The following is a 72,089-nucleotide window of genomic DNA, read 5'->3' on the forward strand; positions in this document are numbered from 1 at the left end:
ATTCATTCACTCACTTACCCAGTATCTATACATTAGGAAGTAATTGCTTTGTTTTAAACCTTGGTTTTGAATGAGAATGCAAAATTAAATGAAGAACAATCTCTGTTTAAAAGAGGGGGTTGTTTGACAGACATATGTTTAAACACTGGAAATTATTAAAGAGGGTTTCCAATTTCCCACATCCAAAAGGAGTACCAAAAATGGTGGTGTGTTCAGAGTCATGGCAAACTTAATTTCATGGCTTCAAGCAATATTATTTTATTTATTGAGAATTTTAGTGCAAATCAATCATTTGTATGTCACTGATGCCCAGAAAGAATAAATATTGTGGTTTGAATTCCTACACTTTGACTTCTTAGTCCTTAGATTTGAATGTCATGCCACAGACTTTAGCTAATAAAAGCATGAACATTTGTCTTTGAGCAAGTTTGATCTGAGGTGAATAACACTAAACAATAGCCTATTGACAAGCAATTAAACACCACTTCTTTTCTTTGTAGTGTTTTGAATTATGGTTGTTCTAACTAGTGGCAGCATCCTTTGTGTTTTAGAATTCCAATATAACCTAAGATGAGAAGAATCTTTTAATTAGATTTTCAGTTGAATCAGCCAAGACCCACTGCTCACCATTTTGACTCTGTCTTCATTGACTTGGACCAAAACAAAACATAGATAAGTAGCAAAATTCATTATCAGCATTTATTTCAACTGCCTATTGTCATTTCCTCAGGGTATACAACACAGTTTTCTCCAGACAGAGTGCTGTGTTTCTTACTTTTAGCTTTAGAACAATTTATTCAACAATTCTGTGTCATAGAAGAACCTAGCTGAGGTAAAAATAATAATAATTTTCTTCTTCCATTTACATGTAAATTGTTTATTTGAAGTATAAGAAATAAGCAAAGAGACAGCAGGAGGAAATTGTGAGTTTCTTTCAGCAACTAAAAAGAAAGCCAAAACCCAAAATAAATAATATGTAATTACTTTTTTCTGATTATTTCGCCTTTTGTCTCTGCATTTCTAAATAGTGAAACTATAATACATTTTTACCATTGGTCAGTTTTAGGTAATATTTACTTACTTCCTATAATAAAAGTTAAAAATTTAGCTATGAAGGGATCCTTTTATGTTAAAAATATCACAGGAAATATTTGCATTACCTAAGTCACTATGTAAGTCAGCCAGGAAAAACATTTACAAAACAAAGTTGATCATGATACTGTCTTGTAAGTGAAGATTCTATTATTTTATAACCTAGTTGTGAGGACCTAAAAGTTGTAAAATAAAGCCTGCATATGAACTTTTGTACTCTGTACAATATCCTCTAAGGTAGCTTTAGCTAAATTAGCATACTGCCAAGGAACAATGTTAATGTGTTTAATTACCAAACTCTTTCCAAGAAAGCCTTGTCACTTGTTCACAGGTCTTATTGCCTCTTTCCGATTTACTTCTACCTTTCCATAAACACGTCAGTACAGGTATTCACACGTTTTGCATTTATCCACAGTTTGTGCTAGTTTATACAAGAAGTTTTTTACTGTCAATTAAGTCAATGCTTTATTCACATGTGGCTGCCACTAGAGAAATGCCCTAAATTAACAAAGAAATATATCCGTTAAAAAAATGTTTCTTTGTTGCCTGTGCCTTTCATGAAATTCCTATTGACATGCTCACTAACTTTCAAAATCATATAACATTTTATGAGCAAAAGAATTTTATTATAATATGATACAGGGTTAACAATTTTGAAATGATACTTATACTGCCTAAATCATACCTGGTCATTCAAGTAGAAACTAATAATGCTTGGATAATAAACAGATGGAAACCAGGTTCTACGCAAAGGAAACAGGAAATTGACTCCCTAATTAGTTAACAAAAGTTTTGCCTACATAATGCCAAAATAACTAATTTAATATTTTAAATCAGCTAGACCGGGTTTTCTCATGTAAGCTAAACAAAGAACCAATTCCCTGATATGTTCGTTCTGCCTTTAGTTGTTTGTGGCATTATAGAGACAACACTTAACATATGTTTTGAGCTACCGTGCCTTTGTATCTCAGCCCACATTTCCTAGGAAGACTGTCTAAGGAAAAAATAATTTTCTCTTTAGTTATGAGGCAAAGTCTATATCCACAAATTGGTTTGATCACTTTGGTTGAGATTACTAGTAAAGACCCCCTAAATAGTTTACATGATATGTGTCTACATGTGTGTATTTGATTTCCTCAAATTGAAATATTTTGTACATAGAAAATAAATCCTTTAAATGCATAAGCAAGTAGGTTTATATATTTTAGTTAACAATTGATGATAGGATAGAAAAATAACCAGAATTATGGATCCAGTTCTTCCTGGTTTATCGTTGACCTTTCTTTTGGAATTTCTAAGGCTAAGCATTGAAGTCTTCCATTAGCTCTTGAAAACTCAATCATTATTGCTTTAAGTATTGCCTCCCCCTTATTGTCTCCCTCTCCTTCTGGACTCCAATTAGTTACCCGCTAGGCCTCCCGACATGCTCTCCTTCTCTTTGCCTACTTCTCATATTTTCTATCTCCTATGCCTCTTTGCTACATTCTAATTAATTTCCTCTGAAGTGTCTTTTAGGTAATTAGGTATTTTTTCATCCACATCAGTTGAATTTACCATTAAATCTATCCAGGATTATGTATAACTTTAGTTTTTATTTTTATGTAATTAATAAATGTGCATAAAGAATCAAATGATTCTACAAACTATGAAAAACAGCAGTTCTTAGAACCGCTCTCCTTTGATTTCTTCCTGAGGAATAATTTTTTTATTCTTTTGTCCGATTATTTTGGCATTTATCTCTGTATTTCTAAATAATAGGTCTATAATACATTTTTATTATTGGTCAGTTTTAGGTATCATTTACTGACTTCCTATAATAACAGTTAAAAATTTAGTTATTAAAGTATCTTTGTAATGTGGAAACTCATAACCTTCAGTTGTGGGTACTATTCTGAAATTATTTCAATGATTACCTTCTTTCAATTTTCTCTGTTCTCTCCTTTTAGAACCTCTATCTGGAAGTTACATCTCTAGCATTCATTTTCTAATACTTTTTACAGTTACAATGTTTTGCTTTACTGTTTGGAACATTTTCTTTACTCTATCTTTTAGGACTTCTCCAAAGTTTTTTATTACTGCTTTTGCATTTTTAATTACTGAGATCCTTTAAGTCCCTTAAGAATTCCTTTTTATAGCACTATATTCTTACTTTATGGTTTGCCATCTTTCCTTTTTTCTTTAAAGATACTAATTATTGTATTAAAGAGTTTTCTTTCCATGTATCCTTTCTGTAGCCTGCAAAGTGCTTGTTCTTATACATTTTCTTTTATCTCTATATCTCTTGCTAGACATTTTCCCTAGATGTATGCTCATTTTTGGTTGTGTGCACATGATTAAGAGTAATGGAGTCCCATGAGGCCTGTTGACTATAAGCTTCATTGTAGGATGAAGTGGCTGGAGCTTTCATTTGGCAAATTTCTGATATCAGAATCTTAGATCTTTCATTTGAGGCGGTCATATTTCTGGATTTCTCTGGAGGGTAAAGACCTAATTGACAGCATTCTTAGAGCCATTTAGGTTAAGAGAGGTGGAATTTTTGGTGGGAGAGTAGGAAGGGGGGCTTCTTCACTTTGTTGCTTTTTTCCTTTGCTGTGCAGAAGCTTTATTAACTCAATTTGATCCCATTTATCTATTTTTTTCTTTGGCTGCCTATGCTTATAAGTTATTGCTCAAGAAATTTTTGCTCAGACAATGTCCTGAAGATTTCCCCCAATGTTTTCTTGTAATGATTTCATAGTTTGAGATCTTAGATTTAAATTTTTAATATATTTTTATTTGACTTTTGTATATGGTAAGAAATAGGAGTCTAGCTTCATTCTTTTGCATGTGGATATCCAGTTTTTCCAACACCATTTATTGAAGAGACTGTTCTTTCTCCAATATATGTTCCTGGCAACTTTGTCAAAAATGAGTTCACTGTAGATGTATGAATTTGTTTCTGGGATCTCTATCCTATTTCATTGGTCTGTGTGTATTTTTATGCCAGTAACAAGCTGTTTTAATTATAATAGATAGCTCTGTAGTATAATTTGAAGTCAGGTAATATGATTCTTCCAGTTTTGTTCTTTTTCTAGCTTTGGTTATTCTGGGTCTTTTGTGGTTCCATATAAAATGTAAGATTGTTTATTATATGTCTGTGAAGAATGCCATGGTATTCTAATAGGGATTATATTGAATCTATGGATTGTCTTTAGTAGTATGGACATTTTAACAATATTGATCTTCCAATTCATGAACGTGAATATCTTTCCAATTATTGTGTGTCCTCTTCAGTTTCCTGAATTAATGTTTTATAGTTCTTATTGTACATATATTTCACTTCTTTGGTTAGGTTTATTCCTAGGTATTTTATTTCATCTGTAGCTATTTCAAATGGGATTCAATGGCACATATACAAATGAAATACTATGCAGCCATAGAAAAGAATGAGTTCATATCCTTTGCAGGGACATGGATGAGGCTGGAAACCATTACTCTCAGAAAACTAACACAGGAACAGAAAACGAAACATTGCATGTTCTCACTCATAATTAGGAGTTGAACAATGAGAACACATGGACACAGGGAGGGGAACATCACACACCAGGGCCTGTCAGAGGTAGGGAGCAAGGGGAGGGAGAGCATTAAGACAAATACCTAATGCATGCAGTGCTTAAAACCTAGGTGACGGGTTGATAGGTTCAGCAAATCACCATGGCACATGTATACCTATATAACAAATCTACACATTCTGCACATGTATCCCAGAACTTAAAGTAAAAAAAAAAAAAAAAAAATGCTTTAAAAAATTTCTCTAGCGTTTTAGGTTGCTTTCAAGTCAGATGATCAAGCATGATATCTAACCAGTTAGTTGTTGTCTTACCTTTGCTGCTTTCTCTTAAAGATATGACGTGTAAATATGTCAGTTTTCCATTCTCTTGTTTTTCTCTCCTTTCCAGCAATATTATCCATATCCATAAGTATTTCAAATATCTATGTTCATAAAGACTTCTAGTTATGTGTCTCTAGCTCAGATCTTGTAATTCAGCTACAGATCATCTCTTCCAGGGTGTCCAGGACATCTTTATTTAGTCCTGTTAATAACATCAACAGGAGAATATTTTGTGTTGATGCTATTGTTTACTGTTTTGTATTTATTTATTATCTTTCCCAGAAAGAGTTCCTCTTTCTGCATTCCTTGTCTCAAATAATCTACCTAGTTTCAAAATGTAGACTCACTGTAGGCCTAGTGAATTTTACTACTTTCTTTAATATCCACATTCAATTAATCACTAAATCCTGATGATTCTGCCTTCTTACTGGCCCTCCTTTCTTTTGCTTATCTCTCCATTTCCTTGGCGACAGTTTGAAAAGCCAATTAAATTTTATTAACTGGCTTTCCTTTTCTTATCTAAATTTTCACTATCTCTTCCTTCATGTAGCTGACAGGTGCAAACTTTATAAAGTGCATACTTGGTCTTCTTTTTAAGTAAATTATTAAAGTCTTTCCTGTGGCTTCCAGTTACCTTCAAAGAAAAACCTGCATTTCTTAGAATGGTACTCAAAATACTCTTTAACTTGGCTTTGCCTCCTTAGTCTCATACTCTTCAAATACAGAGGTTCTAAGCTCTAGTAATAGTAAAACATCTACGCTTCTCAGATCTGCATCCTTTTCCACACGTTTGCATGCTTCTGCATGTCCCTACCCATATATCTCTTGGCTCTCCTTGACGAGGTTCTTCCTCTTCTTTCTGTTGCTGCTGAACAGTGTATGTTCCTCTATTGATTCAACTGTTGCATGGTAATAGTTTGCTTAAGATTTTTCCTCATCTATTTAAGTACAAACCACTTGGACTATGCCTGTTTTTTCCTTTATTTTCTTCTTGTTAAGTTCCTGACACATAGCAGGCACTCAATAAATTTTGAATTTATGAATGAATGAATTTATTAGAAAGTTTGGAACAGAACTATGTCTCCAGACTTCTTTTCATTTAGCTTTTAACTGTGTAATGTGAACCAAATTTAATAAAAAGAATCACTTTTTTATAGAAATGCTTTCCACGTCCTAAAAATTATAAAGCTCTTTCGGAAACTTCTGATCTCACAATATCATAACCTCATGCTGGAAGGGAGCCTAGATAGGGCATTTAACCCTCCCTTCTAACCAGACAGGGAGTTACTGCTCAATTTTTCTGACATGTGTTTTTCCAGATTGCATTTGGATAACTTCAGGCATTGTGAAAATGAGGAAGTCATGGAGCCTGTTCTTTCTATCTTTGTAGAATGATGACCATGCAAAAGGTCTCTTTTTACACTAAATCTAAAACTCTCTGTACAAGTTTCACATACTGATCTTAGGAAAACCCCAAGGGCAAAATAGAACATATTTAAGACCTCTTTCATGAAATAGTCTTCAAGAATTTGAAGACAGCTTATGATCCTGATTAAGTCTTCTGTCTCAGTTTAAAATATGCAAAATTCTTTCGATTTCCTTCATAGCATCTCATTATGCTTTTCTCTACCACCTCTGTTTATTAACCTACAAGGATACTATATTAAACGGAACTCTAACTTCTAGAACTGGCTAATTTAAAAGGAATTAATTGGATTCTCCCATTACTGTTTCTAAATTAGGTTTTATTATAATAAAATCTAATTTTCTATTTAATAATCATTATTGTTATTTTTATCCTACAAAACTACCTTATTATTATATAAATTAAAACAACATAGAGTTTCAAACATAACGTACATGCTTCATAATTCCAGCTTCCAGGCATTACCATTGTTAATAGTTTTGTATATGATCATATACTGTGTACCACATGACAACAATTTTATCAAAAAAGGACTGCATATACTATGGTGATCCCATAAGATTATAATGGAGCTGAAAAATTTCTATCACCTAGTGAGGTTGTGGTCATCATAATATTGTAGTGCAATGCATTATTTACATATTTGTGGTGATGCTAGTGTAAACAAACCTACTGTACAACCAGTTATAAAAGCCTGGCACATTCAATTATTTACATTATATTATAATAAATCACTATGATACTGGTTTATGTACTTACTATACTATACTTTCTGTTATTATTTTAGAGTGTATGCCTACTTATCAAAATGTTAACCATAAAATATCCTCAGGTAGGCCCTTTTAGGAGGTCTTGTTATCATAGGAGATGAGAGTTTCATTTGTGTTACTGCCCCTGAAGACCTTCAAGACAAGATGTGGAGGTGGAAGACAGTGATGTTAATGCTCCTAACAAATTGTAGGCTTAGTATAACTTGTGAGTTTATGTCTTAGTATGTAACAAAATAGTTTATAAAGCAAAGTTAAAGTTAAAAAATTTAAAAATAGAAAAAGACATGTAGAATAAGAATATAAAGAAAAAATATTCTTATATACCTAGCTGTACAATATATTTGTGTTTTAAGCCAAGTGTTATTACAGAAAAGTCAAAAACTTTGAAAACTTAAAAACTTTGTAAGCAAAAAGTTACAATAAGCTCATATTAATTTATTATTGAAGAAAAATCTTTTATATAAACAGTGTATCCTAAGTGTAGAGTGCTGATGAAGTAAGTCTACAGTAGTGTAATATCTTAGGCTTTCACATTCTGTAACCACCCAATCATTGGCTCACCCAGGGCAATGTCCAGTCCTGTAAGCTCCATTCATGGTAAGCATGCTATACAGGTGTATCATTTTTAATATTTTATATGGCATTTTTACTGTATCTTTTCTATGATTAGATATGTGTCAATACACAGATACTTACCATTGTGTTATAATTGCCTACAGTATTTGGTACGGCAGTGTTCTGTACAGGTTTACACCATTGGAGCAGTGGGCTATACCATTTATAGCCTAGCTATGTAGTAGGCTACATCATCTAGGTTACTGTAAATACACTGGCTGATATTTGCATAAAGAAAAAAATATCCTAATGACACATTTCTCAGAATGTATCCCCATCATCAAGTGATGCATGACTATATGATTTTTCCAGACTCTTCACAGAATATATGTATTAAGTTATGAATACAATATATATGCTTGTATTTTACCAAAATATTAAAAAAATTGGATTACACTATACATAGCATTCTGTAACTTGCTATTTTTACTTAACATTATATTTAAACTTTTCTTATATGTTTTCATTATCTTTGCATATCAGTATGTGTACCACTAGTTAATTCTTTTTAAAAGCTGCATAACATACTATCTTTAAGTGCATTTTCACTTATTTAGCTAATTTATTGATTCTATTTTCAATTATTGAAATTATAAACAATCCAATAAATATTACTGGGCATTTTCAATCTGTACAACATTTTGCCAACCACTGGAGCTAAGAAGATGAATATAATAATCTCTGCCACTAGGAAGTTTCTGATCTAGTAGAAGAGAGCAATGAATTAATCAATATAATGCAATATAAATTGCTGTCTATGAAATATGCACAGAGACACAGAGGAGACAGGCATTTGGTGTATTCAGGTAAAAGTTGGTATATTTATGTTGCATATTGAAACATAAGTAAACAGTCGCCACAGAGGAAAGATATTTCTGGTTGCTGGGAGCTGCATGTTTAAAGTCATACTGTTATGCAAAACTATGGTTTATTTGCAAAACTTCATGTAGTTCAATGTGTTATCTCTGGCAGGATCATGTAGGAGATGACACTGGTGAAGTAGGTGAAGGTTAGCTAATGAGGTGCCTGTTGTGCCACAGGACGTACTTTGTTTGTTATCGGCAACACGGGGCCAGGTTAGATAAGGGAAGAAAACAAGGGAAGGTATAAAATGCAGTATTGCCAGCTGGAAATAACTATTCTTAAATAAAATTCTGTAAGCAGTGATGTTTTGCCTGGTTTCCCTTACTTGGGAATAGCAGATGACGCCTGTGCCCTGAGTATATCACCTTTGTTATTATTGGTGTAGACTTTCTGTGTATTAGTATAAAGTGTAGGATCACCTTCCAAATAAGTTATTTTTACTTGAATTCTTGCTTCAGGGTCTCTTTCTAAAGGGACCTTAAACTAAGGTATGAGTCAATAAAATCTTGGTCAAAATAGCCTAGGTTATTTGCCAATTTAGTTACCTACTTATTAATTCATAGAAACACCACCAAACTTTTTGTTTGGTTGGTTGTTTTATTTTGCTCCAGGCTTGAAAGGAAAGGTCAAGTGTGGTGCCTCACACCTGTAATCCCAACACTTTGAGAGGCAGAGGATCAAGTGAGACCAGGAGTTTGTGCACAGCCTGGGCAACATAGCAAAGACCTGTGCCTATAAACAAACAAATAAATACATGAATAAAAGTACTGCTCAAATGTTGGATAGTTTGGTTTTAGAAGATGAAAAGAACCCATAGAAACTCCAGTGAAAAAAAGAGAGTCTCAGGAAACAAAGTTTAGCTTGGCAACAATTGAACCAAAATAACTAGGGATCCATTCTTTCTCTTTTATTTTGTAGATGAGTTATCGTGCATATATTTCTGCATATTGCTTTACTTTTCTTTGCTGCAGCCTCACTTCCAAAACGAAAATCTTAGAACTGGCACCCTTCATGCCTTTTTAACTACACACCATGTGTAAACAATATTATTTGTTTACACATGGTGTGTAGTTAAAATGGTATGAACACGGACCCTAATTATATACTATATCTCCTTAGACTAAATCAGTTTATTTGATTCAGTTTTAAAAATTAATTTATTTGTACAGTGTTTGGAGATATAATTGACATACTATAAATGGCTATCTAATAGTACAATTTGGTAAAACATAATCTATTTGTACACTAGTAAAACCACAACCATAATGAAGATAACGAATATGTACATTACCCTTAAAACTTCCCTCATGCCCTTTTCCATCCTCTTGCTTCCAGCCCTCACCTCTCTGGATTCCTCTCTGGCAATCCTTTATCTGCTCTCACCATCGATGACTGAATTTCATATAATTTTATATAAGTGAAATCATATGTTTGCCTCATTTCTTCCATTCATACAACTATTTTAACATTTCACCCATGTTAATGTGTGGATCGTTATTTCATGCCTTTTTAACTGCTGGAAGTATTGTATTTTTATAGATATACCACAAACTGTTTTTCCATTCACAATTAGGCAGTTGTACATTTGGGACATTTGGGTTGTTTCTAGTTTTGAGTCATTACAGTTAATGTTAATGATGTTACTATGAGCATTTATGTACAAGTCTATATATAAACATACATGTTTTAATTTGATGAACACCTAAAAATGCAAGACAGAGTCAAATGGGAGGTATATGTTTAACTTCTTAAGAAACTATTACCACACTTTTGTTCAAAAGCAACTGTCAGATTTTACATTCCTACCTGCAATACATGAGAGTTCCAGTTGTTTTACATTTACAATACTTGGTAAGGCCAGTATTTTTATATTTTAGCCACTCTTATTTGGTGTCTGTACCAGCATTTTCTGTTTTTTAACTTGTACTTCCCTAATTACTTATGATGTTCAGGAACTGTTTCTATGCTAATTTACTATGTGTAAATGTGTATTAAAAAGGATTATTAATGAGTTTTCTTTCATTATATAATGTTTAATATTTAAATATAAGTCACATGATAAAATTCATGTTGAAGTGTATATGTCAGTAGTTTTTAATATATCTATACAATGTTGTACAACAATTGTGACTATTTATTCCAGAAGAATTCCACTAATCCATAAAGACATCCCATACCTATTAGCAACCATTCCTAATCTTTTCCTCCACTCATCTCTGGCAACCCACAAATCTACTCTGTGTTTCCCTAGATTTGCATACTCTGAAAATTTCATATAAATGAATTCATGCAATAGTGGTAATTTCTGGTATGGCTTCTTTCCATTTGGCATCTTTTCAAGGTTCATCCAAATTGTAGCATGTGACAGTTTTTTATTACTTTTTATGGCTGATAAAATTTTACTATAGATTTTTGAGAATTTTTATATAGTCTGGATACACATTCTTTATCAGAATAATTATGTGTAAATATGTTTGTAATTATTCTTGTCTGTTGCTTGTTTTTTAATGTTCCTTACAGTGTCTTTAATTGTTAATATTTATTTATTTTTTATTTTTGAGACAGAGTCTTGCTTTGTCTCCCAGGCTGGAGTGCAATGGCACGATCTTGGCTCACTGCAATCTTTGCCTCCTAGGTTCAAGTGATTCTCCTGCCTCTGCCTCCTCTGGAGGAGCTGAGACTACAGGCATGTGCCACCATGCTTGGCAAATTTTTGTATTTTTAGTAGAGGTGGGGTTTTAGCATGTTGGCTATACTGGTCTTGAATTCCTGACGTCAAATGATCTGCCTGACTCTGCCTCCCAAAGGGCTGGGATTACAGGCATGAGCCACCATGCCCATCCTAATTGTTAATTTTGATGAAGTTAAATTTATTTTTTCTTTTGTGGATCAAACTTTTGGTGGGGTATCTACTAACTCTTTGCCCCTAACACAGAGTTACAATCATTTCATCCTATGCTCTCTTCTAAAATTGTTAAATTTTCAAGGTTTACATTTAGATCTGTAAATCATTTTACATTAATATTTTTATATGTGTGAGGATGGATTAAGGGTTTTTTTTTCTTATTTGGATATAAGTATTCAATTGTCCTACCCCTGTTGTTTGAAAAGTCTGCTACTGCCCAACGGATATAGTTTGACTGTATATACATGAATCTACTTTTGTACTTCCTAATATCTTTTTTTGATCCACTTGTCTACCTTACCGCTAATACTATAGAATCTTGATTATTTACTGTAGTTTTAAAATAAGTCTACAAATCAGGCAGAGTAAATTTTGCCTCTCCCCAGTTTTTAAAAAAATGCTTTGGGTGTACTATGATTTTTACATTTCCATGTAAATTTTGGAATTTGCTTATTATTTTCTAGAGAAAAGCCCAATAATTTTAGTTGAGATTGAATTAAATCTATATATTAATTTGGGAAGGACAGATTAAACCACACTAACAACATATTAATCTAGGAACGTTACATAGTTCTTCATTTATTTAAGTCTTCTTTCAATTTATTAATAGATTTTATGTAAAATTATTACTCATTTTAGTTAGATATATCCATAAATAATTTTTTCCTTGATGTTATTGTAAACACTATTTAAAATTTTAACTTCTGATTGCCATTACTATTAACAGTATATAGGAACACAATTTTTGCATACTGATTTTTTTTTATTTCAAAACATTGCTTAATTCATTCATCTAGTTACTTTTTTGAAGATAGCATTAGATTTTCTACGTATACAATCATGCCGTTTGTGAACAGAATTTACTTTTGGTAGGATTTTAAACTACAAATTCAGTCCAAATTATTTAATATTGATAGGCTATTCCACCATTTCTTCATCAGTAAGCTTTGTTATTTTGTCTTTCAGGCCATCTGTTTATTTCATATGTTGTCAACTTATTGGCCTAGCATAGTACATCCTCTTCCCTTATCTTTTTGTATGTGTAGCATCTTTGAGGATATAACCTCTCGTATTCCTGATATTGAAAATTTGTGTCTTTTTGTCCTCTCTTTTTAAATTTTCAGTTTGGCTAGAGTTTATCAATTTTATATTTTCAAAGAACCATATTTGGTTTTATTATTTTCTCCATTTTTTTTTCTGTTTTCTGTTTTATTTATTTTCACTCAAACTTATTGTTTGCTCTTCTCTGCTAATCTTGGGTTTCATTTTCTCTTATTACTTTTTATTTTAAGATACAAGATGAAGTAATCGATTTGAATTATTTCTTCTCTTTTAATCTATATTTACATAAATATTACTCTAAGAATGGTTTAAGATTCATCCCATAATTTAGATGTGTTTTCTTTTCATTTTTGTTCCATTTCAAAATACTTTCTTATTTGCCTTCTGATTTCCTCTTTGACCCATGGGTTATCTTGAAGTGTGTCATTCAGATTCTAAATATTTAGGAAGTTCCAGATAAAGTTTTGTTATTGATTTCTAATTTCTCATTTGAGTCAGAAAACAGAGTCTTTAAAGATTTATTGAAGCTCATTTGATGGCCCACCACATGATTTATCTCGGTATATGTTCTGTTTTTTCCTTAAAAAAAAGTATTTCTCTATTCTTAGAGTATTCTACAAATGTTAATTAGGATATGTTAGTTGATAGTTAATTTCAAGTCTTCTAAGTTACCGACTGCCTCTTTTCTTATTCTATCAATGATTGATACAGTGATGTTGAAAGCCTAGATTTTATATGTGGAATTATTTTTTGTACTTCTCTCAGTTTTTTTCTTGATATACTTTGAAGCTTGATATCAAGAGCATAAAAATTTAGAGTTATTATGGCTCCTAACAAATTGGCCAGTTTATTATTATTATCCTGCCCACAGAATAAATAACCCGTTTTATCCCTAGTAATATTTTATGCTTTAAAATTTACTTTGTTGGCTGGGAACATGGGCACGTGTTGGGAGGCCAAAGTGAGAGCATTGCTTGAGACTAGGAGTTTGAGACCAACATGAGCAACATAGTTTGAGACCAACCTGGAACATAGGTTCAAGTCTAGGCTTGTCTGGCTATGTGGGCTCTTTCTTGGTCCCATATGAAATTTAACGTGTTTTTTCTCATAGTGAGACCAAATTTATACCAAAAAAATATTAAAATATTAGCCAGGCATGGTGGGAGCGCCTATAATGCTACCTACTTGGTAGGCAGAAGTAGAAGAATTGCTTGAGCCCAGTTGTTTGAGGGTCCAGTGAGCTAAGCTTATCACACCATGGCACTCCAACCTGAGCAAGAACGACATCCCTTCTCTGAAAGAAATAATCTTAAATAGTTAAACCCACACTGTGGTTAATGTACCAAATCTCCTTTATTTTGAATAGCATTAACATGGTATGCCTTTTCCTATCCTTTTACTTATTATTATTTTTTCTTTAAGTTCTGGAATATATGTGCAGAATGTGCAGGTTTGTTACATACGTATACATACGCCACAGTGGTATACTGCACCCATCAACCTGTCATCTACATTGGATATTTCTCCTAATGCTATCCCTCCACTAGGCCCCCTTCCCCCAAAAGGCCCTGTGTGTGATTCTCCCCTCCCTGTGTCCATGTGTTCTCATTGTTCAACTCTCACCTATCAGAGAACACATGGTGTTTGGTTTTCTGTTCTTGTGTTAGTTTGCTGAAAATAATGGTTTCCAGCTTTATCCACGTACCTGCAAAGGACATGAACTCTTCCTTTTTATGGCTGCGTAGTATTCCATGGTGTATATATGCCATATTTTCTTTACCCCAGTCTATCCTTGATGGGCATTTGGGATGATTCCAAGTCTTTGCTATTGCAAATACCATGGGAAAAGCATAGCATCTGGGCCAGAATGCACTGTGCCTTATAGCATGGTCCCTGACAGCTTCCCTTGGCTAGGGAAGTTAGTTCTCTGACCACTTGTGCTTCCCTGGTGATGTGAAACATCACCCTGCTTCAGCTTGCCCTCTGTGGGCTGCACCCACTGTCTAACCAGTCCCAGTGAGATGAGCTGAGTACATCAGTTGGAAATGCAGAAATCCTCCACCTTCTGCATTGAACTCACTGGGAGCTGCTAACTGGAGCTGTTCTTATTCCACCATCTTGCCAGCCACCCGCCTCCTTTTACTTTTAATTTATTTTTTATCATATTAATATTGTGTTTCTGATAGGCAGCATATATTTAGGTCTTGTATTTTAATCCAATCTGTCAATCTTCCTGTGGAATCAGGTGACTAGGCCATTTTACATTTAATGTGCTTGTTAACATGTTTTGATTTAGATTTATACTTTTGATATTTATGTTTATTTGTACATTTGTTAAAATTGATGAACCTACACTGACAAATTATCACCAAAGTCATACTTTACATTAGGGTTCACTTTTAGTGTTATACATCCTATGGGTTTTGATAAATATAGTGATATGTATTCATCAGTGTAGCGTCATAACAAGCTTCACTCCCCTAAAACTCCTCAGTGCTCTACCTATTCATTTCTCTCTTCCTCCTAACCTCTGGTCACCACTGATTCTTTTACTATCTCTGTAGTTTTGCTTTTTCCAGAATGTTGTATAATTAGAATAATACAGTATGCTGCCTTTCAGATTGGTTTATTTTACTTGGTAACAAGCATTTAAGTTTCCCCTATGTCTTCTTGTGTTTTGATGGCAAATTTCTCTTTAGTGCTGAATAATATCCTATTTTCTAGATTACCTCAGTTTATTTATCCTTTCCTAAAGAAGATCATCTTGGTTACTTCCCAGTTTGGGCAGTTACAAATAAAGCTGTTAAAACATCCTCCTGATGGTTTTTGTGAGTTAATTAGTTTTTAATTCCTTTAGGTAAATACCAAGGAGCATGACTTCTGGATAATATGATTAAGAGTGTGTTTAGTTTTGGAAACTGCCCACTGTCTTTCAAAGTGACTACATCATTTTGGATTTCCAAATGCAATGAATCAGAATTCCTGTTGTTTCATATCCTCACTAGAATTTGATGTTGTCAGTGTTCTAGATTTTAGCCTTGCTAAAGGGTATGGAGTGGTATCTCATTGTCTCAATTTGTAATACCCTAATAACATGTGATGTTGAACATTTTATTCATATGCAAAGCATATGAAAGCTCTTCTTTGGTGAGTTTTAAGAATTTTTTGTATATTTTGGATGATAGTCCTTTATTAGATGTGTCTTTTAAATATTTTATTCTAATTGGTGGCTTATCTTCTCGTTCTGTTGACATTGTCTTTCACAGCAAATGTTTTTAATTTCAATAAATTCCAGCTTATCAATTTTTTTCATGGATTGCTCCTTTGGTGTTTTATGTAAAAGGTCAATAGCATACACAAATTTGATTAGTTGTTCTTTTGTTATCTTCTAGGAATTTTGTAGATGTGATGTGTACTTTACATTTAAGTCTATCTTTCATTTTGAATTAATTTTTGTAAAGGGTATAAAAGTCCGTACTTAGATTCTTCTTCTATTTTGAAATTTGGTATCTGGCTATCCATTTGTTCCAGAAGAACATGTTGAAGCAACTCTCTTTGTTTAATGTATTGGCTTTGGTTCTCTGTCAAAGATTGGTTGATTATATTTATGTGTACCTATTTCTGTTCTATTGATCCATTTGTCTATTCTTTTGGCAATATCACACCTTCTTGCTTACTGTGACTTCACTGTGAGGCTTGAAATTGTATAGTGTAAGTACTCTGATTTGCTCTTTTTTAGTATTGTGTTAGCTATTTTGAATCTTTTGCCTCACCATATAAACTTTGGAATCAGTTTGTTGCTGTATACAAAATAACTTGCTGAGATTTTGATTGAGATTATGTTGAGTCTGTAGATCAAGTTGGGAGGAACTGACAACTTGACAATATTTAGTCTTTCTATCCATGAACATGGACTCTCTCCATTTATTTAGTTCTTCTTAGATATATTTTATCAGATTTTTATAGTTTTTCATTTTCAGGTGCTAATATGAGTGATATTGTGTTTTACAATTCAAATCTTATTTTTAATTGATGGTGCATGAAAAAGTAATTGTCTTTTGTACATTAATCATGTATTCTGAAACATTGCTATAATTACTTATTATTTTCAGCTTTCTTTCTTTTTTTTTTTGTGTCAGTTTCATTGGATATTCTCCATAGGTAAATATATTACCTGAAAACAAAGACAGTTCATTTTCTTGTTTTGCTGTTTATCTATCTTTTCTTTTCCTTTTTAAAAATCGTATTAGTTTGAATTTCCTATATAATGTTGAAAAGCTGTTGGGACAGAGAACAGCCTTGCTTTTTCCCTGATTTTAGTGTAAGAGATTTGAGTTTCTCACTGTTAAGCATGATGTTAGCTGTAGGTTTTTTTGTAGATGTTCCTTAAGAAGTTGAAGAAGTCTTCTCCTGATTTGTTGTTTTTAAAATCTTGAATGTTGAATTTTTTCAACTACTTTTTCTTTATTTATTAATATGAATATATGACTTTTCCTCTTTATCCTGTTGATGTGATGGATAACATTAATTCATTTTCAAATGTTGAACCAGCCTTGCATACTTGAAATAAAACCCACTTTGTTCATGGCATATTATTATTTCTATAAGAATATTCTTAATAAAATGTTAAATACATCTGTTATATTCAATTTGCTAATATTTTGCTTAGAATATTTAAAATATACTTGAAGCAAAAAATAGCTAACTAGCTATCTAGATATAAACAGATGTAGATATCAACAAAGCCAGAGCTCTAAAAATATTTCCATTACCACCTCTCAGAAACTGTAAACATCCTTAGCTCGTAGAGTTTGAGAATTTTATCTGTTCTTATCTAGGGAAATATTTGCTTATTGAATAATTCAGTTTTACTCATCTTTTCTGCATGAGTATGACTCAGGATTCTCATCCTAAATTGAGATCCACTAGAATTGTCAACTCTTTGCATCAGAATACTTATTAATAATTTATAGAAGTTTCCATGATTTACCTACATATGCTCTCAAAGTGTAGTTTAAAATTCTGTCCTTAAGTGTTTATTTTTTCTGCAATGTTCCAAAAGTCTTTCGGCATCTACCTGAAATCTTGCAAGTGACGTCCTTTTCTATTTTTGCAGTCACATTGTACCGTATTATATTTTCTTTGGTAGTCCTTCTTTTCTGCTGGTGTTGTATGTGAAGTACCTCTAAGTTTACTTAGCAACCTATATGTCCTCATTATCAGGACTGAACTCATTAATGCTATCTTTTTGTCCTGATGCTAATCAATTTTATGATGTAATTCTTTCAAGATAATCTGTTTTCCTATTCATTTAATAGTGTCTATCCAAAATATCAAATGTCTGAATGAATTACTGAACATCATAAATGTAAGCTTTTACAAGGTTTCAAATATTAAAAGTTTAGAAAACTTTTACTCAAACATTTCCATGCGCTTGTGACAAATACAAAAAAAATGTTGTTTTCATGTGGCCCAGTTTGGAAACCTTCAAAGTTTGTTCTTTTTCTTGCATATATGCATGCTATGTTTATGTTTTTATCATGAGAGTTGTATAAGAAAAATATTTGAAAAGACAGGCATGAACTGATTCAAAATTAATTTCTAAAGAATATATTTATCTTTAAAGATATTTTATATTAATATAATAATAAAAGGCAAATAAATATAATCTGGCTGATTGAATAAATGTGAGTATAGTGGTCTATTTTTAACAGTAGATCATTGAATATAGTGAGAAAATGCTAAAAGTACTATGTAATGATTCAGGTTACATTCACTGTTTAACTGCTCTCAATGTGTACCGTACGTGGGAGTTTTAAATACATAGATGAATTGTAGAGTAAGAGCCATTATGTTCATGTCATGTATAAAATGGTATATGTGATTGCAAGATACTAAACCATGAGATGAGTTAACTATTGTTTCCTTGGAAACAATGATGAATAAAATAACTCATTACACTGAATTAACTTGAGGTAATAGAGCTTATGAATTACATCCCACCTACATGTCTCTCTTTTCTCCTAGGTCTTTTCAGTATATTAGCTCTGAAGTTGTCTACCTTCCCCACAGATTATTATAACTCAGGGTTAATGACATGCTTTCAAATTGTAGAGTACCCATCTCTTAATTCTATATTAACTACTTTGTTAGTTTTATCATTGATTACTCCTCCCAATGTTTTTGTTTTCTTGATATTGTAAATATGTGATGATTTTTTTAAATTTTAAATATTAAATGTAATAAAACCACCTATGGTATTGTTTTTAATCATGGGCTCTCAACTATTTTTACTCTTTACAGATTATTTTGGACAGATGAAGTTAAGAGAATATGTTAAAAATAAGCATGGTAGAATTCCCAAAATAACTGACAAATGATGTCACAGAAAAGTTCTGAACTAGGAATTAACAGATTTGTTTTAATCTTGCTTGTGTGTCTCTTGCTGGTGATCTCCTCCAGATTAAGTTTTATCATCTGTATTGGGATAATAAAACCTATTTTATCTAAACTAAATAGTTGAGTGGAATGAAGTCATGTATCTAAAAGTACTTTAAAAGCTGTGATCTGAAATAAAAATAATTATATGGAAAAGGTAGCTTTAACAATATTAGCTTGTTTATAAGTTTACTATGTAAAATAAAATAAGTAAACACATGCATTAAATAACATTTACTGAATGCTTCCTTTTTACATAGCTTAATTCCATATGACATAGGTACTATTACTACCCTCATTTTGCAGATGAGGAAACGAAGGCATTGAACAGATTAAATAATTTACCTAGGGTTACAAGGCTAAAACTGGGATTAAACCTAGATTGTACAACTTCAGAAATTACCTTTTTAACCATTATGCTATATTGCTGTTGTGATAGGATGATTGATGAGATGTGGCAACAAAACCAAGTTCAAAAGTTAAAAATAGTAGGTTAAAGTCTCTTTATTAGAGAATAACATATTGGTTAATATTCTATCAGAATATTTGCCATTGTCTCTTTATTTTCTATGTCTTCATACCTGACTGTTCTGAAATTCATTTCCCAGTCACATCAAGAATCAGGAAAAAATAATTCTGCATATTTGAAGCATGAGGAATTTATGAAGGGATTATTTAAACAGGAAATAGAAAAGATGAGATGCCAGCAGCAGATGGAGAGGAAGCCCTGAAATTGGCAGCCGTAAGAGGCAGCAGAAGCCCCTAAACTCAAGGGAATAAAGTAAGTTGTTACCGGAGCCCACCTATGCTCACACAGTAGAAGCTGGAATTATGTAAGGCCTATCTGGGGGAAGCTGGAGTGAGAAACTCTGATGCTGTGGAAGAAGTCATTCAGCCAGAGGAGGGAGATAAATACCCTGGCCTCTCTCTGCATCCCTTCTACCCTTCACTTCCTTTTTAGTCTTCCTTTGGTGAAGAACAGCTGCAAGCCAGTTGTCATTGGAACCTGACAAAAGATGAGCCTAGGCAACAGAGGATTGAAAGGCAGCCTGCAGACATCAGTCTTCCTCCCAACCCCACAAATACTCCCACCTCTGAGTTACAGTGCAGAGAAGGGTAAGAGTAAAAAGATAGTGCTCCATCATTGGAAGATTTCCCTTCGATTTTCTTTGTTTCTATTCTCCTTGACAATTCATTTCCATCATATTGCCTTCATCAGCGAATGAGTTCTAAGGGAAGTTTTAAACTGTTTAATGACACTGAATTGTTTTTTCCTCTACTAACAAGAAAAGTTAGACTTGGCTGCTGTGAAGGTTTCAGGGATGAATATACTATAGGAAATATCAGTAAAAAATTTAAAAGCAGCCCCTTTATGGGAGGGTGGTCCCTGTATCATAAATACGGTGAACAGCCCACTCTTTGGGGGCACAAACATGAATTGGTTTAATTGGTTTTTAATAACTGCTGCAAACCATTTCCATTAGAAACTATTTTTTCCTCTAAATACCTGGCTTTATTTTTTATCTCTATCTGATTCCAAAATGATTCAGTAACATTCTGTTATTAAACAGTCACATACCAAGTTATAAAAATTAGCTGATTCGTTTTTCTCCAGCTATCTTGAAAATATTCAAGCCTATAGAAAGCATAAAGAAGAATACAATCATTGTCATACACCTAGTATTATTTATATATAAATGTGCACAGTGTCCTCTATTTCTGTGTGTTTAACTCCATATAAGCTAGGTACTGTTGTTACCATCATTTTGCAGATGAGGAAGCTGAGCACAGAGAAGTTAAATAACTTACCTGAGATTATAAAGCTAAAGCTGGGATTAAACCTGGATTTTCTAGCACCAGAAATTATGTTATGTTATTTATTTATTTCCCATACTTTAAGTTCTGGTATACATGTGCACAATGTGCAGGTTTTTTACATAGGTATACACGTGCCATGGTGGTTTGCTGCACTCCTCAACACATTGTCTACATAAGGTATTTCGCCTAATGCTGTCCCTCCCACCCCTCGAAAGGACACACATTTTTTGTTGTTGTTGTACTTTAGGTTCTGGGGTACATGTGCAGATCATGCAGGATTATTGCATAGGTACACACATGGCAACGTGGTTTGCTGTGTCCATACCCCGTCACCTACATCTGGCATTTCTCCCCATGCTATCCCTCCCCAACCTCCCCACCACCCTGCTGCCTCCTCCCTTGGCCCCCCTCAACAGACCCCAGTGTGTGATGCTCCCCTCCCTCATGTGTTCTCATTGTTCAACAGCCACCTATGAGTGAGAACACGTGGTGTTTGATTTTCTGTTCTTGTGTCAGTTTGCTGAGAATGATGGTTTCCAGATTCATCCATGTCCCTACAAAGGAAAGGAACTCATTGTTTTTTTATGGCTGCATAGTATTCCATGGTGTATATGTGCCACATTTTCCTTGTCCAGTCTATCGTCGATGGGCATTTGGGCTGGTTCCAGGTCTTTGCTATTGTAAACAGTGCCACTATGAACATACATGTGCTTATATGAACACATGTCTTTATAATAGAAATTATGTTGTTAATCATTATATTATAGTGGTATTTTCTTAGGATGACTGATGAGATTTGGCAACAAAGCCAAGCCCAAAAGTTAAAAATTATATATATTTATATGTTTCCTCTATATTGCATATTTTCTGACTTTATTGAGGTATGATTGACAAATAAGGATTTTATGTATTTAAAATATACAATGTGATAATGATATGACATACCTGTATACTTTGAAATGATTACCACAATCAAATTCATTAATATAGAAATCACTCCATATAGTTACCTTTTTGCATGTGGCAAGAACACTTAAGATCTAATATCATGGCAAATTTCAAGTATACAATTATGGATACCAGTATACATTATTGTTAACTATGTGTATAAGCTATTTAAAAGTAAGTTGTAGGCATTATTGCAATGTTTTTCTAAAAAATATAAAATGCATTAAGAATAACAATACTGAGAGAGAGATCCAAGATAGCTGATCACTAGCAGCTCGGGATTGTAGCTCCCAGTGAAAGTGCAGAGAACGAGAGGACACTACACTTTCAGACGAATTTTTGTTGCTCAGGCACCAGGAGATTCCCAGTGGAGGAGCCCCGCGGATCGCCAGCGCAACTCTTGTGACTGCTGAGGCGGTTTTGCTGCTGCCTTGGTGTGGTGGTTCTTGGTGCAGAGTCAGAAAAGCACCATCAATCATAACGCCACTGTTTTGGCCGGTGCAATGGTTGCTCAGATTTTAGCACTGGGCATCAACAAGTTGGACGTCCACTCAGAAACCCAATTATAAAGATGGTAATTATAAAGACCACAGATGGATAAATCTATAAAGAAGGGAAGAAAACAGCCTAAAAAGGTTGAGAATATCCAAAATCAGAATGCCTCTCCCTCTACAGGGGATCACAGTTCCTCATCAGCAACAGAACAAGGCCTGATGGAGAAAGACTGTGTTCCATTAACAGAAGCAGGCTTCAAAAGGTGGATGATAAGAAATTTCTGTGAATTAAAAGAACTTGTTCTAACCCAATGCAAATAAACTAAGAAGTTTGAAAAAGGTTTGACAAAATGTTAACAAGAATACACAATTTAGAGAGGAATATAAGTGAATTAATGGAGCTGAAAAACACAACATGAGAACTTTGCGAACTATGCACAAGTTTTAACAGCCGAATTGATCAAGCAGAAGAAAAGATATCAGAGGTCGAAGACCAACTTAATGAAATAAAACGGAAGACAAGATTAGAGAAAAAAGGATAAAAAGGAACGAGCAAAGCCTCCAAGAAATATAGGACTATGTGAAAAGACCTAATCTACATTTGATAGGTGTACCTGAATGTGATAAAGAGAATCAATCCAAGCTGGAAAATACGCTTCAGGATATTATACAGGAAAACTTTCCCAACCTAGCAAGGCAGGACAATATTCAACTCCAGGTAATACAGATAACACCACAAAGATATTCCTCAAGAAGACCAACCTCAAGGCACATAATCGCCAGATTCACCAGGGTTGAAATGAAGGAGAAAATACTGAGGGCAGCCAGAAAGAAAAGTTAGGTTACCCATAAAGGGAAGCCCATCAGACTCACAGCAGATCTCTCAGCAGAAACCCTACAAGACAGAAGAGAGTGGGCAACATCCTTAAAGAAAAGAACTTTCAACCCAGAATTTTACATCCAGCCAAACTAAGTTTCATAAGTGAAGGAAAAATAAAATCTTTTGTGAACAAGCAAGCACTCAGAGATTTCATCACCACCAGGCCTGCTTAACAAGAGCTTCTGGAAGAACCACTACACATAGAAAGGAACAACCAGTATCAGCCTTTCTAAAAAATACCAAAAAGTAACGAGCATCAACATAATCAAGAATTTACATGAACTAATAGGCAAAACAGCCAGCTAACATTAAATGGCAGTATTAAACTCACATCTATTATTATTAATTCTAAATTTAAATCGACTAAATCCCCCAATCCAAAGACACAGACAGGCAAAAAAAGCCAAAACCCATYRGTATGCTGCATCCAGACCCATCTCACATGCAAGGATACACAAAGACTCAAAACAAAGGGATGGAGAAAGATTTACCAACCAAATGGAGAGCAAAAATAAATAAATAAATAAAAAGCAGGAGTTGCTTTAAAACAACAAAGATCAAAAGAAGCAAAGAAGGATATTACATAATGATAAAAGGATCGATGCAACAAGAAGAGCTAAAGATCCTAAATATATACGCACCCAATACGGGAATACCCAGATATATAAGACTTATAAAGAGATTAGACTCCCACACAATAATAGTGGGAGACTTCAACATCAATATTAGACAGATCAATGAGACAGAAAATTAACAATGATATCCAGGATTTGAACTCAGATCTGGAACAAGTAAACTTAATTAACATTCATAGAACTCTCCACTTTAAATACACAAAATATACACTCATATCAGTACCATATCACATCTATTTACAGGTTTCAATGAAATATTGGTGGCTGCTTGTTTGTTATTTTCTTCCCTCATTTTTTTTCATGTCTCTATTATTAAGCACAATTATAGGCATACCCATTTTTAGACTACATTCTAGCCTGGGCAATAAAGCAACACCCCCATTCTCTCTCCCTCTTCCTCTTTTCTTTCTTCCTCTCCTTCATTCTTTTTTCTTTCTTTCTTTCTTTCTTTTTTTTTAGGAAAAAGAAAAAAAAGAATAACAATACCAGCCAGGCATAATGCCTCACACCTGTAGTCCCAGCACTTTGGAAGGCCAAGTTGGAAGGATCCCTTGAGGCTAGGAGTTCAAGACGAGCCTAGGCAACACAGTGAAACTCCATCCCTATCAAGAAAAACAAAAATTAAAATTAGCTAGGCGTGCTGCTATGTATCTGTAGTCCCAGCTACTTGGAAGGCAGAAGCAGGAAGACCAGTTCAACCTGGATAACAGAGCAAGATCCTGCCTCTAAAAAACGAAAAAAGGAATACCACATACCATTACCACTCTCAAACAAATAAACAATATTTTTTTGGAAATGTTTATAGAAAAAATTTAGGAAATTTTTGGAAATGTGGAAAATTAAAAATCATTCCACAGTGCAATCTAATATACAAGTCATATTTAAATTCTCTCAACTGGCTATGCAATTTATTTTGAATATATAGTCAGACATTATGTCCAAAATTGTATGAAATTTTTTTCTGCCTAGTTTATCAGTCATTTCAATATATAATTGGATTTACTATTTCTATTTATATTGTATTTCAGAATTTTATTTTTCATTCTTTAGATTTAATTATTTTTAAATTTTTAATATAGAGTTTAAATATCCAAATACTCATAAAAACATCACTCCCATTCCTATTCTTCTAGCTCACTTTTATGAACTCTCTAAATGTCATCTCTTCTTTAGTTTATGGTTTCCTTTTCTAGTGTTTATGTATGTATAGCTATAAATGCACAATTATATATATATATATATATATATATATATGTGTGTGTGTGTGTGTGTGTGTGTGTGTATCCATTTTTGTCCCAAAGTAGAACTACTTTTATATCTTTTCGTAGAGATTTTTCTTATTCCTTTTTTTTTGCTTCTTGAACCAACGGTCCCCAGTCTTTTTGGTATCAGGGGCTGGTTGCTTGAAAGACAATTTTTCCACAGAGTGGGATGGGGCCTGCACAACGTGGATCCCTCACATGCACAGTTCACAATAGGGTTCACGCTCCTGTGAGAATACTATGAGGTCCGTGGCCTGGGGGTTGGGGACCTCTGCTTTAAACAACAGAAAGGTATTTTGTCATAGTTTGGGGGCTAGAAGCTGGAAATCAAGGTGTCAGTAGGACCCTCCTTCCTCTGAAGGCTCTAGAGAGGAATTCTACCTTACCTTTTTTTAGCTTTTGTTGCCAGCAGTCCTTGGCATTTCTTGCTTTGTAGCTGCATCACTCCAGTTCCTTCCTGTGTCTTCACATAGTCTTCTTCCTAGTGTTCCTCTGCATCTCTGTCTTCTTACAAGAAAACCATTCATACTGAATTTAGGGCTCAGTCTAATCCATTATGACTCCTCTTAACTAAATATATCTGCAGAGACCTGATTCCCAGATAAGGCCACATTCTGAGGATCCAGCTGAACAAGAACTTTTGGGTGACACTATTCAATCCACACCCTTTACTCTCTGGTCCAATGAAATGATATTCTTGCAATGTACAAAATGCATTCACCACCATCCCACATCCCCAAAGTCTTAACCCATTCTGGCCTCAGCTTCTAATCCAAAATCTTATCCATGCGTAACTAACTGAAGAAAGTCCGAAATCTCACCTTCTCTATCATGTAAGTCAGGTATGAGTGAGACTGGTAGAAAAAAAGGTATCTGACTCTAAAATACAAAGATGAAACAGGTATAAGGTATTCCTTTCACTTTTCTCAGCAGTAGACTTTAACAGTCAACTCTAGAAAATAAAGAAAAACCTACATGATCTCTCACATGAATCTGTTAGATAGGCATTTATAAACCCGAAAAGAGTGTCTCTAAAATAACAATATAAAAGCTTACCACTGTTTCAAAATTAAGGGACTTGGAGGACTCCATCAACAGTCTGTTTTCATGCAGTAATCTACTACCTTTGCTGGAAATGAATACTTAAATCAATTACCTAGTCAGCTGTTGTGTTGTTTAGGTTCTTTATTCGAAATTTACAAATTACAATAAAATGAAAGTTAACAGGCAATTCATTATATATCTTCTTTTTATTTTTCTTCACTGGTGTCTTACTGTTTAAACAACCATTATCAGGACCTGTTTCTAATTAATTTTCTTGATACACCCATGATTTGTTGTTACTTACACTGGTGTTACTTCACCAGTGTCTTACTGTTTAAACAACCACTATCAGCACGTTTCTAATTATGTTTCTTAATAAACTCATTATTTGTTGTTTTATATATATATGTGTGTGTGTGTGTGTGTGTGTGTGTATGTGTGTGTGTGTGTGTGTGTGTGTGTGTATTTGTCTAGTTAACTTTATGTATATAGACATCACTTCCAAACTATGTTTGAGAATTCTCCTGCCAGAAAGTAACCAGAGTAGGACTGTATTCAAATCTATATTTAATTTGTTTAAAGCATTGTTATTGCAGAAAAATAAAGAGAAGAAAATAGCTGCTACACAATCATGTCAAAAATTGCTTCATATTGATCAAGAATTTAGAATCCAATAAGGTTTTACTTATAATTCTGTTTCCATAAATGAAACACTGACTCTAAAACAGCCAGGAAAGCGAAGAGGCCACACATGTCTTAAAATGTTTTTTTTTCTAACTCACACTTAATACCTCATTCATATTTGGGCTGTGAGCAAGCCAGTTCCTCCTCTGCCAATTCAATGTAGCTTGTGTGCCAGCTGCCAGAGAGCTGAGTCCGACTCCCTGTGCCACTGTAGCTAAGGCTTATTGTACTAAAGTTGTGGCTGTATTTAAATGGATCACCAGGAAATACTGGTTGCTTGGCTCTTGCTGTAGTCCATCTCTGTCTTCAATGCTAGGCTGCCCAAGCACTTCTTTGGAGAGTTTTGCCTTTTCCCCCTTGCAATTCCACACAGAACACTTTAAAAGACCACCCAGTACTGACTACAGTATTGTGGCATGGCAAAAAAAGAAGTTGTGTCTGGTTCACACGTAGGTAGAGGCTAATGCCACTCTGAAGAAACAGGTCTGAAATTTGAAGAGCATAGGCAAAAACCTGCAGACCTAAACCCAACAAGGAGGCTGAACAATAGCTGGCAACAAGTTCAAAGGAATCAAAGTATGCTTCCATTAAACACTTATTTCCTATTGGAGCCTTTAGGTTTATCTTGGGAAACCTATTTAAATGTTAAGAATTTAGATAATTTGGAATGTTAAGGATTTGGTATTATTTTTTGTTTTTTAAAGTGTTTATAACAGTTTTGTTGGTTCATTTCTTTAAGCCATTTTAGCCAGCTCAAACAAGAGTAGTAATTATTTTTTTAAAAATATTAAATTTGGGTATTCTTCAACTTAATTATGGAGCTTTGATTTTTTCTCCTACAGTTTTGAGCCAATTTGCTATCTATCTATCTATCTATCTATCTATCTATCTATTTATCTATCTATCATCTATCTATCTCTATCTATCATCTTTTTAGTTAGCTAGCTAGCTATCTGGCTATCTAGCTAACCTGTCTATCTATATCTCTCTATATAATAGAAACTTAGAAAAATATCAGACGTGAGCCAGATGTGTTGGCTCTTGCCTGTAATCCCAAAGCAGGCAAATTACTTAAGCTCAGGTATTCCAGACCAGCCTAGGCAATTTAGTAAAAACCCATCTGTTAAAAAAAAAAAAAAAAAAAAAGGAATGGGCATGGTGGTGTGTTTCTGTAGTCCCAACTACTCAGAAGGCTGAAGTGGCAGGATTGCTTGAGCCCGGGTGTTAGAGGTTGCAGTGAACCGAGATTGTATCACTGCACTCCAGCCTGGGCGACAAAGTAAAACTTGTATCAAATAAATAAATAAATAAATAAAAAGAAAAAAGAACTCAGATGTATTGTTGGTAAGGCTAGATGATACAATGAACTTGAATTTGAGGCCAACATGGGCTTTTTATTCCACTTTCCCTGAGAGTTGAACTTACTTTCTCAGTCTCCAATTAGGAAACTGACAACTGCAAGCCTCCTCTGCAGGTTCTCCTAGTCTGCCCTGGAGGGCTAACCACAAAACAGAGAGGATAACTCCAGGTGGGCCATTTCAAGAACAAAGCACCAAAGAGGAAGAGACATAAGACATCTGCAAACAGACTTATCCAACCCAACTATCTAACTTCCCCAGTGGAGGGCAGGATTCCACAGTCTCACTTTGGAAGGGGGCATGCGAACCACCAAATATTTTATAAAAGAATTGTGTACCCTTTCCTTATTTTGGAGTTTTCCCTGGAAGGCAGGTTTCCAGTCAAAGGCTATGTGTTCCAGTCCACTCCTTCCCTCCAGGTGTGGGCATATGACTATTTTTTCACTAATGGAAAGTTAATGGAAAGTATGTATGTCAGTTCGAACTGTGATGCACCTTATTCTCCATCTCTTTCCTTTTGTCTTTGGCTACTTCGACCTAGACATTTCCAAGACCCTAACAAATGGTGAAGCAATTCATGGGAGGAGTCTACATTCTTAAACCACTTTATGAAAGACAGCTAGATCTAAGGTGAGTGAAAAAGAAATCTCTATTGTGCTAAGCTAAGCCATTGAAAGCTGAAGATTTCTTACGGCAGCTAGCATTACCTTAATTTATACGGTTCTTCTCTAGGGTAGACGGGAAAGAGAAGGGGGTCCAAAAAACGGCTGAGGTTTTCTTTCTAATATTTCTAGTGGGATAGAAGTTCTTATCAAATAGGCTGAAGTAGACATTAGACAAGAAAAAATATATAGCTCCCCTTATAGTAAGTCCCCAAATGCCGAAGAGACTAAGTTAATTTAGCAGTTAAAGTTCAGCCCTTTGGAAGACAGGCAGACAAGTAAGTAGGTTGCCACATAAATCCTCCTTAGAGTTGCTTTAAGAGCTTAGTTTAAGGGAATTCCAGCAGCTCTAAGACCATTTTTAAGGCTCCTCAGGATAAAGCAACAGGATGAGTTGAAACAAAAAAATCATTCCAGGGATTGATTAAGTTATTTGGGTGCTGAGCTTTTGCCACTTGTTTTTGAAAGAAGGTAGAGCATATTTTATATCCAAACCTACAAAGAGTAGGCTTTGAAATGGGATAACACTGGAATTGGAGAAGTTTTCTTCTTGACTTAGTCTAGATGTTAATAATCCTTTTAGACATCCAGCCCATCTGATTTTATAAGGAAAAAAATACTTTGAACAGTTTTCTATTTGTCCTGGGTATTATGAAAATGTAACTTCTCAGATACACAAATGACAGGTTCAGAGGAACTTGTCTCCTGAGTTGTGTGACAATTTCAAGACACACAAAAAAATTTGATAGTATTTTTCTTCAATATATTTTCTATCATATTAATTGATTTATGAAGTTATTAACTAACAAATATATAGTGAATACCTACTATTTCAGACCCTCTTATAGGTGCTGAGGATACTGAATAAAAAAGAAAAATCGCCATACCAATACAGATAAACTCTGCTGGGAAAATAAATGAAAAGAAATGGATACATTCCAGAATATGCCAGAAGGTTGTTAACAATATGAACACAAAGAAGGCCTCCAGTTTCATAAATGTATGGAATATCTTCATTTATGTCACAGAGGCAACTGTTTCATTTACAATGCAAACTCTTAGAGATTGCAGTCATTCTGGGCAGTCTGCTTTTAATGACAGAACTTCAAGTGTCTTTTGTGGTTGTCCAATGTAGAGAGGAAATTAAAGCTGGTATTTTTTTTCTTTTTTTCTTTTTTGCCTATTTTTTAAAAATGGGTTTTAAATTTCTTGCTTGAAGGAGCACTTATCTAGGAATAGCAAATGATTTCTTTATCATATAGTCTTTTGAAATGCAAATGCAGAAAATGAAGGTCTCTTTGCTAAGAAGTCCAGGAATGACTCATTTATATTCTCTTGAATTGCTTTTATACCTAAAGAGTTTCTAGCATAGTCATCTGGCACCTGTCATTAACAAAGAGGAGTGACAATTTTCAGGCTTCTGCTGCTGCTTGCTAGCTGTGTGACCTTGAAAAAGTTCCTGAAACTCTCTGAGTCATTTCCTTACCCAAAATATAGAAATAATAATACGCGGCTCCTTGGGTTACTGTAAGAATTAAATGAAATAATGTATCTCCTGGCTTAGCATTCCCTTATAATATAGTAGACTCTATATTATTACTACTACTTTTATTATCACACTTATTTCACATTTTTAAAGCAAGTCAAGTCATTCATGAAGTCCTCTTTATTCTTTATTTTTCAGAATCATAAATTAATGGTTGCGTCATTGATTCAAGGTCCAGTGCTCACTGAATAACAACAAATTTTTGTCAGGTGACAAATCAATTAACTGGTTGGCTTGATTTAAGTGTTTCACTAAATCTCTACTTGCAGAACAAAATAACATTCTTTACTAAGTATAGTTGTGCTTGGAACGTCACAGAAAGACAGTCTTTATATGAGATCATCAAAATGTCTATATTATAGCTCAGTACCATCAGCCATATTTGTAAATTGATTGGATGTGAATTGGCTTCTATTTTCTAGTGTTCACCATTAGACCAACTGTCTCACAGTCTGGTTATCTCTGTCATACAGATGCCTCCAAGAAATTATTCTATGTTCACTCAAATTTTAAAACAAAAATATAAGTAATAATAGTAATAAACCCTACAAATGTGATTGTATTGTCTGCACTATATGTCACTCTCAATATTTGTAGACACTGAATTCTGATTTAATAGGAATGCTTCTTTAGCCGATATAAAAAGTAATAGGTATGGAAAACTGTAACAGTAGCTTTTTCTACCTTTCTGTTTCTGTGAATCAATGGAATTGTTTCCTTTTTCTATTTTCTTTTCTGGTGTCTCCCTCAAAATTTGAAAAAGCTTGTTAGTCATAAAATTGTAGCATGTAGAAGATGGAAAGGGTTTTAGGATCCCTACGTATTTATTTTCTTATTTTAAAAATAAGAAACCTGAGACTCAGAGCAGTAAAGGGACTTGCTCAAAGTCATAAAGTGTGTGGTAAGGTGTTAATAATAGTTATAATAGTTAACAATTATTGATCATTCATTATTCACTAGGTATATTGCCAAATGCATTATTGATATTGTCTTATTTAAACTTTCCAAACATGTTTGTTGCTTGTCTGTCTTGTTCACTACTGTATCACCAGCATCTGGAAGAGTTCCTTGGAAACAGTAGGTGCTCTATAAATAATTGTTGAAAAGGTAAATTAATAACAATGCTAACAATGAGAGAACATCATATCCCCATTTTGCAGATGATGACACTGAGGCTTAAAAAGGCTAAGTAATTTGCATGAGATTATATACCTAATGATTGGCAGCATAGAGTCACATCAAGTGTGAGTGACTCTGGGATCCTAGTTCTTAACCTCTTTGAAGGGCTGCCTCTGGGTTTGTGGACTAGCTAGGGCTACAATTTGTAAAAACACGCATTATGAACATTTATTTGTACATAATTGGATTTAATTTCTTAGGGCACCGAAGTTGTAATGAGTTTTCCTCACTTGTTTGAATGAGCTAGAAAGTGAAGAATGAAATGACCTTATCTCACTATTAAAATACACAAACAGGTGATAAAAACAATTCAATTGAAATATTCTGTTTTTCATGAAAATAGTTAAAAGATAAATTTGACCATTGAGGCACTTATATTTGAATAAAATGATAAAAGCCAGAATGTGTTCTATACTGAGGGACTATGTTAAGGAACAAAAAACTTCTCTTCAGGAGTCCACAAGAGGCGTGGTTTCAAAGGCAGGAATTTCCCAGCACCATGCCTCCATCCACACCTTCAATCCAGGAAGTAAAGTTCTTTGACTTTCCTGTGATGAGGGCTAGGTATAAATTCCAGGTGAGCCTCCTTGTTCAATAAAGCCCACTGAAAGCTGGGGGAGGAGGGAGCTCTGTAGCCAATCCAGTAACCAAGTCAAAGATCAATCACTCCAACAGAAGCTTAAAAGAACGCCCCTCATTGGATGAAAACATGAATGGGGCGGGAATAACTTCCGGGTTAAAACCCGGATGCTCCTTACCTAAAGAGATTCCTCCCTCGGATCCTCTCCCAGGACGATGTAAGAGCTCTCCCGCTTTCTTTTTTTCTCTCTCTCTGCCTAATCGCATCTTTGCTAAACTCTTTGGGTCCACGATATTTATTCAAATGGCCCCTTCCCCCATTCTTGGGGTAAGAGAGGTCAAGGACCTAAGCACTTCCTATCCAGGGAACTGAAAGCGTCTTCGGGAGGCCTCTGCTCCTTCCGCCCGGCTACAATACCACTGGGAATTTGGCAATTGGAAAAATATATTTTATAATATACAACTCAAGTTTCTGACATTGTAGGCTTCTAATAATTAGATTCCAAACTGCTCAGCCAAATTTACAGACTTTCCATACTGGTCTGCCTGTTTCTCATGAAGAGTCATTATTCCTTTCTACCTTCCCCAAGGGTTCACTCCTTCTCTGGAATGTTCTCGTCACTCTTTATCTTTTTGTCTTTTCTCATGTTCTAGCAGGCTTGTTCAATTATTCCTTTCTTCAAAAAGCCTTCCTGAAATGCCTTCAGCCACAGGCAGCTGTCCCTCTTTTGAACAATCATGACACTAATCATTTCACATTTAATCACAGTCTGATATGGAGTTGTCTTTTACTTTCCAGGTTTGAGTGCTGTTCTATACAAATGGATGGCAAAGTCTGCAAGAGAATGTGTTGTGTTTTATACTCTCCATCATCACAGAACAGTGCCTTATGTATGGTGATGGCTCAATTGATATCTGCTGAAAAGGTAAGATAATTGGATAAAAAACATTATTTTACTGTTACAAGAAATATTTTTCTGCTTGCTTTTGTTTTATAAATTGTAAATCTTCAGCATGACAAGCTTTGAAATGTAGGCTTGCACCTTATAAAGAAAAGAAAAATAAATGTAATATCTTTTTCCTTTTCATCTTTACTGGTGGATAAGAATTTACATGGTTTAGTGCTTAGAACTTGAAACTCAGTTCTTTTATGTATTCTGTCGGCCTGACTAATTTGTGGCTCACTCCCGATTTATGTCTCAATTTCCCACTCTGTTTTCATAAACAACGATAAATGTGTCCTTAGAGGAGATCTGTGAAATTTAATTTGAGTTTTGGGAGGCCTTTGGGACATTTGTGTGAAAGTGTGTAAAATGCAAATTATCATTGTGGATTCTTATACCTTCATTTGCATGTGTTGTTTCTAGTACAGTTTTGAAGGCTGGGAATATTTTCATCGCTTCACCTGAAAAGAGTCAACCAAATTGTTTCCTCATAAGCAGGTTGATCTACTTGCGTCATGCTAATCAGTTTTTCATTTTCTCGTTGATTCTTAAAATTGACAGTAGCTGAAATATTAATTATCAGCATAGTAAACCGTGGGCAACCCACAACACTGTCACTCGCCCGGGCAACAAAGTGGAAAATTCCCAGTGCCCTGAACCTTTTTACAGCCCCTGTGAATGACAATCGCTAGCATTTTGGTTAAATCTCAGGCTTTCTGTAAGAAATCACAGCATGAGATTGCTTTTAAGAAAGAAGTCCTGAGGCTCTCAGCTCAACTAGTCAGGTAAAATCTTTTCCCTCCCAGCCTCAGGCCTGCCAATTAGTATCTGACATGGCTGCCAAGGAAAAGCCAATGCTCAGTCCTGATTATTGCCCTCCTCTGAGCAAGAGCCCAGTGAGAAAATATTTGGTAATTAGCTCAAGACGAAGAGTATCAAGACTGGTCTTCCTTTTTCACTAAAGACCAGGGTGATAATGAAGGAAGCTCCAGTAATTAGCGCACAAACAGGCAAGATATTTCTCTTCACTTTAAGTCCTTGTGTATATCAGAGTAAGGTCAAATGAAAACTTATCATGGAAAAGACAATAGTATGGAAAGTTGAGGAACTTGCACTTTAATAGGCCTGGGGGAACATGTTCAGAACAGTGATACTGGGAACTGTCTTTTTATGAATTTCTGTGAATTTAGTGACATGGTACTAATCCCATATTTCAGAACTGGCTTCCTGTCTGTTTCAAGAATGGCTAAAACCAATGTCTATTGAGTGTTATTCGCTGTGCTATGCTCTTTTCATGCATAGGCACTTAATCTTTAACAATTACCCAATGAAATAGGTACTATCCAGTATTATTTTACTGACTGGAAAATGGGCAAGGAATTCCTGATAATTATACTTAATGGTTTTTCTTTTCGCCTTAAAAATAACCTTAAGTACACATTTAAAGAACTGCAAAAATGGTGCAGGTGTTTTCTTGACTCATGTCATTTGTGATGGGGGGCCCTGTTTACTGGGCCCACTGTGCTTAACCTCTTGCAACCTCTTGCCCCAGAGAACAAGTTACAGTGTTCTCTTATGTCTGCTGTCCATGGAGAGCAGTGTGTTATCAGCTCAGTGGGCCCCTTGTCTTGTGGTGTGGGGCAGCTGCTCTCCACCAGCAAGCACAAAGGGTCAGTGTGACAGTCTTTTTTGAGTACCTGCACTCAGTGAGTCCTGAGCTCTTGTCTGATGTTCAACAAAAATTAGGTCACTGGACCACTTGATGGATGGTAGAGATGGAGAATTTTATTAGTGTTGGAAATGGCTCTCAGCTGGAGAGGGGACAGAATGGGCAAATTCTGCTAAGTCAGTTGCCAAATATTTTTGCAGAAATACAACAATGTTTGATTTTTTAGATTGATAATGTACCATGTAGTCAATTTTTTGAGTGAATGAAATCTGTTGTGTGTCTCCTCTGTTCTGGGCATGTGCTGTGCACTCTAAGAGGCAGGGGCAGGGAATGAGGAGGAAGATAAGTAGTGCAAAGTATCTGTTTTTAGGGGAAGATTTTGAGGAAATCACTCAAAAATTTCGAATGCATCTCTCATGCATTTAAAAACTGTTGGAACAGGAGAGGCTGTATCCTATAGAATATTTGTTTGAAAAATGAAAAAAGAAGGAAAAGAATGAGGTTTTCTTGAGTTCTGTCCAATAAAGTTTCCAGGTGAAGTGAATATAACTCAGCAGAAAAACATCAGGAGAAGTGTTGCAAGACACCAAAGGGCAAGAGACCACCAGTAATAGACATACATTAAGCCAGAGCAATAGAGTAGCAGGAGAGAGGAATTCAGCAGGAATCTCTTGGAAGTTTTCAGAAGTGGCTTAAAGAGAAAAAAAAAAATCAGTTTTATCTTCTTCTGGTGCAGAGAAAAAGCTAGCTACTATCAGTACAATATTATTCATAACTTCTATATTCCCTTATCTCTCCTCTCTCCTGCTTAGACTCTGCTAGTGTCAATACAGCAACTAGCAAAGAAGGTCGAGAAAGAAGTCACAAGTTCCCTTCCTTCTCATGGGCTACCATCTTGTATTAGAACCTAGTTAGCTGAGGTGAAATTACTTACTGCAAAGAAGAATTCAGATAATTATTACAATTAGACTGTAATTAATACATCACAACTATACAGCTTTACATGCAGCAAGAATAGCTTACCTAGGGAAGCAAAGATATTATGGGCCTTCCAGAGTTTTACCTACAGAAAAATGGTTAAAAAGATGGTGGAAATAAAATACATTTGCTTGTTGTCGCAAACCATGCCATGCTCGTTCAACATAATCATTACATATGCTATCTTAATTTTACACATACAACTTTTAAGTTTTAAATTAAATTTCTTGTTGAGTGGACTTGACTTTCTTTATAAAGATTTCCTTCAGGAAACCCTCTGATTTCTGTACTGATATGAATCGATAGCTTTCTGCTTAGATAATTTTTTGAGCTCTCTTTGAAATGAACCACTGGGTTAGGTCCACCATTTCTTTCTTATCTCTGTATTTCTCTTCTGCTTTGTCAAGAAGGCATGTAAGGGCACAAAATTTTCCAAGACCTTACCAATTTTTTAATGATTGTTTACCTGTTCACAAAAGTGACTGTCCAGCTGAGTATAGAGTTTAAACTTAAAATAACCTTCTTTCAGGATTTTAAATTATTCTATCTGCTGATGCTGTAGAAGGGTGTGTGTGTGTGTGTGTGTGTGTGTGTGTGTATAGGTGTATTCATATCTATACATGTAGATGTATACACCCACATATAAATACATGTATGTGTATATACTATAGACATGTTTACATATATGTGTGTGCACATATATACATATATATGTGTACATATATACACACATACACCCATACATACATACATATATATGTACAGTTATGTACCACATAATGACTTTTTTCAACAGTGGACTGCATAAATGATGGTAGTCCTATAGATTATATTTTTACTGTATCATTTTTTTGTTTCTATATGTATACATAGATAAATACTTACCATTTGTGTTATAGTTGCCTACATTATTTGGTACAAAGCAAGTCTATGCCATATAACTCTTTGGTGTGTAATAGGATATATCATGTAGGTTTGTGTGAGTACACTCTAAGTGATGTTCACACAACGACGAAATTGCCAATGAAATTTCTCAGACTGTATCCCCATCATAAGACAAGGCATAAATACATGTATCTAGTTCCCTTTGAAAGTGAGCTTTGAGAGCTCTTTGAACGTTTTTCCATGTGAAATTTCAGAAGGATGTTTTCAATGTGGGTATTCATTCATCATACATGATATACTATTTCACACATTGGCCTTGTTTTTATATCTAACCATATCAAACCTCAGGTATGTGTGGGGTTCTGTGAGCAAGAAGTTTTCACACATAGAATTCTTTGTTTTTTGCTGCAACTTTCTACATTTTAATAGATGCATCGGTTTAAACACATTTATTTTTCATCTTCTGACATTAATCTAAATTGTCACTAATGGTCTATGCTCAATTTGCATCTCTGTCTTAGGTTTATTTCCATCTTTATTTCCTTAATTTCTTTCACTTAGTTCAGGGAAAAAAGAGAGAAAAAGTCATGTACTCATACTCAGTTTGTCATTTTGGTCCAAAAGTCTCAGAGTAGTGTTTTTTTTTTTTCTTTTTAATTCTTCTCTGAACTTTTTCACTATTTAGACTGAAGAGAAGATCAATATCACATGGTACAGAAGATATGCCCTGACAATACATTTTGTATTTTTTTTTTTTTTTCTTTTTAATTCTTCTCTGAACTTTTTCACTATTTAGACTGAAGAGAAGATCAATATCACATGGTACAGAAGATATGCCCTGACAATACATTTTTTTAATTGCTGGATCAGAGTTTTTTTTTTTTTTTTTCCAAATAGAAGGATATGTAGTTCTGGAATAGTATTTTTGCTCCTTTATTTACTTTTTGTTCTTTTGTTTGTTTGAGACAGAGTTTTATTCTTGTTGCCCAGTTTGGAGAGCAATGGTGCAATCTTGGATCACCACAACCTCCATCTCACGGGTTCAAGTCATTCTCCTGCCTCAGCCTCCCAAGTAGCTGAGATTATAGGCATACGCCACCACGCCCAGCTCATTTTGTATTTTTAGTAGAGATGGAGTTTCTCCATGTTGGCCAGGCTGGTCCTGAACTCCCAACCTCAGGTGATCTGCCTGCCTTGGCCTCCCAAAGTGCTGGGATTACAGGTATGAGCCATCATGCCCAGCCTATTCTTTTGTTTCTTGTAGCTTAGTGGTCTTGTGATTTATAATAAAGCTAGAACCTGAAATTTTGGCCTGGTGGACATTAACCAAAGGGATGATTACTACCAGCCTGACAAAAATTATTGAGAAGGTTATTCAGTCCAGTTACAAAGAAAGATGAACAAAAATAGTTCAAATTTGCCCTCTATTCTAAACTAATAGTATGTAATTAAATTTCACCTGCACTTGACACTTTACGGTGACTATTCTTTAGAGTGCTATGACTAAATTACACATACTGGAAATTTTCCGTCAGCCAATCTGCTTCCTAGGATCACGTGTGGATAATAATTTTTAAGATATTGAAGCAAATAAAAGAATGTTGCCACTGGTTTGAAAGACTGCTGACATCCAAACAATGATCTACCATTTTTATAATTTCCAAATTGTTTTCCCTTCCACTGGAGGTCATGATATTTAAAATCTCCGTAAATCTTCTTAATGATCAAATCACATTGGGCCAAGTTCCATTCTCTCCCTTGAACTCTACAATTTGATTTTTCCATTGCATATTGGACAACACATTTAACAAATCTAAAATTGTCCTTCTGATATTTCATCCCCATAAATCTTCTTCCTGTGGCCTTCCCTATTGCAGTAAATGGAAATTTCATTTTTTCTTTTATTTTGCCCCCAAATCTTAAAATACTTCTTGCCTCATTTTGCCTTATATCTCATGCCCCATCCAGTAACAAATCCCTTTAGTTTTACCTTTAGGTTACACACAGAGTTCAAACATCTCACTATATTCATTGCCAGCTCCCTAATCCAAACCATGATTGTCCTCTTTCTGGACTAATCTAATAATAGGTTTCCCAATGGCCTCCCTACTCTGTTTTTGGCCCATTTAATTCTCTCAATAAGCAGCTAGGGTGATCCTGCTAAATTATAAGTCAGATCATATCACTTCTTGACTCACAACCCTACAATGGTGCCTATTTCGCTTTTCAAAAGGAAAGATTAAATCACTGCAATGACTTATAAGCCAACATGATCTCACTATTTCTCTGACTTTGTCTCTTATACCACTGCCTTGTTTATTTTGCTCTAGTCATCTGACCGCCACACTTTGCATTAAGAAAGCTTGGTATGTGGCCAGGCGTGATGGCTCATGCCTCTAATCCCAGCACTTTGGGAGACTGAGGTGGGTGGATCACGAGGTCAGGAGTTCAAGAATAGCCTGGCCAAGATGGTGAAACCCTATCTCTACTAAAAATACAAAAATTAGCCTGTTGTGGTGGCATGTGCTTGTAATCTCAGCTACTCAGGAGGCCGAGGCAGGGAATTGCTTAAACCCGGGAAGCAGAGGTTGCTGAGATCAGGCCACTGCACTCCAGCCAGGGCGACAGAGTGAGACTTCATCGAAAAAGAAAGAGGGTGGGAGGGGGAGGGGGGGAAGGGAGGGGAGAGGGGAGAGAGAGAGAGCGAGAGTGAGCCTGGTATGTTCACAGCTTTGGGGCTTTGCCACTTAGAGTCTCCATATATGTTATTTTTCAGATACATCCCATTTACTCTCATTCTTCAGATTCTTGCTTAAACATGACCTACTGAGTAAGACTTTCCATGGCCACTCAGTTCAAAATTCAACTCGCCTCTAATGCTTTCTATTTATTTTCTTTGTTTGTCCCTCATTTTTTCCTGTTTTACTTATCTTGTATTTTGTTTGTTTCCTCTGGAAGGATTTACTTTTCATCTAAGTAGGAATTTTCTTATGTTTTGTTGATTTTCAGATCTCCAGAATAATTGGAACATAGTGGTACTCAATAAACATTTGTGGAAAAAGGAAGAAATTAAGAGAGGAAAGCAGGGGGGAAAATGTAAAATCTTTATACTGGATTTCATCCTAAATTGAGTATGAAGAGAGACAATTTTATCTATTTCTTAAAAGCCACCTTTAGTTTACTTCCACCAGGGAATATCTTTTGTGAGAAATCACATATTTTTAACAGTCTTTATTTTGGATTAGACACAGTAAGAATTGCATATTCTACAATTGTTACATGGGAGTAAAACCTAGGAATCATGTCTACTTGCCTGTACCTGAATTAAATATTGGCAAATCTGTAAAAGGAATTTAGCACATACCAGGCTTCTCAGCATAAGTTGTGAAAAGAATTTATATTTTCAAAGGAAAGAATATAAAGTTTTAGTCAAAAATCCCTGTAGAAATTTTCAGGACCATAAGAAGGAAAATATCATTTGATTTTGAATGGGGCCATGTTTTGATATTGATATATACATTCTCTAAAAATGCCTTCAAAATATTCCAGTTTCTTCTCAATCCTGTTTTCCCCAGCTCTAACTCTTCTGATTACTTCCACCACATTTTTTATTCCTGACAATGGGCATGCATTTCTTTGTTGAGGATAAGGAAATTATAGACAGAAATGTTATCTAGACTGTCGCCAACATGTCTTAGAACATCAAGTAAATGCTCAGGCTGCAACCGTTGAACAGACTCAGAACTAGAGGGTTTGCCAACTAGATTTGCTAGGTTTCTTATTACTTAATAAGCAAAGGCTGTTGTTGGGAACCTGGCATGCCTGTCTGATTACTACTGTTGAACAAAACAGAACCATCAGAAATCAGATGAATACTTTGGTTTTAAATGACACACTTTGCTCTCTCAATCTTTATGACATTAAAAGTAATGAAAATGATGACCAATCTCAAACATGCCTATATTCGAACATGAGCAAATCTTTACAATTTTTCCATCTGATTTATGTATATCAGTATTTCTTTTTAAAATTTTGTTGCACATTTTTGTCTGCTTAAGTGCTAAAAAATAAACAGACTTTGCTTCTTCTGCAGTTTCCATTTGAATCAAAGTCACGGCTGGCATTTAATCACTTGTCTTAAATGGCTCATATTCTCCTCACAGGCATTTCATTGCAAGAGTGCTCAAACTGACATAAACATTCAGACTTCAGGGAGAAAAGCCTGAGAACTGAGAACAGAAGATTAGATTATTAGTGCTTTCTTTCAACCTTGACAGCACCACTTTTGATGAAGGTTGGAAAATTCCTGGGCTAAACCTCTTTCTGATTCATTTTGATTAAGCCAGAACATTTTTTATAGTGAAATGTTTATACATCACCTAAAGACAGAAAAACTGCTCTTTAAACTGTAAACTTAAATAGAGAGTAACAAGATTGTTCACTCACAGTTCTAGGAGATAAAGCAAATATTTGAGGGTGTGATTTTCTTGTTCCTACAGTCACTTAAAAAATAAAGAAACTCAAATTCTCTTTGAAAGAATAGCAATTTATGTGAGGTTTTTACCCTGTCTTAGAAAGCTAGTATTAGAGGTAAATGTACTTGTCTCTCAGAAATTTGGAAACCAGAATTGCTCATGGATTTAATCAGGGTATTTCCACTAAATTGAGCCAGAATTATGACAAGTGCTTTTTAATTTAAGTTACTCAGCAGGACTGCTGTATCATACTGTCGATGTGAAAGGCTTATGTTCCAGTCACAAAAATTGGCAAAAATCTTTAAGTTGCCAAATAACTCAGCCTCAGAGGGACCATACTGCTTTGAAGGATAACAGTATGGGGATTTTGAAGTGTCAAAAATGAATGAGAAGTAACTTAAAGAAGCTAGCTGGTTTGGTATATGTACCATTTTATTTTTATCTAGTTACTAGACAATTTGATTGGCATTCCTAAAGTGCAAAATGCTTCCAATAATGAGATCTTAAAATTAGCTGCTGAGTGTGTTTACAACCTTTTAATAGTGTCAGCGTATGACAAAGGTGAGTTCTGAGAGGATGAGCCAAGTTTTGAAACCCAGGGGACTCAGAGCCCGGACTATTACCCTTCAGTTTTCCCATTATTTTTCTGCACACAAATCCCCTGTTGGCCTTGAATGAGACACACCTGAAATGTATTGGGGAGAAAAAGATGAGAACTGGTCAGCTGAATACTAATTTTCTCTCTCCCACTTATTACCTCTGGCTTTTTGGCTATTACCACTAGCTCTCAATTGTAATGCTCTCTTTCTTGAATCGGTGCTCTCCATGTGGAGGCCCTACAAATAAATTCCTTAATTTTTCGACATCACTGCAAAAGAGATGAAGAGAGGCAGATAATTATGTGAAGCTTCTACAGGGCAATGCACTATGCAGTGTGTCTATTAACTGGAGAGTGCAATCAGAGGAGTAAATGATACCCACACTTATATACATATTTATCATTATTTATGAATATAGACTTGGGCTGCAGTAGTGGTTTAATGGATTCAGAGCCATGTATTAAATTGGCTTTATGTATTTTCCTGACCATAAGTTTAAATAATTATATTTTATGGGTTTTTCACAAACTGAAAATGATTTGCAGTTGCATTAATGGAAATAAGTAAATTGAAGACATCCAGGTGAAGATTTTAGCATGAGGAAGTATTTGATGTTTACACTTTAAGAGTTTAGGGTGCAGCTGAGTGCAGCCTAAAGCACCCTGAAGAGTTAAGTTCTTTGCTTTTTTTCAGGTTTGGCTTTTTACAATTGATTTTTAAATTTTTAAAGGAAATATCACTATGGTAATATTTTTGTGTTCTTTCATGAGTATTTTGTTAATAAAGTCACTAAAGCGTACAAATGTTCATGCAAGTTAATGTCAGAGAGCTACGTTAAATAGTAAAATTTTGGTTTAATATTTTCACTACTTTTAAATACTAATGTTGGTTGTGGCATGATTATGATGTTTAATTACCTCATGATATCAATCACTATTGCACCTATTACTTAAATTATTATACCACTAATACAGACACCCTCACTTAAATAACTGTAACAGTGTCTCAAGTGGATGTCAGATCATCTGAAGAGAGAGCACATGGCTATATAAATCTTAAGTGAGAGGTGTGTATATTTATGGGTGTCTGTTGGTTTGTGTGTTTTTAAGAAGTAGGAAATTTTGTAAGTTTTGGAAGAAGTTGGAACACTATTCTGTCAATTCACTTCAGTAATCCCAAAATATCAAGGTGGAAGTCAATAAATCTTATCTCTGAGAGAACAAATAATAATGGTATTTTACTGATAGGACACTGTAGCATTCTGGGATTAGCAAAAAAAAGGAAAAGACTAGAGAAAAAGGTATTGCAAGGATCTGTCTATCTCAAGAAATCAGGAAGCTCATCTTGGGGAGGAGAGAATAAAATGCTTGGTGAAGAGGAACATTTTTGAATGCAGTCTACATGGCACCATTCAAAGATCCATTATATCTATGGCTGAAGGAAAAAATGGGATTTATGTCTTTTTGTTAGTAATCCCTCTAATCAGTAAAATGAGATTTACGTTATTTAATGCAGAAGCTTTCACAATCTGAGAGAGCTAGTCTTTTTCTATGTGGGCAAGAATACAGAGAGAAAAGCAACAAGATCAGGGTTGGTGCAGACTGCACATACTATAGATGGGATGGAATTGGGAGAATAATAAACATGGAGTAGACCAGGACTCTTTCAGGAGAAAGGAGGATACCTGAGAGCTTTGAAGTTCGGGTGCTGTTCCTGAATAACAATTTGGAGTCAAAGTGACATGAATTAATATCTCTAATTTTAATGATCTTTCTCTCTAATGCCTCCTGTTCCTTACCTCCTCAACCAAACATAATGTTAGTTGTTTTAACTTGAGGAGTCAAAGAATAAAGTATTATTATTGTGGTTTTTCCAATATTTTCAGTGAACATTCAAAATTTCCAATAGAGTATGTCAGTATCCATTGACAACAAGCTTTTATTTTTGCTGCTGAAATGATACAATGTATATATAATTTTTTTCTTGCTTCATTGCACTGACTTAGAACTTTCGCTAAAATATTGGTTAAAAATGAGAATGGGAATCCATGTTTTAGTTCACATTTAAGTGAAATTACTTTAACATTTAATTATTACATGTGTTTGCCAGTTTTTAAAAAATACCCCTTTTATTAAAGTCAAGAAAATTCTCTCCTATTCTTAATTTTTGTCCTAAATGGATGTTAGATTTTTGCATCTAATATTTCTGCATCTAATGACATGATTTTATGATTTTTCTCAGTTTATGTGTTGACATAAATTCATTGATACAGTTTTCTAATGTTAAGTAATTTCAAATTCCCATAATTCTATTTGTCAAAATTAAATATAAATAAGTACATTTTAAGGTAATACATTGTAAGAAGTTTTTACATTCATACTCATAAGTAGAATTGGCTTTAAAAGTTTACATTCACATGGAAAATTATTTTCATACAGTTTGAATCATTCATACTAGCCATATAAACTGGATTGGGTAGAATTCGTTACTTTTTTCTATATTTGGGAAATATAAGCAATGTTTATTTAAAGCATATAGTTGAATTTTTAAAAAATTTTTGACTATTTCAGTTAAAAGAAAAAGATTTTCAAAATTAAAAAAGATTTTCAAAATTACTACAGTGAATTGGATCTGTGCTTTTAGTACATTGGGGTAGGAGACATGAGCTTCCTTTGAACCAGATATAGGCCATGTGTGAATGGACCCGATGGAAGTGTTGTCGTCAGTGCTATCACATACATCTGATGGGAAGCATTAAGTCTCTCGCAGTGATTAAAATCAAGTTACTGGGTTCCTAGGGACTGCCACGTTGAGGGCATTGGAAGTCAAGAATCCCCAAGGACTGGGGTCTCTATGGAAGCCACTGTTATATAGTTGCTTTTATACTATACTGTTTTTATATTTGTTTGACAGTCTCTATTCTCTATTACTTTTCATATTTCTTTGGGCAGATTCCTTCTTCCACGTACAATTTGAAATAATATTAGCAAGTTCAAAAAAACTCACTGAAATTTCGATTGAAGTTTTCTTAGATTGTATATTAACTTTTGATATACTTACATTTTTAGTTAGTGTTAGCACACAGGCTGTCTTTCCATTCATTTAGGTCCTGTTTTATGTGCTTCATATAATATTTTTTCATATGGCTGCCTCAGTTTTTTCATTTGTTGTAATTGAATTCATTACCACATTCTGTTTAGCTACTGTTGTTCTTGCAATAGGATTTTTCACATGCAGCAATTTGGTAGTGCATACCCCAGGGAGCCAATTTTTAGAAAGTGTCTCAGAAAATTTAAGTTCAGATGTTCTTGGGGCACATCCAAGAACAGGTGTGAGCCTTTTTTGAACAATATGAATGTGGTATGTGCTAAGCCATGGTAAGACCACAGGGAACCTGTCATTTATTTCCTTCTCAAAGATTTACTGAATACTTATTATGTGCCAGGGACTTCTCTAGAAACCGAGATACTGTAAGTATCCACAGTATATCTAGATATTGTAATACAGACAACAAGAACTACTAGAAAGAAAATTTTGGCTTTATTTATCCTATATTTTAGCAAAAGAGACCGGTAATAGATGATCTAAGTAAATTATTTACTGTGTCATGTGGTGTTAAAGACTAAGGAGATCAAGAAGGCAGGGGAAGGAGATAAGAAGTAGTGGCATGGGCTGAGGTTCCAGGTAGGATGCATCATCTACTGAAGAGAAGAGCATCATCAAGAGGTGGATAAGTAAGAGGTGTGAGAGAGAGAGAGAGAGTGGATAAGTAAGAGAGGTGTGTGTGTGTGTGTGTGTGTGTGTGTGTGTGTGTGTGTGTGTGTGATAGAGAGAGAGAGAGACAGAGAGAGACCGGTCATACAATGAGTTGTAGATCCTAGTAATAATCTTTACTTTCGGTTCAAATAAGATGGAAGGCAGCAGGAGAGTTTTCAGCAGAGTAGTGAAATGATGTGACTTGGGTTTAACTACATTCTTTTGGTTCTGGGTTGAGGATAGATAAAAGAATAAGTAGCACTGACTCGGGTAAAAGATGAAGGTGGTGGAAAGTGGTATGGTCTGGATCTGTTCTGAAGGTGGAGTGGGAAAGGTTGGCTGACTGGATTAGTGTGGGGTATAAAAGAAACAGAGGAGTCAGGAATGACATCAGTGCTTTCAGTCTAAACATGTAGAAAGATGGAGTTCCCATTTACCTAGGTGGTGAATACTGTGGAAGAAGCCAATTTGAGTCAGCTCAGTTTTGGGCATTGTATTTAAGGAGTACCTGCTAGAAATCAAGAAGAGATACTGAGTTCGTGGTTGTTGAGTGTAAAAGGTAAGGACCACAAAAGATGTCATAGATGTGAGAGATATGAGAATATAGATGGTATTCAAAACCATGAAATTAGAAAAGATCACCTGCAAGTGAGACTGATAGCACAGAGAAGAGAATAAAATACTGAGACTTGGAGCATTCTAACATTTAGCACTGAGGAGGAAGAGGATGATTCAGCAAGAAGAGTCAGAGGCAGGGACCAGAAAGATAAACAAACAAACAAACAAAACTCAGCAGCCAAATATGTGTGATTTAAGCTAAGTGAGATAACTGCATCAGAGGGGAAAGAGTGATTAATTGCTGCAAGTACTGATAAGTCAGTTAAGATGAGGAATGGGGATTGATGATTGTCTTCAGCAGCATGGACTTCATTGCGACTTCGATGAGAGGAGTTTCGTGAAGTGATAGAGGGACAAATAGATTACTCGATTGAATTCAAGAATTTGATGAGAAAAAATATAAATGATACATTTATGGAGTTTTGCTGTAAATAATGAGAGAAATATTACAGTAACTGGAAGGCGAAGAGGACAAAAAAAATCTTTTTGGAGATAGGAGAAATTACAGCATGCTTTTGTATGCTTAAAATAATGAACCACAAGAGATGAATAGAATAGGTGGAGTGATGTATTTGAATGAGTGAGAATGAGATGTAATTTATACCTGAAGGAAATGGCCTTGACTAGGAGCAAAGATACACACAAAGAACATGGACATAGTTGCAGGCAGGTGGGTAGATATTACAAGAGGAGCTTGTAGAATTATTCTTCCCATTGCTTCAATTTTTTATTGAGAAAAGAACCAAGGTCATTAACTGAAAACAAAAATGGGAAAAGGTGTGCTAGAGGTTTGCAGATAGAGAGAAATGAATGCAACAGTGACTTAGGAGTAGGACTGTTTCAGCTCCAATCTGTGAGTACTGTATGAAATATCACTGATCATTCACCCTGAGAATTATCCTCTCCTTCTTCCTCTATTATGGTTTTACAAATTTTAGCTTAACACATTATCTTCTGGAACATTTAGGCCTTCTTTGGAGCTAAGTATGACTCTTTTTCCAAGTGTAGCCACTGAGAATTAGGCAGAAATGTTGTTTATAATTTCTGGGAAACTGTCTGATAAAGAAGAAGCTGTGTTCTCTCTCTTGTCCTGCTTACTGTTGTACTATTGCTTGGATTGCAGATGTAATAATTGATTGCCTGATATTTGAGTATCCTAATTGGACCACAAACTGGGAGGTCTAAGTTTTTTAGAAAGCGGAGGCCTAGACAAACTTGGGTGATAATTTGTTATTCAGGGGAGTGAGAGTAAAAGGGAAAGTGAGGGGGAAAGCAAATCTACATTTGTTTCTGATTCATCCACAGCTTAAGAAGAAAACACAGCTGGCTCTATAATCAGGGGAGAATCCATAACTGGCAAGACAGAAACAATTTCTCTGCCACCTTCTTGCCACCTGCTGTCTTTCACTGGCCAAACTTCTCTTGTTGGGGTGTTCTCTCCTCCCCATGTCTAAATTGTCCTGTCTGGCCCCTCCAGGCAGGCACTTGAAAGCCATAGCCTCAGTGTGACAGGTTAAGTCAGACATGGGCAGTAGAGCTGATACATGCCTGTTTGTCTGGGTATGATGGACAGATGCCATGACAATGTGTGGCCCTTATCCCAGAGCAGGCAGAGACAAGCAATGGTGGGAGAAGATAAGAGTTGGTGGTGACCAGGGCTCTACAATTGTGTGGACTTTGTGACTTGTTGCTGAGAGTGCTCTGTCCAGGAGCAGCGACACAGAGCTACGGGCTCTTGGTCTTATTCTACTATGATCATCTAGGGAGATTATGAGGAAATTGTGTGAGTCTCCATTCCTTCATCTGTTTCAAGACAATGTTTTATGAGGTTAGTAAAAATGACTGGAAATAATTTTCTGTCGTTCTATTAATTCAGAGAGGTTAAAGTACCTTTCACGTTTAATTTCGCTTAGTTATATATTTATCTGATAGGGTATTGCTAAGAAATACGTTGGAACATATCCACGTAATAGATGTGATGCTAGATTCTAAACGTGTAATAGTCTTATTGCAATGGCAGCGAGTTTGGCAAATATTAAATCGTTTAAGTTCTTAAAGTGCTGCAGCATTGCCAGAGAGACCGTGATATTCTGTTGACTAAATGACTTCAACTGGATCATTAAATAGGGCAAGAAAGTTTTTAAATATTCTGTTTTGTAATCAATCAAAAAACATAACATGAAAAGCCTTCCTCTCTTGATCTAAGTATTTTGAAAACTAAAAAATAAATAGCCAAACCAGTGGTTTCTGCAGGGTTGAAGGTAGAAAAGGAAAGGAGGTAGTCTCACTTCTCCCTATAAAAAATATCATCTGCCAAATAAGCAGCAAAGAGAATAAGAAGAATGGCTCAGGTCACCCAGGGCTGGGCTGAGAAAAAGAGGAGTAGAGCTTGAATGGGTCTTTTAGAAGGGACACGTGTCTGATAAGGTGGCAGGTTGGTAGCGGCATGATAGAACTATTTAAAATCCTTTCAGTAGGGGAAAGAAGAAATCAATTAACCTGAGTCATGTGGTTTGGATGTTAAAGGCTGATATCCTGTCAGTGTTGCCATAGGCTCCCTGGAGAGAAATTTTGACTCTTGGCAAAGTGCTATTGTTGACCTTATTGCCTGTAACATACAAAGGCTCAGAACAAAAACAGACCAGAAAAAAAGTGAAAGGCTAACCAAGAGATTCGTAGATCAGAACGTAGCCAGTTTCTGTTATTCCTGTTAATGGAATGAAAATATTTTGTAGATAATAAATAGTCATTGCTTTAGTTAGGACTAAGTTTGATCACAAATGACAATAAACTCAAAATAAAAATGGGTAGGCACAATAGAAGTTTATTTTCCTCTCACATAAACGTCCAGAGGGGAAATCCGGGGCTGATATGAAGATGATGGTCCATGATGTTAGGGGAGCAGGCTTCATCTGTATTGCTGCTGGCCATGCGTGGTCTCTATATCCAAGCATTACATGGTCTCACATGGCTGTTTCAACTCTAGCCACAAAAACTATTTCTGACAATAAGAAAGCGAGCAGGAAAGGGATTGGCCATATCCTTTAAAGGCTATTTCCAAGATATGACCTATTTAGGTAAAAATATCATTTCCAGAATGTAGTTATCTGGATACACTTAGTTGAATGGTCAGATAGAAAGTGAGTTTTTGTTTGATATTGCCAGATGCCCAGCTAAAATTTGGGATTCCTATGACTGAAAAAGAGGGGAGCACAACCTTGAAAGGACACCCAGCAGCCTCTGTCACAATCATCTGAGCCACTGGTATTTGGTTTTACAAACAATTTTATAATTTTGAACAATATAGTTGGGTTGTAATTTTTAAAAAACTTAATATCAAAATTTATTTGATTTTGTTGTTTGATCTACTTACTGAGCAGTACAGAATTAATATTATAATTTCATATAGATATTGACATTCCATTTCTCCTGTGAGCCTAAACATTGTGGATTTCCTGCCCTTTCAACAGTAGTCACTCATTGTAATGATGTCCAAGTTATGATTTTGAATGCTCAAAAGAAATACAATTTATTTCCCAACTAAAGTGCTGAGTATATTTCTAAATTACTATCTTCTACTTTCTTAAACCTTTGTTTGCTCACTCAGTAAACATCTCTATTTGTATGGCTATATAGTCTAGGGAAAGAAGGTAAGTAAGACATATTCCCTGCCTCAAGAATTCTGTTTTGTTCAACTAGCATGAGATGCCTACAATGTGCCAGGCACTGTGTTCACAGAATATACAAGACCCTGATCTTTGAGGAGCACTCCAGAGTTGAGGAAGGCAGCTGCAAACAAATGCATAGAATTCCACATGATAATCTTGGGTGCAATGGGATATATATGTTTAGGAAGTCAAGAGTCAAATGGAGGAAATAATCTATTATGCAAATAAGTGTAGCTTATTAAATACTTTAATGAAGTTATACGCTAAAGAAGTATACAATATTTTAAGAACATGACCTTTCTATTTAAAAGAAACTTTAAAAAGTTAGTGTTTAGTTCCTCCTCAGCTAATTTAACAATTTTGATTTATGTCCATTTGTTTTTTGTTTTTTTTCTTGTTGACAATCTTTCATCTCTTCTTCCACAAGTACAGCACCTAAGTACATTTTGAGGAACTGTCCTCTCACTTTCAGACCATGGGGAGGGGTGAGCTTGACTTGGTCCCTGTGCTAGTTCTGAATTGAGCATGTGTGGCAGACTTGGGTGAGTAAAGCCCATCCTCTTGACAAATGAGCCTGGCATGAGAATAGGTGCACCACCAGAGCCAAGCCAATGAGCCTTAATTAAGGAAATTCATTGCACAATGTGGAAGGAGCAGGCATTGTTCTGCTAAACTAAGAGGCTCAGAAGAATTAAATCTGACTTTGATGGGTGGTCACCTTCCAAAAAGAAGCTGACTAAGAGGGATTTGAACCAGGACAACAGGCCTAGGAGAGTCAGAGACTGAATAGCAGCATGATTGAATCCCTGGACCTAGCCATACTCAAAGCCAGCTGTAGCCCTGTATTTTCACTTTCATTACACAGGAAACTATTTTGGGAGGCTTAAGCCAATGTAAATTGGGTTTCTGCATTTGCATATAAAAGAGTTCTGAAAAATACATGGAGTTGAAGAGAATATAGTGAGTGAAGTGGCTAGCACCTGAAATAGTGTTTAAGTGTTCAGAATCAATCCTACTTCCATCCTCTACACAAGGGCTTCCCCCAGCAGTGCTCCTCGTAAATAGGCTTTTCTTCCAAACTAATGATTTCATGAGAAATAGCTAGTTGAAGAGCATTGCTAATTATATCAATCTCTTGGGGCTACATTTTGTTAAAATCACTGAGAAATCTTTCAGTAAGGAACGTGGTAATGGTATTTAAAAATAGTGTCCATCAATTTTATTTATTCATGGATACCATATTTCCTTAAAAACTCCTATTTTGAGGAATATATTAATAGTTTTAAGAATCGTGCTATGTAATATCACCTAGAGGAAGATTCTAGGCCACAGGTTAGTGATAAAATTTAAATGCTTTGTGGTCTTTGAGTTTGGTTCCTAGATTGAGAAAATGGAAAATATACCTCTCATTATTATCTAGACAGCCTCTTTCTTCATGAAGCTTAAGCCTTGTTAATATATTTAGCTGAACTTTGGGAATGAATGTCATAACTGTTTAGATTTTTGACATATTAAAGATGACTGCTATTCTGGATGATGAACATGGGGCTACATAAAGTCAGCTGGAAAGGTGAAGTTCATCACAAAATTGTCAAAGATTCTAGTCAGATTTTGGCTTAACTGTAATACCAGAGTGCCAAGCCATATTTTGGAAAGTAGCATCATTTCTCTAATTATCATTAGAGCAATTTCTACATTTAAAAACAATTTAACTTTTATATCAGAAAAAGACTGACATAAGGCAGATAGAAAGCTATTTTGGAATTAAAACATTTATTCTCATTTATATTTTTTAGCAATTTTCTAAATATATGTACTGCTGAGAAAAGAAAGAAAATGTAATAATTGTAATTAACTGTATCAGAAATCATATGATACTTGCCCTTTCATTTGACAATGAATTATTATAAGATATTTCAAATACAGCACTACATGAGATTTACACTAAAAATCATCATGATAAAAAGACTACAATTGATATAGTATTTTCCTATAGTTCAGTCATTACCAAATTCCTGGTCAAAGTCCTTTTGAATCAGAGGTGTAATAAGTTATCAATTTTTAAATTCTTTTGGAAGCCATACGGGCTCTATTATCAGTTCTTGAAATCTCAGTGTGGTACTCACATCTTCTCATTCTTTTTCCTCGTTATTGAGGTCTACCCTGAGCACTCTAAATAAAACTGAAATATCTTCCACCTGCTACACACTCTGAGCCCTCTAATTCAACTCTACATTATTCCAGTGGCACTCTGATCATTGTATAATACGCTAGTTAGTTTATTTTTTACTTTTATAACTTTTTCTAGAATAAAAGTAATATAAAGGCTTGGACATTTGTTTATTTTATTCACAGCTATGTTCACACTGTCTAGAAGAGTTTCTGAGTCACAAGTGTTAAGGAACACTTGAGGCATGAATGAATGAGTGAACAGAAAGCATTAAATACATCCCTGCTTGATATTTCTTGTCCTCACAGTTTCTAAAATCATCTGATACAAACATTATTTTATACGTCAATGAAATTATGCTTGTGGAATAACTTGAGAGGCCCATGAGTAGCTTCATCTGAAATTTCTTCTTCAGCAATGCTTAAAATTATACTATTAGTGATCTCCCCCTTATTCTTTTCTTCTGTCTCTTTCTTCTGTTTGTTTTTAAACAATCATTTTTCAGGAAGGTGAGGCATTATCTGGTAAAATTAAAATATACTTGAGAAGGATAACAAACTCCATGTCTCCCTGGATTACTACTGTAACTTTCTAAATGACTTTCCTGCTTTGACTTTTATCCCTCTGTAACCTTAGCCCAAAACCAGAACAATCCTTTTAATATTACAATGGATTGTGGATCTCCTGTGTTCAAAAATCTCCCACAGCTCCTTACTTCCCTCATTTTTAAAGCCTGGGTCTGTGCCATGTTCTATGCAGCCCTGTGTGATCTGGTACCTGTTACCTCTGACTTCATCTCCTGCTACATTTCCTCCTGCTCGCTGTAGGCCCCTTGCTGTCCTTCAGAAACTTTTTATATGTTCATTTCATCTGTTGTCCCGCCGCTCTTATCCAGGTACCTTCATGGCTAACTCCTTGCCTCTTTCAAGATTTTATTTACATATTTCATTTTCACTGAGACGTACCCATGCTCTGCTATCCTTTTTGAACCCCTATCTGCCACTATGTAAGGCCCTTACCTTGGTCTACTTTTAAAATATTTTCTAAAGTGTATGTCAATTTGAACATAATACATAATTTACTTATTTCTTATGTTTACCATTTACTGTTGGTCTCCCCCTAAAAAGATGTATATACTGTGAGGGTGGAGATCTTTGTTAGTTGGGGTACAAACGTACTCCAAGTACCTAGAATAGCACTGAATACATAATAGCTATTAAAATCACATTTGTAGAATGAAGAGATATATAAAATTTTATCTTCAAAGGACAGAAAAATATTAGCAAAGCGCAGAAGCCTCAGATGCCTTACAAAGATGGGCAAAGGATGAAAAAAATAACTGAAGGATTTATATTGCACCTGGCCTGTCAGCAGACACTAAGGACAATCTGGCTAGAAATTAATTTAGATCCTGAGCTTGTGGTATGATCGTCTGATCATTTACCAACTTTATTTTACCAAATTCTCTACCAGCTAGACAGAAAATACACTGTAGCAGGCTTTGTCTCAGGCAAACTGCCATACCAAGGCATGTTTAGGATTGAGCCAGAGTTAAATATGCTGCTTCTCTAGTGGAAACTCCTTTAACTCCACTGTCTTGAAAGCTCTCAAATGTCATTCAGCTACTGCTGTGTGCAGATAACCTTTATTTTAAAGTGCCCCCATAAGACAACTGAAAGAGATTATCAGAAGCATTGCTATATCAGCACAATGCTATTGACTGCTGATAAGCCTGACAATAATTTGGGTCATGGAAAGGCCTATTCCAGGGACTTAAAGAAAAAGGCCAAAGACCCTAATTGACGTAACTGAGCCTCACACTCTCACAGAAACTTCGATAGTAGGCAGTATTTTGCTCAGGGTTGTACTGATTAGAGATAACCAAATAAACTGAAAAGTTGTGTTTTCTAGAGAAACTTTTGGGAACTACTAGTGGCAAATGTACTTAGGCATCTCTAAAAGACCCTCCTGAAACTATTCGAGATATTAATATTTGTTTTGAAAGTTATTAAAGGAGTCCTCTGGAAAATAAACTATTAGCAGTGGTTATTTCTGGAAGTAGGGAGGTTTGCAGCCAGAGAAAGACTTTTTATTTTACAGTTGTAATTTTTGGGAGGAAATTGGATTACTTTTTAAAAAGTTATCAACCTATTTTATGGTGAACTCAGTATCTGTATGTGCATTTTGAAATCCATGAAATCATTATTAAAATAGTAAAAAAGGAAACAAAAACTCCACTAGACCAGAAGCTTTTGTATTATACAATCTTAAGTTATGAACCCTAAGAGGAGGGTCATAATATATCCTGTGCTTGGTGCATACAGACAATTCTCATCCTAAAATTGGGCTTTGTCCCAAAGGTAATTTACACTTCAGTGGCTTGGAACATGAAATGTATTTTTCCCTTGTAGAATCAGTTTTGCACAGGTGGTCTAATTCCATTACAATTCTCTATATAACTCAAGAACAAATATTCACATGTCTATAAAGAAAAATGCTAATAAATCTGAAGGTCTGAACATATATTAGCCATGTTTCAGTGGAAGAAAAGTATTTCTGAGTTCCAGTATGGAATGCTAGGACAGCACCTCCCTCTACATTGTCATAATAAAGGTGGGCGAGGGAGGTCATCTCTTTACTCTGGCTCTCACTGATGGCAATAGGAAGGCTTCTAAGAGCTCCAGCCTCCCTGAGGTGATGCTTTCTGACCAGAGCAGAGAGCTCAAGAATCATGGTGGAGAATCTGGAATAGTGTGAAAGAGTAAGAGGTAGGATTCAGTCCTGAGATTTTAAGAGGAAGGAAACCAGAGAGGTAGGCCACAGCATGGAACAGTGGCTGGGTGGAGCTCACCTTTCTTGATGCTACTGCTCAGTGAGCCTTGTGTGTGGCTGGGAGCACCTCTAGAAGTAGGTAGAGAGGGAGAAGCAGCAGTCCTCGCAGCCCTCCCAGAAGGAAAACAGGTTTCTCTTACCCTTTCCTTCCTCCTTTCTTACTAAGATGAGATTGATACCAGGATGTTAGGAAAAAGCTAGGATGATAGGAATAAAGGGACAGAGAATAGGAAGCATGCGGGAGGAAATAGCTGAACAGGTGTCCTTTTTCTTTTTTCTCATTTAATTCTGCCAGTTTCAGCTCCCAGCTTAAAATTTATAAAGAGCTTAACCCAAGGCTGGAAAGTGAGAGGAGGGAAGAGAGTGAAAAGCAAGGGCTGGAGACGCTGCTGAAGAGGAGAAACAAGGAAAAGACCCAACTACCACTGCTTGAACAAGCCTGGGAGGACGTAATTTTCTCTTCATTCATCAGGCATGTCTTCTGCCATAAGACCACAAAACTAACACCTTTACAGTCTTCTCAGATTTATAAGAAAAGAGGTAGAGAAAAAAAACAGGAAGGATATTAATACTTTTATAATTATTATAATTAACATTTATTTAGCACTATTTACTTGATATTTTTCTGAGCCCTTTAGATGTGTTAACTGGTCTAAACATCAAAATGACCATGTAGTAGTGTAGGTATTTATTATTACCTTCATTTAATGGTTGAGGAAACTGAGGCACAGAGAGATTGCATAATTGGCCCAGGGTTATACAGGTGACTTAGCAGATGCAGCTGCTCATTGTATTCACTAATTCAAGAGGGTTAGAGGAAAATCAAGGACAGTTTCTATTACGCATCAGTGTGTATGAGTGGTGGTGGTATAAGTCTAAGACATGAACAAAACAGTTCTACTGTAGAACTTTTCACATGCAAGAATTGCGCCAGAACAGAAGTACCTAATTCTAAGTTGAGATGGTGTAACTTTTCATATTTTTTAAAGGCCAAAAAATCATAAAAAATTGAATTGTTCAGAAAATTGTAACTGGAGTGAACAAATGAGCCTGTGAAAATAGACTCTGGTAAATGTTCCAACAGGCTTTTATCCTTAGTATAGAGCAATAATCTTGGTGGAAATGATGGAAGCCCCATTGCTTGAATGATGTACAACTTGAGGATGATCAGGTGAGATAATGGCTTTTCTCTATTTCATATCGTTTGAGCCTTGGAAGAAGCACATACCCTATTTTGTAAGAATTGAGTTGTATTGATTCACATTTTACTCATTTATTTTAGATCCTGTTACTCTTAAATCACTGAGATACTATCAAATGCTGCTTAAATATTTTCTAACGTATTTTATGTAGGGTTAGAAACTTAAAAAAAAAAAAAAAAAAAAAAAAAAAAAAAAAAAAAAAAAAAAAAAAAAAAAAAAAAAAAAAAAAAAAAAAAAAAAAAAAAACCTGTTGATTATGGCTGTCCAAATGAAGTTATTTTAGAGGCACTGGGAAAATTTCCAGGCCTACCTTCCCAACCCCTCTGCAAAAGAATTTGCTTGTTCATTGACACCTGAAGCTCTTAGCAAAGCATGAAATCTTTCTTTCATCTAATGCATAGTTATTGATCATCTACTAAGTGACAGGCACATTTTTATTTTCATTTGATATTTGTATTCATGTGAGAAATTATGATAAAACAGAATTTCTTTGTTGCTTCTCAGGAAGTAGGCTCTGAAAAGATTAGTGTACAAAACATCTATTAGGAAATATTCTGGAAATAAACACCTAAGGAAGGGAAGAACCCTGAATAGATGGAAAATTTGGATATAATGCAACATTAACAAAGACCTCTCAGAACCCTACAGAGACCTCTCAAACTGGAATGAAAGTTGAAAGTTGTTCCTAGTTGGGGCAAAGGGGCTATGCCTTTATAACATTGTGTTGACAAGCCACCTTGGGAAGTGGCTGAGATTGGACAATATGATGCCTTTTAATAATGCAATTTCTGAAGAGAGCTGAAAGCTGAAGCAGCAGGGCATATGTAGTAGTCCATTTTAATGCTTTAAAGAAATACCTGAGACTAGGTAATTTATAAAGTAAATAGACGTAACTGACTCACAGTTCCACGTGGCTGCGAGGCCTCAGGAAACTTACAATCATAGCGGAAGAGGGAGCAAACTTGTCTTTCTTCACCAGGCCGCAGGAGAGACAAGTGTGAACGGTGAAGGGGGAAGAGCCCCATATAAAATCATCAGATCTCCTGAGAACTCACTATCACAAGAACTGCATGGGGAAACCACCCCTATGTTCCAATCACCTCCCACTGGGTTCCTCCCTCAGCACCTGGGGATTGTGGGGATACAATCTGAGATAAGTTTTGTGCGGGAACACAGAACATACCAGATCAGCACGTAAGCTTTCACCTCTAGAAAGGAATCAAGACACCGCTGAGCCTTGTCAGATACATTCACTATTGGAGGTTGTACCTAAATTGCCAAAGTCTTGGGAAAGTTTCCCTATGAGCTCAAACTGACATTCAAATATAAATAAGTGGTGTCTGACACAATTAACAAGTTTATTTGGAGATGAAAGAAAGAGCAAAATGACTCTGTCAGTAGAAGGAGGGAACACTGGCTAATGTGTGTATGAAAGAAGAAAAGCAGAAAAGGAAGAAAGAAACCTTGAAATGGGTTATTTTGTTATTCACCAGGAGAATGGTCTTTTTTTATGTTAGATGAAAGCGTTTTCCCCTGGTCTAGGAAAATTTTAGGTGGCTCCATACTTCCTCAATATTGGCCTTGTGGTATTGAGAAGACCAAATGTGGGATGCTATAGAACCACGTTTACTGTTTCTGGTGAGTTACAGGATACCCCGCAACTTATCCAGTTTTCTTATTTGTAACTTGGATACATGGATTGGGGTATACATTAAGGCCAAGTGGATTTCCTCCAGGGTTCTAGCGTTCCAAAGGGTGAAAAGAAGTTTTTTGAGAAAGTACTTTTTGTGAAGACTTTTAAAGTCTCTCATTTCTTAAAATTAGAGTTTGACATGAGAAGTGTATAACCCAAAGATAAGTGTGATGTTATCACACTTCTCCATATTTGTGACTGGCAAAACCTTCTGGAGACTGGCAGTATTTAACAACTCTATTTTTATTAATTCTCATAGTTCCAGAAAAATCTTCATTACAAACTCTCTCCAAGTAATACTGAAATTTCATGTTCATTACCTATGTGTAGATTATAAAAATTGAGGAGTATTTAAATTCAGAACATTAAGAAATGCTTTTGTGATGTTGAATAAAGACATAACATTTACATATGTAAACCATGACATTAATTCTCTTAATTGAACAAAACCTTCACAAGACCATTTTTTCAGGCTGAAAAAGGAATTGCAAATTTGTAAAACCAATGTTCCTGCCTGTAAAGATAAAACCTCAAAATAATGATATGGTGATAACTTTCTCATCATTTGGTAAGTTCAGTTGGAGTCAGAAGCAGAATGTTTATATCTTCAGAATTTACAAAGAAGCTGTGAGTGCAAACTCATGCTCACATAATACTACTTAACAAATTCTTATGTGATAAACCCAGTAAGGGCAAAAAAAAGAATGTGGAGAGAACGCTAAATGTCTTTATTTCACACTTAGCAAATTTAACTGTCCTCTCCAAATTAGCACCAGATTTTTCCTCAGCAGCACCAAAGAAGGTATTCCGCCATACATTTTAGCACTTACAGTAGGAAGGATAAAATGACAAATACTTTGAACATGCTAAAATCATTCCATTTTATTTATGGTATTTATCATCCTTTGGAAAAGGACATATATATATATATATATATATGTATACACACACAGTATATATATATTCCTTATATAGTCTTCTAATTTTAGTTAATTTTTTTCTGATAGAGAATAAAATAATGAGCTTACTCCCTGTGTTTACATAAGTAGCATTGAATTATTATTTACAAGTTATACTGAATAATGTGTAAGGGACATTCTTCATGTAGATAGTTCCTCTGCTCATTGGTTGGAATAGTGTTAACTCTCTTGGTTTACTGGTAGCCCAAATACCAGCATTTTAAATCCATTGTATATGTAGACTAGTTTACAATGGTTTAAATTAATCAAGGCTGAAAATTTCTAAAACTCTGGCTAAAATTGCATTTTTATTCCCATTTTACCCAGAAACCTGTCAACATCAAAAAAACTAGGCAATGACCTCTAGTGCCTCAGCCCATTCCACCCACAGCAAATAGACTGGGTCACCTTCTCATGGGAGCCACAGTGTTAAATCCAGACCATATAGTAAAAGCAGACCATGACTGTTTCTTTCCAGTGTTCTCATAGCCACAATAAGCTGGTACTATTTCATATAAAAACAGAAAAATACCTTGTTCAATTGGATAGAACTGACAAACATAGTCAAAGGACCACAGCTCATTGCTCTGAGAGACCCCCCCTCTATCCATCAAAAAATGACTGCACCTGCAGGTCACCTGAGTCCACCTAAGAATCTTTAGTTCCTTGATCACTGACCACTTGCAGTACTCATCTGCCTTCTCATCCTTATATTTTTGGGCTTATTCTCTTGCATTTCAATACTCGTAATAATCCTGGTGCATTGTTACCCTTAGTTCTTCTCTTTTAATCACATCCATCTGCACCTTTATGCCTTTTCACCAATCCGTTCTCATAGCTAGATCTTGCACTTTGCCACAACCTGCACGTAACATCCTGATTTTCACTTTTCTCCCTCAGTTTTTCCAACTCTTATTCTTCATTATTGTGGGATCTCCTGGTTCCTGTCCCTTATATATTTTCTCTCTCTCCTTTAAACCCTTCCAATATTCACATCTCTCCTCGTACTTCACTATGTGTCAATATAATCAACTAACATCTAATGGGATTCCCTCAGTCTCTTGTCACTAAAGCCTCATGTTCACTTTCACCTGTACCCATTCTTTTCACCTCTATCTTGTTACAGCTAAAGGGTCCCAAGCCTGTCCTTTCATCTTATCTATGGCTCCCATTCCATTCTGCTTTCTGAGGAACACTGATCTATTGTTTATGTCCCCTCTCTCAGGACAAAATTTCCCTCTGTTGCTCATTCTCTATCAGATTTAAACCACCTCAGGTGTCTTCTATCTGAAAAAGATAGTCTTCCTATTTCATAGTTTATTTAATCTACACTTGATTTTTATTTCCCATCTTCACAGGAGAATTTAATAAAAGAGATGTTACACTTACTGGCTTATTTTCTTATCCTGTACCTTTTCTCTGAAACTTTTCCCATCACAGTCACTGAGGCAATCCCTTTAGTAAATATAATGTGCTGTTTTCATAGCTTGGACCTAATAATGACATCTAACACAGCTCGTCACTTCCTCTTATAACATTCCTTTTCTGCGGTGTCTAGGGAAATATACTTGCCTGGACTTTGGTCTGTTGTTCTGTCTGTTCCTTCTCAGTCTCTGCACAGGTGCCAACAATGTGACTTGTATCTTAAATGTGCTAGGCTCTTTTGTCATTGCATTTCTCCTTAAAAAGTGACTTAGTGATTCCCATGGCTTCAAAAGCAAAATGAATGGCAATATCTCCCAAATCTATACATGTATTGGAGATTTATCTCTTTAGCTCCAGACCTGTGTAGCCATCTACTTTTTAGGCATTTATAATTGCACATAATATTGGTACTTTCAAATCAACTCATCCAAAACTGAACTTACTATGTACTGTGCAAAACCTACTTCTTCTGAAATGTATATTTATGACAGAGGATTGCCATCTACCCAGATGCCTAAGCCAGAAATTTGAGAATTGTACAATACTGTTAGCATTCCTTGACTCTCCTTAGAACAAATCAGTTAGGAGGATGTGCTGATTATTCTTCCCAAATATCTATCAAGCCTGTTCACTAGCCCTAATTCAATGTAAAATTGCTGTCTTATGAGAACTTAACCGTGATTCTTCTTGCCTTCAATTTCCCACACTATAGCAATGTCTTTGCAAAATCTAAATGTATGATTGTGTCACTATCTTGCTTAAAACACTAAGAGTGTTCAAACTCTTGCTCATGGTGTCCTATGTCTTGCTCTATTCACATTGCACCTATCTCCCCAGCCCCATCCTCCATACTTCAACCGTACTGAACTGTTTTTTTTTAATCTAAAGGTGTTTAGTCTCTCCAAGATGCAGTTATTTGCCTCCTGTTCTTTTTATCTTCCCTTACTTCTCCAACTTCTTCAACTAGCTAACTTCTATTTGATGATTCAAACATAACTTACTCTGGGAAGGCTTTCATAATCCTGTTAACCTCATCCTCCCACCTTACCTCAGTTTGATTCTCTTTCCCCCTATTTTTGTGATAGTTGTAAAACTATACTTTCCCACACACCACACTACATCATAATTTCACCTCATCTTCAGCTTCTTTATATTTAAAATCACTCAAAATTGTACAATAACATGGAAATTAAATAACCTGCTCCTGAATGACTTCTGGTTAAACAATGAAATTAAGGCAGAAATCAAGAAATGTTTTGAAACTAATGAGAACAAATACACCACATACTAGAATTGCTAGAACACAGCAAATGTAGTGTTAAAAGGAAAGTCGATAGCACTCAATGCCCCCATTAAAAAATTAGAAAGATCTCAAATTAACAACCCAACCTCACAATTAGTATAACTGGAAAAACAAGAGCAAACCAACCCAAAGGGTAGCAGAAGACAATAACCAAAATTAGAGCTGAAATGAAGGAAATTGAGTTGTGAAAAATTATACAAAAGATCAATGAATCTAGGAGCTGGTTCTCTGAAAGAATTAATAATACAGATATACTGCTAGCTAAGCTAATAAAGAAAAAAGAGAGAAGATCCAAAGAAATACAATCAGAAATGACAAAGGGGATATTACCACTGACTCATAGAAATACAAAAATCCACCAGATTATTATGAACACCTTTACGCACACACACCAAGAAACTCAGAAGAAATGGATAAATTCCTGGAAACATACAGTGTCCCAAGATTGAATCAGAAAATGATTGAATCCCTGAAGGAATCAATGAGTCCCAAAATTGAATCAGTAATAAGTAGTCGATCAACTAGAAAAAGCCCAAAACCAGACAGATTCACAGCCAAATTCTACCAGATGTATAAGAACGAGCTAGTACCATTCCTACGGCAACTATTCCAAATATTCAAGGAAGAGAGATTCCTCCGTAACTCATTCTGTGAGGCCAACATCTTCCTGATACCAAAACCTGGCAGAAGTACAACAAAAGAAAACCTCAGGCCAATATCCTTGATGAACATAGATGCAAAAGTTCTCAACAAAATATAAGCAAACTGAATTCAGCAGCACACCAAAAAGCAAATCTACCACAATCAAGTAGGCTTTATCCTTGGGACATAATGTTGGTTCAAAATACCCAAATGAGTACAGTAATTCACCATATATGCAGAACTAAAAACAAAAGCCACATGCTCATCTCAATAGATGCAGAAAATACTCTTTTTTTGTTAGCATTTAACATCCCTTCATGTTAAAAACTTTCAACAAAGCTAGGCAATGAAGGCACATACCTCAAAATAACAAGAACCATCTACATAAAGCCCACAACCAACATCATACTTAATGAGCACAAGCTGGAAGCATTCTTCTTGAAAACCAGAACAAGACAAGGGTGACTTCGCTATCCAACCATATTCAACGCAGTACTGGAAGTCCTTGCCAGAACAGTAGGCCTAAAAAAGGGGAAAATGCATCCAAATAGCAAGAGAGGATGTCAAATCATCCCTGTTTGCAGTCAATATAATTCTATACCTAGAAAACTCCATAGTCTCTGTCCAGAAGCTCCTTGACCTGAAATACAACTTCAGCAAAGTTTTCAGGATACAAAATCAGTAGTATTTTTATACAACAAAAACATACAACTTAAGAGTTAATTCAAGGATGCAATCTCATTCACAATATCCACAAAAGAATAAAATACCCAGGAATAGACATGGAGGTGAAATACATTTACAAAACACTGCTCAAAGAAATCAGAGATGTCACAAACACATGAAAAAGCTTTCCATGCTCATGGACAGGAAGAATCAATATTACTATGGGCATACTGCCCAAAGCAGTTTAAATTTTCAGTGCTATTCCCATCAAACTACCAATGACATTTTTACAGAATTTTAAAAAGCATTTTAAAATTCATATAAAACAACAACAAAAAAGCCCTAATAACTAAGGCAATCCTAAGTAAAAGGAACAAGTCTAGATTATAAATTTTCAGTGCTATTCCCATCAAACTACCAATGACATTTTTACAGAATTTTAAAAAGCATTTTAAAATTCATATAAAACAACAACAAAAAAGCCCTAATAACTAAGGCAATCCTAAGTAAAAGGAACAAGTCTAGATTATAACAGTGTCTGATTTCAAACTATACTATAAGGCCACAGTAACCAAAACAGCATGGTACTGATGTTTTTACTGGTACTGGTAAAAAAACAACAAACAGACAGACCACTAGACCAATGGAACAGAACGAAGAGCTGATAAGTAATGGCACACACCTACACTGATTTTTAACAAAATTGACAGAAATAAGCAATGGGGAATGTACTCCTTATTTGATAAATGGTGCTGGGATAACTGGCTAGCTATATGCAGAAGACTGAAATAAGACTCCTTCTTTATATCATATGCAAAAACCAACTCCGGACAGATTAAAGATTTAAATGTAAAACCTAAAATTGTAAAAACCCTGGAAGAGAACCTAGGAAATGCAATTCTGAACATAGGACCTGGTGAAGATGCCAAAAGCAATTGCAAGAAAAATAAAAATTGACAAATGGGATCTAATTAAACTAAAGTGGCTGGGTGTGCTGGCTCACACCTGTAATCCTAGCACTTTGGGAGGCCAAGATGAGCAGATCACCTGAGGTCAGGAGTTGAAGTCCAGCCTGGCCAACATGGTAAAACCCCATCTCTACTAAAAATACAAAAATTATCTAGGTGTGGTAGCATGCACCTGTAATCCCAGCTACTTGGGAGGCTGAGGCTGGAGAATTGCTTTAACATGGGAGGCAGAGATGGCAGTGAGCCGAGGTCATGCCATTGCACTCCAGCCTGAGCAACAGAGTGAGACTCTGTCTCCAAATAAGTAATAAATAAAGTGTTTCTATAGGGCAAAATAAACTATCAGCAGGTTAAATAGACAACCTACAAAATGGGAGGAAAACATTTACAAACTTTATATCCAGCAAAGGTCTAATATCCAGAATCTATAAGGAACTCACACAAATTTACAAGCAAAAACCCAAACAACCCCATTAAAAAGTAGACAAAGGACATGAACAGATACTTTTCAAAAGAAGACATACACATGGCCAACAAACATATGAAAAAATGCTCAACATCACTAAATCACTAGAGAATTGCAAATCAAAACCACAATGAGATACCATCTCACATCAGTCAGAATGGCTATTATTAAAAAGACGAAAGATAACACACTGGTAAGGTTGCAGAGAAAGGGGAATGCTTATACACTGCTGGTGGGAATCTAAATTGGTTTAGCCATTGTTGAAAGTAGCTTGATGATTTTACAACTTAAAACAGAATTACCATCTCCATGGAGGAATCACCATATTGGCTAGGTTATGGTCAATCTGATTTCAATAATACAAAGGACTTAAAGAGACATTAAATAAGTTAACAATTCTAGCCCTTTGAAAATGGTGGTCATATAATATTTATATCACTCAGCTTAACAAACATTGGTGAAAGCCTAACTGTCTCTATTTTATTGTGCTTTAAAAATGCTTTTATGTTGACATAATGTATCTATTATTAAAAGTAATGCATGTGATAATTTTATTTTACCTTTTCAAAATATTTTCATGTAAGTGATCTTTCTACAGTACATAACCATATATTAATACATACTTCAGTTTCAAGCTATATGTTTATAAAATGCAATACTAATCATATATACCTGGTAAGGATATTATGAGAATTAAATGAATTAAGCAGTGGTTTTCATTCTTATTTTGCTTCCTTTCATTGTATGAAGAAAACCCTTCACAATTCCTATACCCCACTGAGGTAAAATGATGAGGCAGCTCTCTAGTCTAGGGATTTTTGTTTGTTGGTAATTTGTTTATTTTACTTTAGGTGCATACTATATCTGGCATTTCTGCCCATGTTAGGAATTTCAGCCTGGGATCTCTGATTGTCCCAGGACTCTCCTGGCTACTGTGAGGTAGTGGTGGGATTATTCACCTTAGAAACACTAGTAACCCACTCCATGTGTTTTAAAAGGTAAGCTAATTCTTATTTTAAATATTAAAGTTTTGAACCCAAAAGATGTACCATATACACAGACAACTTTAGTGTTACATTACCATGATTTGCGTTTAAAGCCTCATAAACTCATTTGTAGACTTATATTGCCAATTCATAAAGGTACAGTGGAAAGTATAGAAAAAGCTATTTTGGAAGAAAAATCACTCATAGGTAAATTGTAATTACTGTTCTAACTTTGGGGCAGTGAAATCTTTTTCCAGACACTGGGGCAGATCACCAGTGTGAACTCATTGTCCTTGTGAACTGGAGAGGATAGCGTTGTTTGGATGAGTTACTGAAGGGAAGTTTGTGAAAGGACAGATATCTGGCTCCTGGGTCTTGCAGAGTAAGCTCACATTTTGTAAAGCAGCCTCCTAGAAAAAAAAGAATGAATTTTCTTTTTTAATTATCTACTAGAGCCTAAAATCATATTTCTCTTTAAGTAGTACATGATTTATATATTAACCTAAGTAATTTTCTTCTTTTCTATTTATTGCAAAAGTGATTCCAATAGGCACTTCAGGGACTAGCTCTTCTTTCTTCAGCTTTGTTTACTTCAAATAAAATGTGTAACAATGTGGATTCTTTTTTTTTGGGGGGGGGGATGGGGTGGGGTGTCAGGGTCTCATCTGTCGCCCACACTGTAGTGCAATGATGCGATCTTGGCTCACTGCAACCTCCGCCTCCCAGGCTCAAGCAATTCTCTTGCCTTACCCTCCTGAGTAGCTGGGAACAATGTGGATTCTTTCAAGGCCAGTTCTCAGGAAGATGAGAGTTTAGATCCTAAATACATTTGCAGTACCTGAGACATCTGTTCTTCCCTTTTATTGCTGAAATTCAAACTAGACCTGAGGCCTTGTTTCTATGGATGCAGCAGTTGTTGTCAGAGTTATTTCAACTACAAACAGACTTTTCAATTCTCATGCTTTTGTGCAAGCTTCATAGTTTTAAGCCTTATCTTGGGCTTTTCTTCTTTTTTCTTTGATCTTAATGCCAGGAAAATCTTAAAAGGCAAAGTGAATTTGTGGTGTTTGCTCATTTTTAACTTTGCAATTCCAAGACAGAAGTATCAGAAGCATCAAAAACCTTTACCCTGGTGAAAGTGACAGTCACCAACTGCAGAAACACATGCAATATGAGCTTACTTTCCATATGATTGCATATGTGTGTGCACACTTCTGATGTCATGTCTATATTTCTACTGGTGAAAAGTTTAAAACTGGAATATAATGTAGAGGCGGAGAAGGAAATATTATACAATTTAGAAACTACTTTTAAAAGACAAGAGTTGGAAATTTTAGCTCTTGCAAACTTTTGGAGGAGCAAGTGCTGTCTTTTTTGGTCAAAGTGTCAAGTTTCTATAGAAGCAGACAAAATATGTTTTATATAAAGGAAACCCTTCTTCAATTTCTTTTGATAATTAAAATTATTACTGAGGGTGTTAGAAATAACAAAGAATAACAGTTGGATATATTATACCCAGTTTAGCATAACAGATGTAGCTGGAAATGAGGTAAGTTGGAAACAGCACTGTTTTTTTTGTTTGTTTGTTTATTTTTGTTTTGTTTTTGTAATGTCATTTGGATTTTTTTTCCTTTCTTGCCTTTCAGAGAAGGTAACGGAGTTAGGTAGTATATTTATTCATAAGAATCTTTTGTAAGTTGAAATTTAAATAAATTTAGAGCTTTCAGTCTTTCTGAAGAATAAGTCAAAGTCTGAGTTCTGAGTTAGGCAAAGAAAAAGAACAGGATCCTGTCAGGCATGGTATCAGATCTCACATTCTTTACTCTCTGTGACTTGCCCAGCCTGAGAGCAGGCAGCCATCTGACTCTGTGAGAATCTGTAGGATTTGGAGAAACTTCTCATTGGCTTCATGCTTACCAATTCTCACTGGGGAGTAGTCCAATTCTGGCCTTCACTTCTTTAGCGACCTTATTCAGAGATGAAAAATGAAATAACAGATTGAAGGATTATAAAATAGTCTCTTAAGAAGAAAAATAAGAGGATGTTTTAGTTTCAAGAAAAGTAATTTGAATAGAGACTTGATTGGGTTATTTCTACAGGGCTCAGTAAGCAGTTATTCTTACATAGAAGACAACTGGAGCTGGTTTTAAAGTGCAGCATAGGGGCTTTGAATGAGAATGATCTAAGAGCAAGGATAAACACAGGCAGAAACAAAGCTTTGGCGTAATTGCCCGTGTAGTGGAGGTAATGTGATATTCATTTATTTGAAAAGGTCACTTGCTGACTCTTTAAGACCTTCTGAACCTGTCTTCATATTACAGCTTGGGGCTAATCTTTGGACATTTTTCATTTGTTGATTTTCTTCTGTAGAATACAGAAGTTCTGCTAGCTACTTACACTATGATCCAAGTCATGGTGTTACAAACTAAAAAGGCTAAATTAACTATATTTTAGTGAGTTTCCTTAGTGAATTTCATCCAGCCCATGTTTTCTTGTCTCTATAGCAGAATTAAGTATTCTCATACACTGGAATAATGCATGTTACAGCTGGAATAAGGGTGAACAAAAATTGAGAGATGTTAGAAGGCTGAACCAATGCAATAACATTGTATAAAATGTTGGTATAATTTGTGTAAGTGTGTATGCTAAATGTTGTATAAGATAGTGAGACCTACTTTGGGTTATGAATTTTATTCATGATTTTTAAGTCTCTTAGAAAAAGCCAAAGCTGCCCAAACTGCCAACAGTTAGTCAAATCCAGGGGCAGGCATGGGGGATGGCAATTAATTTGTATGACCAAATGTGATCGTAGAAATCCTCAAGTCTGGTTCCCCAATCTCACACCTGAGGGAATCTGGAGCTCAAGATAGTGAGGTGAATGGCCTATTATCACGCAGATATTTAGTGGTAGAAGGGTGACAAGGGTCCATCTTCCTAAATCCAGAGTATTGCCTTTTGTACTATCTCACAGTTCCCCTCAAAAGACAAGGCATGATACTAAAGAACTTGTTTCTTTATGCAGAATAACATAAAGAGCTTCCACTAATTAAAGGTAAAAGTATATCCTAAATTAATAATTTTCATGGAGAAAAAACTCAATTGAATTTTTTTAAGTTTGGAGAAGGAAAGATTTTTTCATCTTTTTAAAAATTTGTTTTTCTGTAAATTTCCTTTTTGAGGAATACAGACAGGTGACAGAAATAGGCTTGTTTATAAGACCTGAAGCTAAGCCTTAGAACCTCATTGCATTGAGTCAGCCTTAAAACACCTTTCAATTTTTGTTCACCATCCTCACAGGTGGAACAAGCATTTATTTTATTGTTTGAGAATATTTAATTATGTTGTAGAAGACAAGAAAACATGGGCTGGATGAAACTCATAAAATGTGTAAAGTATAAATAAGTAGTGAATAGAGCACCAAGAGAAAACTGATAATCATGAAGCACTGTGAATTATACATGAGGCACCTGAGCACTAAATATTCATGACACATAACACATATAAGAAACATTTTTCTGGGTACAGTAAGTATACATTAGCACTCAATATGCAAGAGTTCTTAATTTAGCCACGGGTTGGTGACATCATTTTGGTTCCATGTGTCCTCTACTAAGGAAAGTCGAATAAAACCCATGGCTATTCATTAGGTTAATTGGTGAGCTACAGCTATGGCCAGGCATACTTGTCCCTTTGTCTTGCCAATGTGTATCATTGGTCCAGGGCACCTATAATTAATGAACAGTTTTACTCAATCTCTCAACTCTGATTTTCTTAACCACATCGATGGGGCGATTGGGAGGCTGATTTGGCAGAGTGAAGGACAGAAAATATGAACATAATGTTCAATGTTCAGGATTCACGTAATATGTTTGTGCCCTATCTTGTCTGCGTTCACTTTCTTTGTCTCCTTTTGCTTATGTCAACTTTTGCTTCTTATTGTTTCAAATTTCTTTAATAAACCATGTGATTTGAACATTTTAATTTGGTCTATGGGATAGTCTACTCCTTTACTTCTAGAATCCTACATTAGCTCTATTGCTGCTGTATCAAATTACCACACATTTTAGAGGTTTAAAACAATATAAAATTGTTATCTTACATTTCTAAAAGTCAGAGCCCCAAAATGGATCTCACTGGCCTAAAGTTGAGATATCAACAGGGATGCGGTATTTTCTGGCAGCTTTAGGGAAACGTCTCTTTTCTTACCTTGTCCAGCTTCCACAGCCTGCTCTCCTTCCTTGGCTAGTAGCCACCTCCATTTCCAAAACCATTAATAGCAGATTAAGCCTCTTAGAACACTCTCTCTGGTTCTGACCTTTCTCTCGCCATCTTCCCGATTTAATCACCTTTGTGATTACATTGAGCCCACTTGGATAATAGAGTATAACCTCTTTAAAACAAGAGATTCGCAACCTCAATTCTACCTGCAAGCTTAATTCTCCCTTGCCATGTAACATATATAATATCTGGACATGGAGTTGGATATTGACATTTTGGGAGGCCATTATTCATCCTGTCTACCACATAACTTCCTGAGCAATGTATCTGGAAGCTACCATTGCATCAAGGCAATTTTTCACCTTATTACTGGTCTCATTAATAATTTTTCATTCATTTAATGCTGAATTGCTACCATGGACATTGCTGGGCTCAGGAATCCCCTTCTCAAGGCCATCCTTCCTTAGCCTCCAAGCAAAACCAGAATGCATACAGCCTTATTGTGCCCTTTTCACTCATACTCCAGGTGATGACAGAGCTATAGGTGAAAACTTAAACTCCCATATTAATCGGAGTTATTTACTCAAAACATGAACGGCTGACTATCCTGGTTTGCCTGTGACTGATAGGATTCTCATAATGATCTTCGGTGCTAAAACCAAGACAGTCCTGAGTAAACTGAGGCACCAAACCTCTCTTTACCCTTCCTGCCCATCCACTCAGTGGCTGCTATCAGCTCCTGGAATTCGAGAAAAATTTACTCTGGTTATCAGTCTTAGTCAATAAATAAAAAAACCATGCTCAGAGGCTTAAATGTTTATGGGCCTATGAGTATATCATGTAGGCTTTAGCTGTTCCTATATTTGCTGAGCAGTAGAAAAAAGTGTTTGAACAAATTATTACCAAATTTCCTTGCCATTCTAAAGCAATATGATGTTTCTGATTTTGGTGCAATTATTACTAAGCACTGAAGTAAGTTACAAACAAGTTTAATATTAGGGCCATTTTTCTCCTGTTAACAGATTTCTGACTAGCCATGCACAGAGTAACCATATAAGGGCTCCCATTGGGTTTTGACTATTTTCACAAAAAGTACTTTGGCTTTTTATAGAGTCTTTCCGGATCCAAGCACATATTTAAAGTTTGGGGCATGTAAAGCTTTTTAAAAAGAATGAGAAAGCATATAATTAGGCTTGAGTTTTCTTCATGGACAAAGGCAAGGCTTATTCCAAGAAGTTACAAAGTTCTGTAAGTAATTATAACATGTTTGCAAGTGCATTTGTGGCAACATGGTTATTTTCTAAACACTTCTTTTTTTGCTATATCACAAATGGAAATACAAATCCCTGATTCAACAGAATAGTCTAGAAAGCAGATATATTTAGATATAACAAAAAGATAATAAACCTACATTGTTTACCTGTACGCAGATAAAGTAGGGGTTTGTACAAAATTTGTACAAAAATTAATGTTTGCACAGTGTGAAATTAGACTGTAGAATTTGAGATGGAGGTAAAAAGGAAGAGTATTTAAATAAAATTGAGGGAAGTCCTATTATATCCTTTAGGAATGCACATCTTTAAGGAAGGAAGTTTGAGAAATGAAGTAAAACTTTGTGGCTACTTATAGTTGTTAGGAAGAATAGCTCTTTGTTGTGTTACCTGTTTAACTCCTGCCTTCGTGTATATCGTAATTCCTGGGATTCCACACCCCCAACCTCCAGTCCAAACCAGGTATCTCAAACAGAGGAGACACAGAAGTCTGCTTTCTTTTAGGATATCCCATTATGAGCTAACTTAAATTCCTATGGCAAGGAATTCAAAAGGGTGGCTTGTCACTAAACAATATATATGTCCTCCTTAAGCTTGCCTACACTGTTGTGTATGTGTGAGAGTCCCTGACCATCCCTATAAACAGTGACAGGAAGTCTGGGCTAAGAACCAAAAGGTTGTTCACAGTTTTTGTTTTGTTTACCCTTTCCCCAGATAATACCAATAGGAAAATAGGCAAAAGTGAAGATGGAAAGATTCACGTAAGGGACTCGCTATTCTAGCCCTGTTGCTTAGGGCTCATCTCTCTTGCCTATAGTGGAGAGAGTTGGAAAGTGTAAATGGAACTTTCTGCTGTTTGTTCCCCTGTTGCTTATTCATTTCTTCTGAACTTCAGTAGCTATGAGCTGGACTTCACAATGACTTGCTTTATATTTACCTCCTTATTTTAAACCTTGTTCTTTCTTTTTGATTGTCCCTTGCTTACAGTGTGGCAATATGTGGGAAAATCGGCCTTCAGAACTTAGACAAAATTGCCATATCAAAGAATGAAATGGATAGATGTTTCCACATAGGACTGGGAACTTCACAACGTGCAGTGTAATCAGATACGAAGGAACAAGCACTTCTGACCCACAGATAAAAATTGCCAATAAGCCTGGGGTTTTGACATGTGTGGTCAGAATGAGTTTCACCAATGGGTGTCAAGTTTAAGACCTCTTGAGCACTGAGAGCCTCATATGTCTCCTGTTTACTTACTTAGACCCCACCATTGGGCCCTTTATCTTTAGTACTCAGCTATTCTGCTTTACTTTATGTTGACCTCGTCCTATCATCTTATTTTTTTTTTATTTTTCTTAAAACGTGTTTGAGATTAATCCATTCCATTTGTTTTGTGTTATATAGAATTCAATATTTGCAACTAATATAGCAAATGCACATTATGCTTACTAGAAAATATATAAGAAGTATATGGCCATTTTTTTCTATAATGTAAATGTATGGAGCATACTTCCATATCTGTTTATTAATGATTTTATTTTACAAGTTTTCTCTGATTTAGTTA

The sequence above is a fragment of the Cebus imitator genome, unplaced genomic scaffold (assembly GCF_001604975.1).
Source record: "Cebus imitator isolate Cc_AM_T3 unplaced genomic scaffold, Cebus_imitator-1.0 Scaffold30, whole genome shotgun sequence".
In the NCBI taxonomy this organism is placed as follows: domain Eukaryota; kingdom Metazoa; phylum Chordata; class Mammalia; order Primates; family Cebidae; genus Cebus; species Cebus imitator.